The sequence below is a fragment of the Microtus oregoni genome, unplaced genomic scaffold, assembly GCF_018167655.1.
Source record: "Microtus oregoni isolate MIOR12 unplaced genomic scaffold, Mior012 000005F_ref0000423, whole genome shotgun sequence".
NCBI lineage: Eukaryota > Metazoa > Chordata > Mammalia > Rodentia > Cricetidae > Microtus > Microtus oregoni.
The window spans coordinates 58,427,109-58,499,197 of NW_024543064.1; the positions used below are offsets into that span (position 1 = coordinate 58,427,109).

Here is a 72,089-nt window from a genome sequence, read left to right on the forward strand (position 1 = left end):
CATCTCCCTACTCTCAAGGCCCTCTTTCCTTCCAGGGATTAGTGGGACCCGTTGTTGATGGGCGTAACATCATTCTTGCTCTGCCTTTTTAATTCTGGTTCTTCTAAAGGAAACTCTGCTATGCTTCAGATTTTCTTGATGGGGAAAAGGAAGCTCCACTGTTCAGGTGAAATCCTGAACAACACGTGAAATTGAAACACATTCCTTTGAAGTTCTGTCTCTCGCTGTTTCTGGGTCCTGGTTCTGTTCCATTTCCTCACCTTGTCATTGCACAGACAGCCACGACACCCTCATGTCTCCATTTTATATCAGCAAAGATTCCTTTCTCCAACAACAACAGAAAGGAGAGATGTGCACACAGCACAAAAAGGATACTCTAGGTAATTAGATTTGTACATTGTGCTGGGCAGCAGAAAAGGAAATGGAAAATATCCCAATTGTGAGAACTACTAGGGCTTATGGTAATTTCTAAAATCTTTAAATATACAAGGAAATAAATTCAGATGGCACTGTTCTACACAGAGGAAATTCCATTTGGCAAGAGTTTGGTCGTCAGATAGTTGGGCTGTCCCGTCTCCATGTTTCTGCAAATCTCTAACTAGAAGTCTTTAACAATGACCTTGTACTGTAAATGCATCTTAAAAGATTTTGTTGAAAATAAGCTGACAAGGCAGTGTGAGGGGAACACATTTCCAGGAAAGCACTTAAAACTAGCATTTGTATTCCAGTGGAAAAAAAGAATGATGTCATTTTAGTTTAGCACGCCCTGCTTTTCTTAAGTGACAGAGAAAGTGATCTCTTAGTAAGAACACATGAAGCAGAGATTGTTGGCTAGTATAAAATCAGTAACTCAATCTGGTTAGAGCAAAGCTTTAACATATAAATTACAACATATTGAAAAAGACCAAAAATCACTAATATTAATGTTCCAACAATTACAGTTTGGTTGCTCAGACGCACTTAAATAAAATGGTGAAAACTTAGAGCTATTTTCATTTCAGGACCTTTCTTTCTTTCCACCAATTTTAGAGCATTGATCAAGGCAGAAAACAACCATTCCTTAAGGAAATATGTACACTTTATCAATTCATATCCAGTTTGATTTTCTAACTACTTTGAAAACATGCTGAGTGTTTATACAAAGCAGTATTTGTGTAGAGCAAATTTGGGAGCTTACAAGAGAAATGGAATGTGAGGAGCAAATAGATAGTCTTGGTCTCTGTTGTTTGAAAAGCTAGAAATGCCCTCTCCCTAAACTTCTAGGTTCCATTATAGCTCACTAAATATGGGAATCCAAATAAATCCAACCTCATAGTTTTTGGGATGCACCTATTGAAGTTTCTCTCTTTTATACAGATGTTCACAAATGTGTAAAGAAAAGTATTGTCCATCTCTGTTAAAAAAATATCTAGAAAAAATCTGTTTTACTTGACCTTTTTGTAAACGTTTACCCATACCATAGCATTCTGTTAGCTAGAGGATACTAATACATTCTTATGCCCTCTTGGGGTACCGAAATACTCCATTATCAAAGCGATATGTCTATTGCACGTTAGCATCTCAAGTGCCCAGACTAATGGTACTATAAATGAATAGCTCTCTGAAAACCGAAGGGTTTTACAGCTATCATCTTGTTGTGCATCATTCCTGATTTTTATCTACAAATAGCTTGTTTGTGGTCATTCTTTCTCCAATTTCCTGGATTCTGAAAATCTTAGAGTATGTCTAAGCTCTTTATTATTTTAATAACAGCAACCATTCACAAACAAGGTCATCAATTATCTTCTTAGATCTATCTTTTCATTCTAAGCACTAACTCTATGCTCGCTCAGCCCGCAAACAGTTTGATCTTTTTTTTACCCCTCAAAAGAGTGTATGACTTCTATTTTTTGTAGCCCACATCTAAGAAAATAATCACATGTGATCTACTGCCGGAAAATGCTGTAAAAACACCGCATCTGTGACATGAGTCTATGCCTGCTCTAAGACAGCCCCCCCCCCCAGAGCGAATGATATCCACTTTGACATCTTTATAGACTTAGCACTGCCTGTCAAAGGGGAAACTAGAGCAGGCAAACAAGGGAGGCTCTCCTGATCTCTCTCTCCTACACACACAAACACACACACACACACACACACACACAGTGGGAGAGAGGGACAAAGGGAAGGAATTTGTGTATTGTGTTGTTTGCTTCCAACCCTCATGACATGAAGTTCACTCTGCTATTACATAAGCAACATATAGTGAATTAATATTTTAAAGAAGCATTGACTCTAGTGTGTATCAGGGCCCACTTCAACTTCAAAACTTACCTCAGGTATGTGGTAACTTGTAATAGTTGCACAATAAATTGTTGCATTATATTGTGCCTCAGTTTATCCCAGGGTGATTTATTCCAATAACAGTGACAGAAGATAGAACTGAGTATTTATTTTAAACATTTTTAGGGAAATGTCATGAATTTGTTAGCAAAGATCCACTTATCAGTAATTCCTTTGCTTGGCATCCTCTGAGCATCACAGGACCAGGATTTCCAGTCTCCACTTTGCCGCTGGCTGTTGTCCTTGGTAGCTGCCTGGGATACTTTAGCTTTGGATCCTTCTCCACAATGGGCTTTTGATATTTCCTGAGGTTATATGTGAAAAGATCTTGAATTCCACCTGGAAGTGTTTGGGGTTTTCTCTTCAAAGCTGACATGAGGATAGTAGGTTGAGGTTTCAAAGTGTGTTTTAGATAGATTTTTAAAAAATTTTTTTATTCATTTTTTTGATAATGTTGCACATGTATATGATGTAGTTTGGTCATATCAACCCCATCACACTCCTCCCAGACCCCTTTTTCCATGTCCCCTTCACAACTCCATGTCCTCTTGTCACACACAGCAGTACTGTCCACATGCGCATGGGCTCAGGCCATCTACTGCAGCATGAACAACCTACTAGGGGCCACTCCCTGAAGAAAGCTGACTCTCCCTCTTCCAGTATCCTTACTGCCAAAAGCCCTTAGCTAGTGATGGGGCTTTACAAACCTTTGCTTAATCTACACAGGAATTTGAACTGACTTGATTTTAGACAGGCTTGACCTTGTGCAGGTACCCACAGCTGCTGGGAGTTCACGAGTGCCATAGCAGCAGCATCTCCAGGAGATGCTGTCTTGTCTGTTTGATTGATTTTTTGTTTTGGCTTTTTTTTTTTTTTGCTTTTTTTCTTTTTTTCAGGACAGGGTCTGTAGTTTGGAGCCTGTCCTGGAACTATTTCTTATAGACCAGGCTGACCTGAGACTCACAGAGAACCCCCTGCCTCTGTGTCCCAAGTGCTGAGATTAAAGGCGTCCGCCCAGCTAATGCTGTCTTGTAACAGTTCTCCCCAACCTCTGACTCTTACAATCTTTGAGCTCCTTCCTCCACATTGTTTCCTGGACCATGCATGCAGGAGGTGTAATATAAATCATCCATTAGAGCTGCATATTTCACAGTTACTCATTCTAATTTAGAAATTACTTTCATTACAAAATAAAAAAAAAAAACTACCGAGTGTGTGAATTCCTTTTGTTTTGTTTATGGCTGAGTTTGCAAACTCTCCATTACTCAAGAGCAGAAAATGTGGGACAGCATCCAATAGGGAAAGGCATGGACTATAATGCTTGTTAGGATATGAATAAAAACCTGGGGATTCATACAGTATTAAATACCTTAAAAACGCACAAGGTATCTCGAACCTCTGTTTAGTTCTCTTATCTTCACCTAAAATAGAACATTGAATTTGGAAGCTAAAGTGCTGGACAGGACATTTGCTTCTGAACTTATTGAAGGGCTGTTTGAAAATGGGACAAACTAACCGGACAAAGCAAAGTAAGGAAAAGTGCTTTTTTGGTGATAGGCGAGCAGGGGACAAGCAAAGCAGCTGGAAGAGTTGTTTCAGTTTGTTTTCCAAATGTGAGATAACAGGAGACAGAAACACTGAGCAGGAAATCAGAAGGGGCTGAGGACCACTTGTGGAAAGTCCAGCTTCAAGAACGCATCAATGTGCGTGTCAGGTAAGAGAGACTGATTAAACAGGGGGAAAGACTCCTGTTAGGTATTGTTCATTTTCTTTTTTCCTCCCTCCCTCTTTTCCCTTCTCCCTTCTTCCTCTCTTCCTCCCTCTCCCTTTCCCTCCTTCTCTTTCTTTCTTTCTTTCTTTCTTTCTCTTTTTCTATATTTCTTTGTTTGAGGCAGGGTCTGACTATTTAGCCCTGGCTGTCTTGAAACTCTGTGTAGACAAGGTTGGCCTTTAATGCACAGAAATTCACCTGCCTCTGCCTCCTGAGTGCTGGAACTACACGTCCAAACGATAAGAATGCCTTCTGCCCCTGTATATCATCTCTAAAGACGGCAAGCTCACATTTTAGGTAATTCCTTGAGTGTATGGGGATAGTGGCCATAAAGAAATATAGTCTGCACATTTCTCTAACACACACATACACAACGCTTGTGTGCACATGCACACACACACACACACACACACACACACACACACACACACATAAACTTTGCGGAGGGGGGAGAGAAAGAAAGAGGCACACACATAAATTTGTGTCTTAGTTGGACATCTACTTAGATTCTTGCTCTCTTCCCATGGCTGGACAAGGATTTAAGGAATGTGCCAGGTTTCCTTGGCTATGAACTTGTTTTTTCTTGTATTCAACATGCATATTGGCGTGGCCTTCTAACTAGTCATTCACTGGATGGGGAGTGGGAATAGAATGGAATCCTTGATGTGGTTCCAACTGTTGCTGGCTTTTTAGCCTTAAAACCAAACAGCCCAAAGACATCTGAAAGCTTTGATGTGCTCCATACAGTACAGCACACTTGGGTTGCAGAGCAGCACCATTGTAGAGTCTCCTCTCTCTCTCTCTCTCTCTCTCTCTCTCTCTCTCTCTCTCTCTCTCTCCCTCTCCCTCTCCCTCTCCCTCTCCCCCCTCTCTCCCTCCCTCCCTCTCCTTCAGTAATATGATTTAAACTCTGCTAAACAATTTACACACGGTATTTTGTATGATTTTTGCAGTGATTGCAGAATGTCAGCATTTCAGTATTTTCACCATTCTTTTCCTGCTTGATAAACCAAGGGACAAGGATCTTGGGAATTTATCCAAGATTAGTGGCATAGTGGCTATAAAATATGACATCTGTTTAGTATGAGGCCTGACTGTATTTTCCATTGTACCCTGTAATGCCAGCATAAGAAGGTTCCTAAGACTCATTGGTGTATTCCTGGTTTAGTTTACAAACACAAAACATTAATTCCTTCCAACATGATTTCTAGGACTTCCTTTTTACAATGGAAACAGCCAACCATCATTTATCCTGTGTAGAATGATTCAAAGTACAATGCATTGCTTCTGTATTTTTTATTTTGCAAATAACTGCATTATTTAAGCGACTGACCATTCTTTTTGCAAAAAAAAAAAAATTAGTGCGTTGAATTTAGGGTGATACTTAGAAATCTTCAGTGACTGTCCTGACAATATTGGAAGAAGCCCACATGTCCCTTGTTTTTGTCTTGGCTTATATGTTCTCATGCATACATTAAGAGATGGGCAATCCAACATTTTTGTGAGTTTAGATTGATCATTTTCTAGTTCTTGAGAAAAGACTACTTGGCAGAAAATATTTTTGTTCAGTTGAGGATCGAGTGGATGGTGGGGTTAAAGGGGGGGGAGATGCACGATTCCTAAATGGCTAGTGACAGACCGTTTCAGAAGCTGATACTTTATCCTTTTTTAGGAAAGAAAGCATTCAGAGTCACGTTATACAGTCAGCTGGTTTTCTCAGTCTCTCAACCCTGAAATAAACTCAACCCAGGATTTTTCGTAGAATTCTGAAGGATTTGAAGCAAAATAGAAAGTTGTCTAGAATAAATAGCCAAGATCACATGCATCTGTCTAACTCGCCTGTAATCCTAACGACACAATTTTAGAAGGCTCTTCTAAAACCCTTATCTTGAGAAATCTTTTACCATATCTGAGGCCTCATTTAAAAAAAAAAATCTTAGGTTTTTTTTTTATGGTATGAGTATTTCTCTGTTTTTCCAATTAGAAATATCAGCAGCCAAAACATCAGACGGACAACATTTATCTCAATTCTGTGATCTTGGCAGTCAGCATTTCCCAAACGTTAATGTGCTGTCAGATTGAGCATCTTCTAGAAAGACCAATTCTGGCTCAGCAGGCATTTCAAACAGGTTTCTGGGTGATGCCAATGCTGCTTGTCCTTGATACACTCAGTGAGTAGGAAGTCTCTAGCTGTGAATCCAATTCCCTTCTTGTTTTCTCTTATATATATATCCATGGGCCACTCTGTGTCACCATTCACAAATCTAACAGACTGGAAGCCATCAGGAGGTTTTGGAATGAGAAGAATAATTTCTTTTCTTTGAAATGATCTTAAGTTTATTACAGTCGGGTTTCATTGTTTCTCTGCTTTTGTGATTCAACATTTGATGTCTCTGTAAGTTGGGAAGTGAATTACAAGTAGTGAATATGGATGGTTTGCTTCTGTAGCCGAGAGTCAGGCTAAAGCTATTACAATATTGCTTTCAACAGATGAAATCAGAGTTAGATAGTCCTGAAAATTATACTGTCATAGCCCAGTTAATGATTGATGTTGAGCCTGTGTAGATATACTCTTAGTTTTCTCTGTGTTTGGAGTTGAGAACTAACTACCTCCTTCTCCGTGTTATTCTTTGTGAATTCAACATGTGGATGATTCAAAGATGAGCAACACCATGGATCAGAAAGATTTGTGTGTGAGAAAGATTCAGGGGTTTCTACATGTTAGCTACTGTGTGTTAGCAGCTGGTGCCCTTCGTTACATTTTCAGTAAAGAGAAGTTTCGTAGCAGTTTCTAAAGGAGGAGCTGAATGAGCAATTGCCGAAAGAGTCTGGAAACTGACTGCGCATTTAATACACTTTGCCTATCGAAAGGTAATCCAAAGACGTCACCTCAGTTTTTAAAATTGTTGCTACATCTATTTGTTTACTTAGCGTGCGAGGTGTGTGTGTGTTTGTGTGTGTGTGTGTGAGAGAGAGATGTCTGTCTGTCTGTCTGCCTGTCTGTATGCGTGTGAGAGAGCCACAGCACACACGTGAAGGTCAAAGGACAGCTTGCAGAAATTGGCCTCTCCTTCCACCATGTAGGTCTAAAGGAATCAAGCTCAGGTCATGAGTCAAGTAGCCTTATCCACAGAACCATCCGGACGGCCCATTTCATTTGTAATGAAATGAAACACTTTTTGAACATGTTTCTATCAAAAATTCATACAAGGAACAAAATTGGATACAGTTCTTTTTCTTCTTCACTCAGTTTATTTCAATGATTTATTTATTTATTTACTATTCTCCTGTATGAAAACTAGATGGAACAAACTGTGTTTTTGAGTTGCTGTTTAGAGAACGTGACACAAATTGTATAAAGTAACAACTCTAAAACTCAGCACGGAATGAAAGATGCAATGTCAGGTACCATCCTCGGCTTGTTTCTATTTACCTATGATGTTTAATGTGAAAAGCAGGACGTTGTCTCCATTAGGGTTTTTCCTTTCTCACTGCACACATAACCCAAAACATACTCCTTCTGCCCCTCTTTTTACATCTAATATGATTCAAAAATAGAAGGCACGGGATTGGAGCTATCAAAAAATTAAAACCGGAAGGTAATTCTTTCCAATGTCTGGCAAATCCATAGATTTTACAAAGACAAACAAACACAGTTGTTTTTGAAAGATTTCCATGTCTTATTCGTCATTGTTACATTTTTTTGTTTGCTTCAATCTTAACTTTGAGACATTTTGAAAATACTCTCAGATATTCACAGGCCACCTAGTTTTAGCAGATGCTAACTAACACTAAGCACAGATATCTACTGTGTTGCTCTTAGGTTTTTCCACTAAAGAGAAATATTTCTTAAAAATCAGATCTAAAGTCTAAGAAACTGGCAACATTGCCAATCGGTTGGGTGAATGCCCAACACTAAAATCATTTGGCATATTCCTTTCAGCTCATGGGAACTTTCCTGTGCTTTGTTCTTCTCTTTGCTGTTCAAAACTATGATGCCATCATTTCTATTTGTTTGGGGACAAACAACTTGTTTGCCTGGATCAGAATCCGAAAGACAAATTTTGTGTTGCTTTATGTTGATATTTATTATTTGAGATTTATTATCGCTTCTTTGGCTTCTTTCTACTTAAAGTATCATGATACATAATTTTGGATAAGCAATTAGTTAATCTTATCTATAATATTATTTTAGACGTCTGTCTAAAACCTTTTTTAAAAGTCCCACAAATGAAGTGTTTGTATATACTCATCTACAGGGTATTTTATTGGATTTTGACAGTCTTTCCTGGTGGGATTCATATAAAAGGACCCCCCCACACACACTTCACCAAAAGAACTGTGTTAAGTGGCCACCTACGTTTGATGATATCGTGATTCAATAAATAAATTTAGAATAATACTTTTGCACTTCAAAGGACACTTTCGGGTTTTCTAGAAATAGATTTACCTACATCCCGCCCCCCTCAGTGCTTAGCTCTTTTGGGGTTCACATTTTAAAGCATGCTCTTCACAGTTTGAAAGTATTTGATTTTCCTCTGCACAATGACTATAAACGTGAAAGTTTATTCTTTTTCAAAACATTTCAGGATGATTTTAACAGTGACAATGTGCTTAATTGTTGATTCTTATGTCTTGATCAAGGTAGCTGAGACATCTTAAGGATTTTCAGTTCTTCAAAATAAGGTCGTGATTCAGAGCCATCTTGAGTGTAATAGTTCCTACTATTGTGTACTGAGCACTATTAAGCTGTCTTCCCGACACATAGCTAGGAGAGAGCCAAAACATTTTATGCACCTGCTTTCTAAGGAAAAATTAAACTTCAGTCTTAGACATAAGCTTGGGCTCATATATATGCTTAGGTTAGTGAAATTTGTGTAATAAGCCAACCCTACTTGACTTGCCTTTTTTAGCTGGTTCAGTAATGAGTACCATTTCATTAGCGAACATTTGGTGATTAATTTTCACCTGGGTTGAATAAATAATTTTTACACTAAGATGTTATCACATAATTAATAAAATATCACCATGAATCTTGCTCGTCTCCTTTCTGCAACCCACCTGTATAATTTGGGGGGGGGGGGTAATGGAGCCTTTGCTAAAATGTAAATTGCATTTACTTGAACAAACACAATTCTACCCTCTTACATCAGGGTAAGAGACCTCATGCTCTGCTTTCAGAGACCAGAGACAAAAACTTGTTACTGTGTATATAATTCTGTATTTATTTGAAAATTTCCAAGATGGGCAACTTAGCCTCTACCTTCAGGTACCTGAAATTTAGTTGTAAAGGATTAGGGAAACATACATCTCTGCTTGTATGCTATAGTATTAGAAATGGCATTCTTGGAGGCATTGGCAGTGCAAAAGGAACATTCATCCAAAGAGAAGGCCAGTAGAGAGATTTAGAGCGAGCGTGGGTGGGTACCTGGGAAAAAACCATCCCGGAAGGCCTCCAGGCTGCCAGGCTCCGAATATTAGGGATGGGAGAATGCCCCTCTGGCCAGAAGGCCATTTAGACATCCCCCACCGCGGGGTGCGGGGGCGCCACCCGACAGGGTTTCGGAGGAACCCTGCCAGCATAGCCTTCAGCACGTCCCGGGCGCTCTGGCTCACGCAGGTGACCGCGCAGTGGCTGAACAAGGGCGGTGGCCATCACGTCCCTCTCCGTGCTGTGGCGCTCGGGAGCTGCGCGGTGTGCAGCTCCTGCTGGCCCGGCGGGGGCGCGGCCCGGTCCCTCTCGGGGCGGGGCCGAGGCGGGGCGTCGGGCCGCGCGGCAGGTGTGGGCGCGCGGAGGTGGCACAGCCCGCTGCGTCTTCGATCTGCGCACAACGCGGGACGAAGACGCGCGCGCGGGGGCCCGGGGAGGCCGTAGGTAAGCGGGCCTGGGCATGGGCACGCGGCGAGCACCCGGGTCACGAGGCGGCCCCGCAGGGCGCGCGGGGGAGCGGAGCGCGGTCCCGCACAGCCGTCCGCGCTCGGCCACACACCCGGGCCGCGCGCGATCCTCCAGCGCGCAGGGAACCGGAGCGCGGTGGTCACTAGCGCTCTCCGCTGGGGAGTCCCCGCGCGGCCCACGCGCCACTTCCAATTCCGGTGCTCGGAAACTTCCCGGGCTGCTCCGGGAGAGTGAGTAGAAACCAGGCGCGCGAGGAAAACCCACACCAGGACGAGTCGTTTGCTTTCAGAGCCTACAGTAGGGAAAGGATGTTCCTAAGCCCCTACCCTGCTCTCGGTGACCCCATCTGCAAAGCCCCCAGCTTCTCTAAGGAGTCAGGTGTTGCAGGGTTCCCTTCGGCAGACTGTGGTGGTGCAGAAGGCAGCGGAACAGGCGCAAGTGGCTACCTAAGAAGCTTCTCAGGGGACAGCTTTGTCCCTGTCCTGAAGCCAATAGGGCTAGGAATGAGGGCTCAGAACCTACACCTAGTGTTGGAGCAAGTGTCTGTGGCTCAAGCCAGACACCCTCCTGCCTGGGGACGTCTTTTGGTATCCGAATCTGGCCTTTCAGCTTCCTCACAGAAATCTTGGCACCTTTGAAGTGGAATTAGAGAGGAAAAAAAAATGCAAGATTTTTGTGCGGAGTTTATAACCTGTGGATTAAAATGCTTAGTAGACAAAAGTTTCGACTAGGCTCAGATTTACAATTTGTTTTGAGGGAGTTTTGATTGACTTAATTTTTGTTTTAAATGACTTAAAAGTGACGCTCAACTTTAGGTTTAAAGAGTTTGTGTTCGGCTGGAGTGGGCGCTAACTTTCCAAGTTGTTTCCCGCTCTTATTCTCGTTATTTTTTTCAGTGTCTCCAGAGGCAATTCCTTAGACAAGGCCTTTATCTCGATTTTTTTTATCATCAAAAAGGGTAAAAATAATAATGTTTAGTCGTCTCCCACTAAAGAAGTTGGCCCCCTTTTTCCTTTGTAATTTGTACAAAGCCTCTTGAAACCTATGTTCGACCCCAAACAAGAATTTTTGCTTTGTGTCTTTCTAATAGATATTTTGTGGGGATGGGCCTTATGGAAGTTTTTCTTTTCTTTACATCTTATTAGGTCTTTATTTTATATGTAGCTATTGGTTTCATGGTAGATATGAGAGAAAGCAAGAAAGTTGTAAAGTATCTAGTTATCCTCTGGTGACGTGTTCTAAGCTCTGACGCGTATGTACTAGTGACAAGATACTTGACCGACAGCACAGAGTCGGCGTGTACTCAGATTTTATATACGTTGTTATAAGAAGAAAGCTATGCAATGTTTAATATTTGAACATCTTTATAAAAATGGAAGTGGAAAAAAGTGGAAAGCCAAAATAACTTTTCCGTGTTATCTTTTTTTTTTTCCTCTCAGTTTGAAATCAGATTTAGTTCAGCCCAGAATTGAAGCTGCAGTTAAAGACAGTTGTTAACTATTTAGGGTAATTTCACAACACAGTCGATTTGCTTTAGTGAGTCTTTTCATCAGCGCTAGGTTTTTGTGGGATGTATTTGCTGGGGATATTGACATCCTGAGGTTAGATACCATTACACTTCCCACGGTTGCCACAGTTCCTCTTCATTGCTTATGTCTAAGTAGTTTTAGCATCTGGCCATTGCAGGGGCTCTTACATTCAAACTGTAAAAAGGCTACAAAGTAGTCACTGGTTATTCATATTTTAGGATAAAGTATAGTATTAAAAGACAATATGGAATCTTTAACATCCTCTTGAGGTATTTCATGACTACAAGTGCTGCTTAAAAGTCACCCCCAGAGATTTCAAAAGTTTTAATGAGGGAGAAATTTTGTTACAACATAGTTCTCTATCTTAGAAAAACAACAACAACAACAAAACCCTTTTGTTGAATGAGAGTAGATCCAGCTTAAGTAAGAAATGGTGAGATTTGATCTTTGAATTGTGAGCTACATTCTCACTGGGGGCTTTTAAACAATGTCAGCAAATGTGTAGAAGGCTCAGCTGTTTAACTTTTACATGTAAGCACCCTAACATGCTTGCTTCGTTTGCAGATTCTCTGGCTGTTTTTCGTCCCTTGTTTTTGCTATAAGGGAGACCCTAGGAAGTTAACAACAACAAAAAAAAAAAAAAAATAAGGAGGAGGTTTGAGATGAGGGGAAAAAAATCTAAGCATGGCTATAGGGAAAATATGTGTTGGCTTCAGTAACAAGGAGGTTAAAAGTGGAGTTTAAAGTCAAGATTTACTTGTGGAGTCTGTAGTATTTTCTACTTTATTGGATAATCAACATTTTAGCCAATATATAGTTATTGAATGTATGACATCAGATCCAGTGTGTGTGGGGGGACCTCATCCAAAATCTCTGAAATGTTGATGGTGGCTTCATCAGATATGCTCTGTTCCTAGCTGCTGAGCACGTGAAGGCAAGTTACACATTACACAGAAGTAACCAAGTGACTTCCATTTTAAAGAAAAACTCCTTCGAGACACCATTATTTCAATATCACAAATAGCACCACTCTTTTGAGCAAAACAGTAGCTCTAGTAATTTAAAAATATACTTTTAGCAGGGGAAATACAGTTAGTGTTGCGTCTCAGTGTTCTTACTTTGAGTATTTTTGGCCCACTCTACATCTTTGTATTTGTGCCATCTCTGACAGATCAGCCCCGTGCTAGAGAGTACAGGGAAAATTACTAAGACGAGCAATGTGTGTTGATCCTCTTTCTTCCCTAAGCTGCATCTGCACGCAGTCAGGACCACGAGAAGTCTTAGAATTTAACCCATGGCCCTCTGCTGATTCTGGGAGCAGACAGTAGCGACAGAAGTCCGCTCTGCCATTTGCAAATGGGCTTCATGTTCTATAGCAAATCAAGCCCATGGACTCCCTAGCTCTGTCCAACTCAGCTTCACTTCCTTGCCCTGGGCGTAACAACTGGAGTTTAAAGACTTAGACCCGAATGGAAAATGAGTGCCATTGTGGCATTGTGTATGTATGCCTTCAAACTAACTGGGAAAAAATTAAGACATAGTATGATTTAATTATAAGTCCTCCAGGGTGGGTAGTGTGTAGGAGTCTGTGGCTCAAGAATACATTTTATTTTTTCACTTATTTTGAATTGTTTTTAGTTTGCATTATAGTTCGTGTGTGTGTTTGTGTGTGAGTGTGTGTGTGTGAGTGTGTGTGTGTGTGATTTTGCTTCATATCCTACAGTTCGGAAAATGAAGTAGTACATTATAGTTTTTAGATGGGCATAAATTTTCTTCTGGGAGGTGATGCTATGATGGATTGTCTCCATTATGTTTTAAGTTGATATTCTTAGGAAGTAATCCTGCTTCTGAAACAGGATGGCAGCAAAAGGGGGAATCCCTAATCTAGCCTGTCTGTTGATATCTTTAATCTTCTCTGTCAATTTCAGATAGACTTGGGCCGTGTCAGTAAGTTGAATGTATGCTGAATAACTTAGAGAGTTCAGCCCTGAAAACCGTGGGCTGAGTGTATGTGTGTGTGCTTGTGTTTCAGATTTAAATGTGACGTAGAATATTAAGACCAATATTGTTATGCATCTAAGTTGAAAACTGTTTAGAATCTAGGGTTTTAGTACAGGCACGGGACTGATATCCCAGAAGTCAAGCTAATGAGATCCACTCCCTAACAAAGCCCGAGATAGTTAAATTATAGTGCACACTTCCTCTCAGAAATTGACTATTGACTCACCTGTGGATTTTGTAACTTTTTTTTGGCTTAAGCCCGGACATTTAGTGATTATCTCAACTCCATTAACTTCATTTTCTGTGAGTCTTAAGTAAGCACAGTAAACTTGCTCTGCACCACAAAATGCTGGGTCCAATCCCCAGCAATGAAATAAAACAAAACCAGATTAAAAATAAGAGCCAGTAGCAGTGGGTGGATGGAAGTCTGAGCTCTTCTGCCCTGCACGGTGAGTGGAGCCTTTTAAACCAGGATTCCTGTCGCTTTAGACCAGAGCTTTCACATTCCTGCTGGTCATTCTGTAGCCTGGTGTTTCCTGGACTGTTCTGTGCTGTAACTCAAAATGGTTTTCCTTTCTTTATGGGTAGACTGTGGAACTCAACTAAACTTAAAAAAGAAAAAGAAGTCAACCCTAATTTTCAGCCTGACAGATAATTCAAAAACAGCGCTCTGTACTTAGCCCCCAGTGACTCGTCAAAGCCACTAGCTCTGCTGTTATTGTTTGCCTTTGAAGTTGGGATTAGGGTGATGTTTGAGGTGCAACGTATGCATGCAAAGAAAAATATATTCCAAAGTAAAATTATCCCCAGATTGGAGTATGATGGCAGTTTCTAATTGCTTCTAATAATTAAGTAGTTAAAATTTTATAACATTTTAACTTCTGGAGACAAATTTCCAGTTTTATGTAAAAGGAAAATTTCACTTACATCCTCTGATCTTATTAGATATTAAGTCAAATTATCCCAAAGATGTTTTCTTCCAGTGGATTTATCATTTCCAACTGGCAGTAACTGAAAATATTTTGATAAAATTAGAGAACTACACAAAAATAAAATGAGAGAAATGTAAAATAAAGACCAAATGGACGAATTTTTAAAGCACTGAATCTTTCATGTGATTTTCCTGTTTGTGTGTTTTCATGTTCTGGAGAGTTAGCCATACCTCTGGAGTAGTGCTCAGGATGAGTTCAAGAGACCCACTTCCCTTTAAAAATCAATGGATTTGGTAATTGCTCAAAGCAGGTGTCCAGAATTTCCTTTATCAACTAACACATGATCAAAACAATAAATAAAAATGGAAAAGCAAGTCTCAGCGAAGAAACAAATTTAAAAACCAGTCAAAACGAAGAATTCATTTTACCAAACATAAGTATTGGTAGTTATTTTTTTTTTTGCAAAATTGTCTAAATTAAAAATGGAAAAAAAAACCTGCGTATTTATAAAGAACTATCAAGATGACAGGCTTTGGCACTAATTAGCTAAGCTAAAAAAAATTCATGCTGGAAAATTTAAAATATAAATAGTCTAAGTCATTATTATTCACTTGTAATCTAGAACCCATCTCTAGATATTAATTGCCTCCTTGACTGGCCAGGGAATCAACTTCATGCAGACCTTTTTGTCTACACCAAATAAAATATGTGCCTCACCTTTCCTAGTGCTCAGAGCCATCCCGACTGCAGCGGTTGCCTGATCTGTCAATCCTTTCCTGTACACTGTGCTTCTCTGCACTGTGGGAGACCAGTCTCTAGCTCTCGTGTGTTAGCTGCAGTGACTGGTTGTTTTATGGACCAGAAAACTGGCCTGGTAAGATTAAAGGCACCAGAAATCTCCTAAATGGTGCAGTCTCATCTTTTGAACCTGTGTGTTTCTTATCCCATCTCCGCTTTTGATTTGCTGTATATCATGATACTTGAGCAGATTATTTGTGAAACTTAATTTTTTAAAAAAAAAATGGTTTGAGAATCATTATATCATGTTCTTTTTTTCCCTATAAAAATTGGTTCAAGATCATGTCCACATCTATCAAGATGCAGGAGATAGACATAGGTAATTGCTTTTATGAGCAAATAAAGTCGAACCAGTAAGTTAGGGAGCCAAACAAATTTTCTCTGTAGATTACTCCATGAAAACACTTGGAAAAAAATTTCCCTCTGAATCTTGACAAATGAATAAAAGAATAACTTTTTATTTTGAAAGTCCTAATGTTTAAGTGGGCTATAGTGTAGTAGCCCAGCTGGTGACATGGCTCACTATATAAAGGTGCCTGCTGGTGCCAAGCCTAGACCCACATGGGGGAAGGAAAGGGCCGAGTCATGACACATGTGTGTCGATACACACCTGACTTTCAGGTCCTGCGGGAGTTATGAAGTTTCTTATCTTTAGCTTCCCAGTGGTATCGGTCTGAGACAGAGTGGCGGTTGTACAAGTTAGTTCATATTTTAAAGATCTTGTCCAAGTGCAGAGCCCGCAGTCAAGGCTAACACTTTGTTGTGTCTGAAACTCAGTGTGGGGGACATGGCAAAACAGCAGCGACATCTGATTAAAGAGTGTGCAGAACTTGCAGGCTACATAAAACAGTGATTATAGTGCAGAGGAGAACTTTAATACGTATGAATATTAATAATATTTGCATGGAGGGAGAGATCAAACTAAATTTGAAGTCAAAACAGAAAAGCTAGAGAAAAGATTAGAGAATTTAAATTTAAAAAATAAAAAAACATAGACTATATGTCTCATAATGTAAGGTGATATTTAGACAGCAAAAATACTGAGAGCTTTAGCGTGTTTTTATTTGAGCACCTTGTTGATACTCTGAATCATAATGGCTGTTTCCCAGGAAAGCCATGCCTCTATAAGAGCTTGAGAGTGGGGTTTTAGGGAAACACATCCCAAGGACCCCCAAACCAAGCACAAAGACGATTCTAAAGTCATTTGCAATGGGAAGCCATTATTTCTTTTTGTGTTTGCCCTTGGAAATGAAAGAAAACACTGAAACAGCCAATATTATTATCAGAAATGGAGTTCCCAGAGCACATGGCATTCTGGAAAATGACAGTAGGTTATACCCAGTAATTTACGAGGATGAACAAGGAAGTCATTAGATACCAGGGTCGCTCAGTCTGAGCAGTGGTCACATGTACCTAAAGTTGCTCCGCCGGTGGTCCCTCAGAGAGTTCAAGCAGAAGTTAGGGACTATACACAGACATTAGACTCTGACCGTTGGATTCCAGTCCCAGCTCAGCACTTAACTTCCATGTGTGTTAACTTGGGTAGGACTCAAAACTGCCTGCCTTGTCTTCGTCATGTGTGAAATGAGATTAAGCTAAACTAATGTTCTCCTCACAGAGAATATAATCAGAGCAAAAACATGCAAAAACTATATACTTGCACAGTTTTTTCCCAATGAAAAGAAATTAGACAGGACAATGGATCTGTGATCTTGCTCTTTTCGTTATTCAAAGTTCTTGAACCTTCATGAAATCATCTGAATTCAAAGTTTTTTACCTATACTCCGTAGACTATGGGGCATTGTGTGGATAGAATTCAAGGTGATGTGAGGTTGGTAAAACTATAAAATTTGTATTGATTTTTACTAGTCTCTAATTTGAAATTTAGCATTTTTTCGGTACTCAGTCAGATTTACCATAACTGTGACTATATCATGAGCAGATTAGGATACTTTGATACCACATTATAGTTATTCCTGATATTTGAAATGATTTGCGCATGGCATGTCTTTGATGTTATGGTAATCGTGATAACTGCTGTTAAACCTGTTTTTAATCTATTAATTAAGAATCCCATAGAGAGACTTGGGAGATGTCTTCGTAGGTAGAAAGTGCTTGCTTTTTAAGCATGAGTACCTGAGTTCAAACCCGAGGACCTACATTAAAAAAGAAGCCAGCCATGGTTGTACGTGCTTGTAATCTTAGCCCTTGGGAGGCAGAGGCAAGATGATTATGAGTTCTTGTGGGCTGCATAGTAAGACCTTGTCCCCAAATAAAATTTAAAAAATAAATAAAATCTCTTAGTGTTGTAATGAAAATAGTACATTGTGTGATTTAAGGCGTAGCTTCTCATTCTGTAGTCGGGGAAAGCACCGCTGCTGTCATCCTGGAAGGTGCAGGTCCAACTGTGCCAGCCCACTGGGGGGGGGGGGGGGGCAGAGCGAATGGCCAGCAATGCACACAGCCTTGTGTTAATACCTCCTGGACACCCAGACAATGCTGGGCCGTCAGAGAGATCATCTGGAAACACATACAAAAGGCAGCAGTTTGCATTTCACTTTTACATTTCTTGTATTTGCCATCATGCATTTTAACCATAAAAATGACAGTGACTGAGACTGTCCTGCCCCCGGGACCTTTGCTCAGCCCTCCTCGGAGCACACACTGGAAGCCTAATAACATGTGCGTCTGCCCATAACTCTCTTGGTTCCTTCGCTTCTCACTCTGGTGCCACACTCTCTGCTGACTTTACTTGGCACCTCACAAGATAAAACTGAGAAGTTTATGCCGGGGTATCTTTTGAGTCTTCTCTCCTAGTTTGACTTTGTGCCTAAAGAATTGGGATTCACTTACGAAAGCACAGCAAAGAAAGTAGTATTTAATTTCGATAGCGCATTCATCTCAATTTCCAGTGTTGGTTATTTGAGCTTCCTCAATCATAGACATTTAGAGGAATGATCTTCCTGGGAATTGACATTGTTCTTCATCCTGTCTGATCATGGTGGCCTTACCATGGAGAAAACACATGTTTAAGGTTTTAGTAACATGCAACAACCTCATGCACCAAAGACGTTTTGTACGACTAAGGACCTGGCTCAGTAGGTAAGTACACTTGTTATGAAAGCAGGAAGACATGGGTTCAAATCCTTAGCATCCACATAAGAAGTCTGACCTGGCTGTGTAGCCTGTAACCCCAGTGTTGGGGACAGGAGAATATGAATAGTCTAAAGGCCAGTTCATGTTCAGTGGGAGAGAGATGATGTCTTAAAAAATAACATTAGAGCCATGTGGTGTTGGCACACACCTTTAATCCCAGCCCCTGGGAGGCAGAGGCAGGTGGATCTCTGTAAGTTTGAGGCCGGCCTGGTCTACAAGAGCTAGTTCCAGGACAGGCATCAGAGTTACAGAGAAACCCTGTCTTGAATAAACTAATACTAACACTAATACTACTACTACTAATAATAGAGCAACAGAGGAAAATACCTAACATACTCCTTTGCCCTGTGCATGTGTGGTCATGGACACATTCTCCTGCACACACATGTGCATCACCCCTACACACATGCATGTGGGGGGGGGGAGAGAGAGACTTTCAAAAAGGATAAATGGTAAACTCAAGAGTTTATGACTTTGTAATCTTGCCTTTCTACAGAGTTCTACATAGGATTCACCGACCACATCCCTTGTAAAAATGGGATGCAATGTATTTCACTGATTAAAGATTTTAAATAAAGCTCGGCATTTAGAAGCACTTGATGCCCTTGCAGGGGACCTGAGTTCAGTTCCCAGAGCCCACAAAGATGCTCAGATCCATCCTTTTTACCTCTACGTTAAAAAGAGATCTGATGCTGTCTTCTGGCCATTGTGGGTGCCGGGTACACATGTGATGTCCAGATAAATACTAATAAACTAAAATAAAACTAAATATTTTGATAATTTCCATGTTATATCTGTCTGATTTTTTTTTTTGCTCACCAGTTTCAAAATTCATTTGACCACAGAGTGCCCCCCTCCCCGCAAGTTTACCTGATAAGTGGGTCACACCAGAGAGTACCTCTCTGCAGCGCCCTGCACTTAGGTGCTGGAGATGCAGCTACAACAGCACTCGTTCATTATTTACAACAGCAAAGGGTACTCTAAATGCTTTCCATCCAGCAGACCAGGGCTCACAACTCGTCCATCTAAGCAGGCACTCTTACCGCTCTGTTTACAGATGCGAGAACTCCTCAGCCTTGGAACTCCTCACATTTGGGCCATGGCTTGTTCTAAGGAGGTGTCCCCTATGCATTGCACGGTGTTCAGCACCTTTCCCATCCTTCACCCGTGTCCACCGACAGGACTTGAGTTGTTCCTGGTTGAGAATTGCTGTTGTAAACTTGTACCAGAAATACACTTTTTTGAATGACCTTCTTAGTGGCGGTTACGATGACTCATGGTCATGACTGGGCAAATTGCACACTGCAGACCCTGTGTCCACACCAGGCAGAAGGCACATGCGTGGGGTGGATATGAGCTAAACTTGACCCATCCTCCTCTATCTTGCAGCATTTCCGCACATTGCTACTAGTGAGAGCCAAAGGCTACAGTTCTTGATTCTGCCTTGAACTTCTTTTAATTGCCCCATGCATATAACCCCAATTCACATATTGTTTCTTTTCCATACTTTCCCTTGGACTTGACCCATCATACACACGCAAACACACAGGCAATCTTCATTTTCTCTGTGTAATAGAGAACTTAATATATCTGAATTGCTTCACAGCAAGAATTTTATGTCTCAGCCAAGACTTGCAGCTGCCAAGAAAAACAAACTCGGTAATGAATAACTCACAAAGATTTGGTAAAGAGAAAGGAAAGTTATATGATGAAGTATATTACTAAGATATTGAGTTTTGTTTATTCAGTGTGATAACTTGTTAAATTCACACAAGTCAAACGAGTTTGAGGCTTTTTGGTCATTGTTTCTTTGTAATTTCATATTCTCTTTTCAGGAGTAGCTCGAGGGGAGCGGGTAGGAGAGAGAGAAGGTGGGGGAAACAGGGGTTGAGTTTGATTGATTTAAATCCTAGTCTTTCCAAACATGCTAACCATATCACTGGTTTCCTTTTTTCCCCTCAGGGTTTGGTTCCCCACCAGCAAGATGAAGTAACGATGCGAAACTGATCACATCGCTGAAGAGTTGACATGAGAGAATGTGCATCAGCATCCAGCTCAGGTCCCTGCCTGTAAGTTTCCCACTTTCCTTCCTGGACCAGCTTTTCTGATGACTTTATGTCCGTGATCTTTAGGTCTAAACCAGTTGTTTTGGAGAGAGACAGAGACCATTGAGTGGTGTTATGCAGATAGCTATTAGAAGGCAGAGCCTGGGGAACAGGGGGAATACACAGGGCTCAAGGTCACTGAACTTTGAAAGATTTGTATTTAAAGTTAGTAGGGTGGCGTAGGGAGGGACAGAAAGGGGCTGCAGAGGGTCGGTGGAGCCAGACCTCGCCCTCTGATTCCACTTTGAGCAGACATTTGAATGCCTGCCATGTGCTGAACACTGCAAACCCTGGAGAGGGAAAGAGGACAAACAAAAGTTAGCTATTCTGTCCTTGTCCCATGGCTCCTTAGAATCAGTGGTCACGTGATGCCTTTGTACCAGCTCTGTCCAAGTGATCTGTGCTGCAGCGACTGCTAGATTGGCTGAACTCAGAAAGAATGTCTGGCTGCATTAATGCTGTCTGCCGTGGGAAAGAGATAAGGGCAGCGACAGCACAGGGTTCGGTAGACTCTGCTCCAGTCTTTCAGTGTGAGGGGCTGACCCATTAGGATATCATGAAATCAGCTTTATGGGTCACACTGAGTGATATTCAAGAAATGAAAGAGGGGAAGCTGGAAAAACATTCAAGTGCATTGTTCATAGCAACCTATTGCTTCGTGAAACCTTGCGCAGTCGTGCACACGCTGGGTACCAGGTCACAAAAGAATGCCTTTCTTATAACGATTCCCATAAAAGATGTAACCACTCCCCACTTTTGTTTTTTTGGAATTGCATACACATTTAACAGTTTAAATCCTGTTAATGGAAAGGGTGAACCAATGTTTATCCTGGCAAACATCCTTCAACGCGTTGAGTCTGCTTTTGTGAGCGCTTCTGTGTAGAGAATGTCTAACTCGGTAAGTTCTTTGAGGAGGCAAATCGACTTTCTGATTTACAGCCACAAGGCCTGATTGTCCTGTCACACAGCAAGAATTTATAGAAAAAGTGTCAGAGTTAAGCACAGAAAGTAGAAGCGCATATATCATGTGCTGGGAACGTGTCTACCATGAGGGATTAGGAACCGCAAACGCCATTTTACCATTTGACCTTGTTGTTGGTCTTGTGTATTCCAGAAGTGTAGAGAGAGAAATGAAACCCCACGATGAGGATAAGAAAGGTGCTTCTGGAAAGGGAAAGTGTCTGGAAGCCTTGAAGATTAAAGGCTGAGAATAGGAAGCCTAGGAACTAGACCAGAAGGGCCACCCTGCAAGAGAACTGGGGTTCAAACTGGTACCGCTCTTCTGGCTTCTGTGGCCCTTGGCAGAACACTGTACTCTTAGATCCTTAATTGCCTTACATGTGAAATGCATGTGACAGCGTGCTTCATGGGGTGATTATCCAGATAACTAAGATAAACAGAAAGTTTATATTTAAAGCATCCATTGCATCATGAATGGCCAGATGCTTAATTGTCCCTGAACGCTAACCTAGAGAAAACCAGTGCCTTAATTGCTGTTGGGCTTACAGTTTCAGAGGGCTGGAGTCCACAGTGGTGGATTGAAGTGTGGTGACAGGGACAGCTGAGAGCTCATATTTCCATCCACAAGCCAGAGGCAAAGAGGATACTGGGAATGGTGTCTTTGCATCTTTTGAACCCTCAAAGCCTACCACAGTGACATACATCTCCCACGAAGGCCACACCTCCTAACCCTTCCCAAACAGTTTCAGAGTCTAGGGACTGAGTCTTCAGATGCACAAGCTTTTGGAAGGCATTCTCATTCAAATCGCCACAGTCAGATTTGCATTTTTTTCAACATCGTTTCCTTATAAACACCCTTGGAAACAGAGGGGCACGATGATAATTTAAAAAGCAGACCTCAGGTGCAAAGTCCTTTCGTCTGCCACACCCCAGCTGTGCACTTGCGGCTCTTGGCTTTATCTTGATTTGGGGAATGAGGGAAAAGGGGTCCACTGAAGGCATCCTCCAAGTCTGCTTACTGCTCATACCATTTATACCACAGCCCCATCCACAGTTATGCATGATGCGCACACATTCAGCAGAGGTTTGGCCTCTCTTGTACATTAGGCTGTCGGTACTGACTAGTTTTTACTTCTCTGAGTTAAGAAAAGCACTTCTACTCTCCTGTTTGGTCAAATAGCTGGATACCGCCCCCACAACAGTTCTTCCCCCCTGAGTCTTCAGTCTCCATCTCCCAAAGTTAGTAGCCATAAGCTCTCGTTGTTTCCTAGAATTGCTTAAAGCAGGACTTCTTTTTTATAATTCACAAGTGAGGCATTGCAATCCATTTGCATGTGAACAAAAAATGGCGTTACCTTTGTCCAAGAAGGTCCCTGTTCCGGCATGCAGTTTATTAAATCTCAGAGAAGGAGTCCCTTTCAAAGAATCTGTTCATTTGTCTTAGAGGGCGGGATCAAACCAGAGCTGACCATATGTGCCCCACTCCAGTATATGCCGATGGCTAACCCTGTGCCATACCTCTCTCTACAAGTGGCTTTGGTGTGTTTTCTGTTTTGCTCCTTGGAGGATGGTATTTGCGTGCCCAGCAGTTCACAGCAGCACTAGACTTTCTGCATGGAAATTAAGAGTCTAAAACACAGGGTAAGTAAGGAAGACCCTGGAGTTGCGTTCCTCATGTTGCCCCTCAGTTGCCAAGAGGGTCATGCTGTTGGAGAAGAGCAAGGTGTTGGTGGCCCCGTAGCATAGCAACAGCGACTTTGATGTTTCCCAGACCTTGGGATTCTGTAATCCATTAATTTCCTATTTGGAAGGCTTTAAATAATGAAAATTTACAAATTAATACTTTGCCCTTTATGAGCTACTGGCTTTTAGAAGCTGATATTTAGTACACATATGCTATTTTACATATTCATTGCCAAAATATTACAATTATGAGCCCTTAAGGAATAAATTTTTGGTGCTTTATTCCCCTAGCCAGCTCTGACTGTTTTTGTGCTGTTTGTATTTTCTCTCTCAGACTATTATGTGCATTGTGAAATTCAATGGGTCTCTGAACAGTTATTATAATTTTAGGGACTGCCACCAAATATAAAGAAAATAGGTAAATAACATAAAAAGTTGAAATTATTTTTAAAAGATTTGACTGAAATTATGAAATTTCTTAACACTATTGGCCATTCTTAAGATTAAAGAAAATAATCTTTAATTTTTTTTGGTAATTTCGTGCATGAGTGCTATATTTACATCATTTCTACCTCTTCCCCCTCTAACTCTTCCTATGTCCTTCCCCATTCTCTCTCAAACTCATGACCTCTTTTATATTATCATTTTTGCATACGTATGGGTACATGACCTGCTGAGTCCATTCAGAGTTGCTCATATGTATAAAGTTTAGGGCCGTCCACTTGTGACTGGACGACCTCTCATGGAGCTCCTCCCTGGAGAAGACCCATCCTCCCTCTCTCTGCTGCCACCCTGGTGGGGCCCAGTGACATTGGCATGTTGTCTGCTGTCACCATGCAGGTCTTGCTTAGGCAACCAGACTGTTGAGATTTCATGCCGCATCCTTTTCTTTAGAGCATCCTGCATGTTGAGAAGATACTGTCTAGAAACAGGCATCCTGGTCCTCTGGTTCTTCCAATCTCTGTACAGCCTCAAACCTAGGGAAACTTAGAAAAATTACGTGTCTGCTGTGATAGTAGGCATTTTTTTACATACTACACTGAAAGACTGTCATGGATGTAGCTAACTGAACATCATTTCCCACAAAAGCAAAGACTCCGAATGATTTTCTAGAGTAGGCTTAATTTATTATTTTTATTTATTACTCACGACCCCTTTTCACCTGAGACATTTATACATATGTAAAATAGGTATGCAAATAACATTAGCTGATAATAGATTACAGAGAATTATTTTAAAACCATGCAATCTTGCCACTTAGTACATACATTATCATGCTAATGAGAAGGGTATGTTTATTTCCCTTTATGTACAGAAATTTTGGCTGGTGATTTGATACTGCAAAAAGAGCACATGAGCACTTTTCAGAATTGATCTGTATTTTGATTTTATAATCTTTAGTGGAGACGCCTCTTCACATACTTACAGAGTTCACATAAAGCATAAGCTACCTCAGAGCCGTTTCAGAAATATTTGGAAAGAGTGTCCTATTGTGTAGTGACTTGACACATTAAATGAGTGGATGAATAAATAAATAAAGAGACTCACTCTCTGGAAGGCCATTCAGCCCAAAGCCTTCTACATAAGCAGAAGCCCTGGAGCACGAATGGCTGTGTCCCCTCAGCACAATTTAAATTTCCCTGCAAGGGAATTGTATTTTACTAGAATTTGGTAATGCTAGTCTGATATGTAATTTTCACTGTTGGATCCTCTGACAGTTTTTCTTTTGAAATATCATCTTTTCAATGTCCTTAAAAGTTTAGGTATGGTGGCTCATCCCTATAATTCTAGCACTTGCTGAGACAGGAGGATTACTGTAAGTTCAAAGCCAGCCTGGGCTATACAGTGAGTTCCAGACAAGCCTGTAGAGTAAGACCTGTCTAAAAAATGAGTAAATTGACTTATATCATTGATCAGCTTCCACTGTCTGTGGGAGTCATGGTTCTTAATGATCTGACGTATATACAGTAAGTGGAGCTTGTGGTTTAGGAACAACAGAGTGTGCACAAAGGGAGCTGGAATAGGGGATGTGGGCTGCCTCTTCTGATTCATAGTTTTGGGAAGCATGGTTGGGATAACAGACCCTTGAGATCAAAAGGAGACTTCAAATCATACCCAGTCAGTTTCTGTCTCACTGTTTGGTGATTCAATGTCCTGTGCATGCTCAGAATAGTGTGCTTATGTGTGCTTGGGCCTACAGTTGTGTGTTGGGGGGTAATACAGTGTCCAAAGCACATTCGGTTTTCTTTGGCCTTTGGACTGACCTTACATTTACCTGAAAAAAAATGCATATTTTACTATTTTATATTTACAGCGCCCTATGATTTTGAGGTGATTGGACCATGGATGCAAAAACAAAAGCACTGTCCTGAAAGATTATAGGTTGCAGCTCCTGTGATTTTATTTTTGTCCTAAAAAGTAGATCTGGGGATAAAACTTGGTGGTAGAGAGTCTACCCAGCATGCACGACGCCTTGGCTTCAATGCCCAGCACAGAAAAAAAAAACATAATTATTCTAGACACTTACATTTTATCTTCAAAGTGCTTGCTGAATATTAATTAACTTTTCAAAACTTTAAAAGAACTCCAGCCGGCTTTGCCTTTTTGTAGTGAATATCTCACTGGGGCAGGTGGTGTAAAATTGAGCTATAATTGAGCTAAACTAGAACTATTAAAATATCCTTATTAATAAGATGCCTGGGCTTCAAGGAGGAATGATCTAAGTGGGGTAAAGTAATGTGCTTCTAAGAAAATAATTTGGTTCATGCTGAAAAAACTGACTCTATTGGTTTGGCCAAATAAAGAACTTTAGTGGTAAGTAAAATAGACCTGTTAAATTTGGTTCCTTCATTATTGAGACTGTGCGGTGATCCTTGACCTGATATGTGCTGTAAGTATTTCTAGATTTGGGACCATTACTTTTTTCCACACTCAACTTGAGAAATAGCTAAAGGTAACGAGTAAGCTCAGAGTGAATCCATTCCACTGACTGGCCTAAAATAGCTAGCGCTGAAACATGTTTTCAAAGCAAAAATATAAATATATAGTTAAAGTTTAGAATATACGTTAATTTTTAAAGTGAGTTTTATGAACTTCGGACACTGGGTTTCAATGACGGGTTTCCTTTTTAGGCGGTTATCCTAATGCAGCACATTATTTCCTTAATTGCTCCTCTCCCTGCTAACACTTCCACCCCCTCCTACACCATGGACTGATACCAAAAGCAAGTTAATATTCAACATTGTAGCAATGTGGAAGTAGATTAAATACCAATTACATACGCAACTCTTCTCAATTCCTTCTGTGTGGTCAGAAAACTGCTAGAATATAATGAAAAGAAAGATATTGCAGATATGTGCAGAAATGATCTGCCATAGAGGAAGGAACTCACCACCCACAAGAGTGTAATCCCAGGAGTGCCGTGACGGCTTCTTCCTACAGGATCCTCGGTTTCTCGTGTGGAGTCTGCTCTCTGTTAAAAGCAAGTACATGCCGTGTCCCATGTTGTATTTTCCATAGATGCTGTTTCCCGCTGTCAAAGTCAAGATCTTTGCAAGTTACATTTTTAGGATAAGGACAACAGAGCCTATTGTTTTTAGTTCCTGGCTGTCTCTGGTGCCTGAGCAGTTGGTGTATGGTGAGTCTTCATTCTTCCCTAATGAAGCTCCATCTTGGCGTCTCTAGGGTTTGTTTGTTTGGACCCCTTGTGTCTCAGGCTCGCCTTAAACTCACTACAGACTCAAGAATGGCCTTGAACTGCTGGTCCTCCTGCCTCCACCTCCTTTGAAAAGTGATTTAACATTAGTTATACATATTAATGGGGTTCCACGTGATCTTTCATTCACAAATACAGTGTGCACTGATCAAACTCATTCTCCCTATCTGCCTGCCTCTCCCTCCCAGCCTCTGGAGCCATGCTTCTGTTTCCAGTGTTTTGCTTGTCTGGCACAGCTTCTCTCCCTCTGGGAGGTCTTCCATGACCCCCTTCCAGTCAAACAGTTCCGGTTTTCCCTTGGTTTATTTCATCATAGACATTGCTAGTTTTGCTTATAGTGTTGTGTTTACTTTTTCTGCTCACCTTCTCCTTGCAGTTGTTAATTATCCATTGTTGAGCTGCATGGGGCTCATCTAGGCCCTGGTATAGAAGACTGAAGCAACAAGACTTTATTGAGATGAAATGAAATACAAATATCACAATCACTGAGCGTTCTTAACATCCAGCTTAAAATGTAATGCAGCACTTCTTAAAATGGTGTTCCAGTTTTTAAAAGTAGTTGCTTGGTTTTTCTCTTAAACTTTCTGTTTGTTGACGGGAAAAATTGAAAACACATATAATGGAGGTCTTACTTTTATCATATGGTCTTGCTTTCCATAGTTTCAGTTAGCCATGGCCTGCTGTGGTCTGAAAATATTAAGTGAAAAATTACAGAAGCAAAGAATTAATGATTTTCAAATAAGCTTTATGGTAGTACACGCCAGTAAATTTCAGTATTGTTATTGCTAATCTCTTACTTGCTTACTCTATAATTTAAAACTTTACCGTTTATGCAGGAAATAACAGGATATATAGAATCCCAATGGGATCTTGGAATGTATCTCTGTCAAACTGCTATTCATGTTTAAAATAAAAATTAGAATTAGTTATTTCTCCACTACTTGTATATACTTATTTCAACAAAATTGGGATTTTACAGTTGATGCTATTTTGAAACTGCTCTGCTTTTTGTCAAATAGTTTATGTTGTTTTCACATACCAATAAATATGATATATTTTAGTACATCGTTACATTCTGTCATACAAACACACCATGTTATTATTGATGATATAACTTTTCTGTTTTGTTTATTTGGTCTGATTAATCATTGTGTGTGATGTCATTATATACCAGTTTAACATTCAGCTGGGCTAGTTACACTGTTCAGTATGGAAATACTGTGTTACTTAAGGGGTCCCCATCAGCCTTTCTGTCCCCCACCTCTCCTCTGGTCTGCTTATCATCCAGCAGTGGCTGAGGAGCTGGTTCCTGGTGCAGGAAGGAGCAGGTAGTCCAGGTATCATCTACTCTGTTTTGTCCTGGTGGTGACTTATCTATCCAAACTAATGGCACCCCAGAAACTGGGTTTCTCAAAGCTGTGAAACTCTTTGACCGAGAAATATGTGTCAAGATCCTCTCAGAAAATAGCAGCTTAGGATATTTTATGGGGAGTTCAATAAAGGAGTGGTTTTAAAAGGAAACTAGAATGTGGAAAATCCATAACACGGTCTGAAAAGAAAATGGTTTCACCCTGAAGCAAGAGTTCAGTGGTTGCTGGAACCTGTAAGGACAAAGGCCCTTTTGAGAAACAGAGAAACTTGCAGTTGAGAGCCACAGCCATTGGACCCCCTAGGGAACCCAGGGACTGGGTGCTCTGACTTCCTTCCTCTGGTCATTTACCGAGGATTCTCCTAGGTGGTCCCAAGAAGTAGTCAGGGAATTGTCTCTGCAGTTTCTCTTAGGCCATCCTTCATGGTAGAACATTAATTTGGAGGGAGAAGCCTAGAGGAGCCTTGGTACACATTTAGCTTTTTGTATATGGAAAGGTATTTTGAAGCCTCTAATGTAGCCTATAATCGGGAAGTAAGTTGATTATATTTCCATGACAGGCAGGTAACCTGACTGTAAACAAACGGAATGCAGCCTGGTGCAGTGGTGGAAGGGAAAACCACAGGGACATCAAGGACCTGAGAGATGCAGAGAGAGGGAAAGCCACAGCGGATGTGGGGGCACCTTGCGTAAACACCTCCTGGCCACAGAGGTCAGTAGTGACAGGAGTGGGTGTGTAACCACAGAGAACAAGAATCGCCCTGATTACCTTTGGTTCTTTCTCCGCAGGACCTGTGGGCTGACTTCTATATTCATGTGTGTTCTAAATCCACCTTAATAGTGAGGTTGAAGAACGTCTCAGCTATATAACTAAGCTAGATAGCACCTGAACCCTTGCATGAAATGAAGTTTCATGAAGAAGTCCAATATAAAACTTCTGTGTTCGGGGTAGTGCCCCTCCTTTTCTGATGTGTACCTTGGACACTTAGATGATGTGATGAGGTCGTGCCAGGTTGTACAGTCTCATGATTGTAGACCCTGTCTTCCTTGTCTACAGATGGAGCCTTCTCATGGCAGTTCCCAGGTTATGGAGGCTTATGATTTCTCTACTCTACACTTAGCTTATTAGCTAGCTAATAATGCATTAGTAATGATGTAACCACCCAGCTATCTGAGAGGTGACTACCTGGGGTATCTACCACAAATACACAGGTAATCTCCAAACTTTTGTAAATATATTGGTGTTCTCTGCAGTGTCTGAATTGCTCACTGTGCTGTATTTGTGTCCAGTGCATCAGTTTTCAAACGCTCAGAGATTCTAGTGCCTAGCAAGGACTGAGGATTTCTGATCTTGTTGGGGCCTAGTGAGAGCTGCAGTTCCCAGAAAGAGCAGGTTAGTTTGAGTCCAACCCCGGGCAGCGGTAGGTGTAGTCTCTGCTCTACCAGATTGTAAAATCCAGGGGAAACGAAAGCACACTCTATCTTGAAGAAGTATTCTGGTCTTGTGACAACACTGCTTATAATTGTGTTGTTTTTATGATACTTTGTAAATTAGAAATAAGTTGAGTAAAAAAACTCCAGTGAGACACAAACACTTGTGTGCACATGTGATCGGATGTACAGAGTTATGTTTCCCACGATCCACCGCTGACATCCTGCTGTACACTTAAAGCGATTACTGTGTGTTCTGGATGCACAAAAATCAACATTCATAATATTTATGTTTATTGTGGAGAAAGTGTATTTTAACCATGGGCAATCATATTTTTAATGTGTTAATTTTTAATGTTTCCAAAGTGACTCAGCTAAGTTATTCTAAATTAGGCAGTAAATTTTAATGTTTTCTAGGTATAATTTCAAGAGAATGCTATTTCTAAAAGTACCTATTTCTCTCGTATAATAAATGTCCCTTGGTTTATTATGTAAAGATACTTCTATGGCTTGTCCAAATAAGTAGTAAGCCATACATCTTTTGTATGCACTTTCTTTGTTTTATTATAAAACTTGTGCATTGCTTGTTCTGGGCTGAGCATCTCAGTGGCCTGGGGAAAGGGCCTCATCCCATGTTTTCTGCTCATTGTTGCAATGTCAGTGACATCATAATAAAGGCATGGCAGTGTCATATCGCCAGGACTGTGCCTCGTCCTCCTGAATGTTGCACCTCAATTGAAATCACCCAACGGATGCATCCTTCATCCTTCCTGCCGAGATTCCAGTTGCAGCTGCCCAAGAGAAAACAAGAGTGTAAACTAATTAAACCATTCTTCCCATATTTATGTTGTAAAGACAGCAACGTGTTTATGAAATCTATTAGTGGCCATCGTCAGGAAATGAAATTGCTTTGGTTCCATGCGGCCCTTCCAGAGCGAATGTTTACTACACTGACATCGTAATCCAGATGTAATGCTTCAGAAAGAAACAGCCCTTTTCAATACAAGTAAAAAGCAAACAGAACAAAACAAGAAACCCAAAACAAGAAAAAAAAAAAACCTAAGAGCATAAGAATGGCGTTTCATGCTGATTACGAAAGAAATGGATCAAATTTGTAGTAATGTACCTGGTTCTGCAAATAACACATGTCAGAGGCAGTGGCTTCCTCGCCCTCTGCAGGAACAAGCACTTCTCCCTGGGGTTTGAACATTGCTGGGTGTTGGGAGAGGAATGTGCATTCAAGGGTACTGATCGCAGTTCCAGTGCTGTCACCGTGGCCCCCAGGGCCACCCTTCGGCTCCCTGCCAGGTCCCCCTACTAGCACGTGTCTTCTCCAAGGTGAGCTCGTGGCCTTGGTTGTCCAGGTTTTCTTTGGGTTTCCTTGTTTCTTCATTATTTGTGCTGGGTATTTCCTGGGGAAATGATTTATATTTTCTAAGTGTCTCCAGGATACTAGAGTGATTTGGCGGGGGTATCTAAAAAGGCACACGTATACTCAGATTCCAGTTTCTTCTCCCATGTGCATTAGCGCTTAGCTTTCCTTGGTGGGAATCAACGTTTTCTAAGATTAGCTCAGTGTGAGACCTTGGAGATACAGCTATTGAAGGCGAGCTTAAGAAGGACAGAGGGGAAACAGCATGCTCTTGTTGTTCGTTTGCTATGCGTGTGCGTTAGTGTGGACTTGAACTCAAGGCAGCCCTCCTGCTTCAGTCTCCCGAGAGCATAAGCCACCATGTGTAGCTCTGTACGGTTGTATGAGGAGAATACAATAGAACGATGTTGCTGTATTTATACTTGTGGGGCTTTAGGAGCCTTGGAAATTTTTGAATAATGGTGCAATGCCTGCATAGTGTGGCCATGGAGGGCAGCTGCTGTGGCTAAAAGCACTTCTCTCCTGCAGAGTGCCAACTAGTCCACTACCCACCATAAACCACCCAGCTTGTTCCCTTTGACTTCCAGAAGCCCCCTTAAAGAGACCAGGCTGCATTCCTTCTCGAAACCCCATTTAGAGTCAGCTCCTCTGGACAGTTTGGGAGTCTTTGGATGTGAACATGGTCCTGTCATCACTAGTGACTCACAGTACCAGTTTTTAATAGACCGAAAGCTGTGAACACAATGGCGATTGGACCCAAGTTGCCGGTATGGCTTCATCAGTGGCATCAACATGCCTTGCAGGGTGGAACGGCTGAGAACATCCAGAGTGTGAAGTCGTAGTCCTTAATTCTATCAGAAGGAACTGACCATTAGCCTGTTCTGACTGCCACTGAGGGAAGTGGTGTAGGCCAGCTTTCCCTCAGCTCTGGTCTAGAGTTCCAGCCTCAGGTCTCCAGCTGATGACCTGGGTTCTGATGATGCAGCTTTAATGGCTTTCCTGCTGTGTCTCCACAGCCTTTCCCTCACTTCTATCTTGTGGGGGCGGGGTAGTGGAAGAGGACCGCAAACATTTTGTACCAGGTCACAAATCCTGTTGGATCAGGTTACCGCCCTTTATGACATTAATTTCTTTAAATTTAATCACCTTAGGAGCCCTATCTTTAAGTGCAACCCCACTGGGGTGAGGAAGGATTTCAATTTTAGGGTAGTAGGAAACATAAATATTCAGTCCACAATCTTCACTTATTTGTTGACATTTATTTATCCAAAAGAGTAGAAAAGGACCAAGGGCTGTCTATTAGGCCGGAGTAAAGAATTTTCATAGGCCAGATGTTGTTGAAAACTTGTATATACATCGTGTTTAGCTATTACGACCTTCATTTCTCTGTCGCAATGGGATCTCTCTGTGACCCCAAAAGGTAAATAGCATTTGTCTTTGGTAAGCAGCATTGCACAGCTTAGATAAATTAGGTAATTTACTGCTTATGAAGTTGCCTGCATACTTCCAGGCTGTAATGAGATTATAGACTTGTCCTGGGAGGTGTGTAACACGTTGATCATGCCACTTGCGCCATAATCTGTCTAATGTCACAGGTCAGCCGAAACAAGTCCTACAGCTCACTCCAGGCCAGGGACCACTACTGCAGAATCATACACGGGGGGAGGGCCTAGAGCCCATCATAATGGCGTCTTTGCTCCTATTCTTTGTGAAAATGGTTGCCAGCACGGTCCAGCCTGGGCTATGTTAAAGAGCCACCTTTAGCCAACTCCCACCTGGGAATTCATCATGACCAGATACCCAAGTCTCACAGTGGAGCTTCACGTGTCACAGATGTCCCGCAAGTGTTGAACTGGTGGAAGCGCTAACCTCCCTGAGATCACAGGACCCTGTCAGCATCATCCTAATGATGCCACTGCCATTTTCTGAGGATTGTGTAGGGGAGTGTTCATGCTGTTTACTTTAAAAAGCTAATTGTAGCTCTTCCCCTATTTCCCCCTGGGTTTATATTACTTTAGGCCAAAATTGCTTAATTTTGGCCTTCTTTACTAGAGATCCTCCTATTGAAATATCTTTCACGTTTTCTACTGGTCAGAAACTAATTCTATATAGGATTCACTTAAAGATTAAGATCTTGAGGGCTTAAATTTATCATTTATGCTTTGTCTTGAACTCTCGTCATTCTAGATGTATTTCCTCTTTCTCCACCTCTGTAAAGAACATACACAAGGAACAAAAGAAGTCAAGAATGAGTAGAAGGTGTAACTTTGGTAAATGGGATTCCCTGAGAGGAAACAAGGCTGAGAGTACCACAGATGTGTACTGGGAGGACAGCACTGGGTGGGCCGAGGGATGAGCTGAGGTCATTCCACAGACAAGAGGGTGCTCCACAGGGCAGGCAGGAAATAAAACTTGTTTAGGAGCCGTTCCCTTGTATATTAGTACTTGTAGCAATTACACAAATGTTCAGTTGAATCTCGTAACTATTCCTAAATTAAACGGTTATATCTTTAGCAGTTTTATTCCCTAAAAAGAATCCTGTAAAATTAAAGTTATATATTGCCATGAATGTGTCTATGTACATACATATACAAACAATGCTATACAGTCCTCCTACTGAAAAAGGCACTTTGAGAAACCTAAATGGTATTATTTCATTTCCTTTTCTATAAAGTAAACTTTTACTCTTTTAAAAGATCTCACGTTTAAGGGTTTTTCTTCAATAATCATATGACTGAGTGCTTTAGCACAGCAACTTGAAACTTTTTTGTTATTTTATGTGTTTATTTTTATCTTCTCTGTGTGTGCATGTTTGGATGTGCATCCATATGTCCATATGTGTGAGTGTGTGTGTGTGGAGACAGAGAGACAGACAGAGAGTTGATTCCCCCTGCCACCTTGTAATTTTTCCTCTCATTGGAACACTTTTATATGTAAACACACAGTAACTACACAATGTATGACATTAATTCATGGGGTTCTCTCGAAGGTTTTTAGCTCTCCAGCGACTTTCTTTTATCATTGCCTATATTTAAGAAATGGTATTTTTCTACTTTAACCTATATATACATAAGCTATGTGTGTATATAATATATGTATTTTTAAGTGTGTACATATATATTTTTCTCCTTTTGCAGCCTACCAGATGCAAAGCAGACACACATCTGGCTTCTATCAACTAGGGAGTAGCTTTAAGCACATCCTGTTAAATTGTCTGTTCCCAAAAGCAATCCCAACATATTCAGTAAATGGTATTTTTCCCCCACAGTTATGTTCTTGATTGGACCGCAAATTTTTCCATAATCCTGTACTTAAAAAATAATACAGTCTAATCTTTATTCATAATCATCAGTGACCCCCATTCCAGCCTCCTTTAGGGAAATATTTTAAACATGACACATTAAGTAAACTGTATCCTGGTTCTGGAAAGAGACATCAAGAGTCTCTGTGCCAGCTCTGGAGTCATGTGGTTGAGCTGATTGCTTCCTTATCTCTGCATAGGAGATATAGCTTGTGTAGTTGGCACTCCCCTGGCTCCCACGTGTCTCGGGCATTCTAGATGCTAGTATTGCTCCTAGAATGGTTTCAAATCAAATGCTTATAAAGGAAATCAGACTGCTAGTTTCAAAGTTAAAATTAGCTGGAATTTTATTTTGATATTTACACTAATAAAAGTTTGAGATTTAAGAGAAAAAAATTTCTTTAGGATAAAAATCTTATAAATGTTCCATGTTTCTTCTTCAGGGCATTTTTCTGCCAGCATATTTCATGATCCAGCTGTAACTGCTAAGGGCTTGTGATCAGTATTCATCGCCCATATTTTGTTTTGTTTTGTAGTTATAATTATGGTTAGGCTCGACGTTTATGTCATGAGGGGTAAATATTACCAGTAGTCACTTGGGGTCCTCGATTCACTGGGTATCAGAGAAGCAAACAAACCTGCAATGTATAACAATGGTAGCAACTTCCTCAATAGGGGTAGTGTGATCGTTAGAATGAATTGTCACTTGGGTGATGTCTCTGGGGATAACTGTGGGGATCATCTTGTTTCCATTAATTGATGTGGAACGACCCATCTTAATTATGGGTAAGAGCATCCCCTGCACATATATGAGGAGGAGCGCTGAGAAACAGTACAGTCTCTGCAGTCTTCTGATTATGGACAGGACATGAGCAGCTGCCTCCGCCTCTGACTGCTGTGACACCCCTGCCATGGTGAACTGCTCTTTGAACTGGGAGCTAAAGTAAACACTACTTCCTTGAGTTCTGTGAGGTTATTTTATCAGGGCAATGGGAAAGAAACTAAGACAGGGTGCAAACTGTCCTCTGGGGTTTGAATTCTAAGTTGGGGCAGAAAGTAAGCCCGTGCTCCTTTTCAGATACGAAGGGAAACAAGGAGTGGAAGGAGGGCATGAATTACAAAGTTACCCTGCCTCTCTCCAAGGGAGTCTCATCATTGGCCTGTGAGCGCTCAGATGATTACAGGTTTTGGTAAATCCAATCATCAGCATCATTCACGTTTCTTTGTGAAATGAATCTGGAATTTTCACATTCTGAAATGAATCCAGAAAGGTCACAGAGAGTGTTTCTGAATGTGTAGTGTGCGCTGCCTAAAATGATGTAACCTGTGTTTGCCTCACAATCACAAACCAGGGATTAGGAAAATGAAAAGAACAAATGAGTTAGTTTGTTTGTTTTTGAGATATTTTAGTCCATGAAATTTTTATATTATGGTGTATTTTGTTATCTGTATTTCTTTGGTATTCGTGTTTGAACCATGTACCATACTGGATGAACCAGGATCTATTAACTATCCATAGAGTAAGTAGTATCTTCTCTTAAATACTCTTACATTAACTAGTATCTTTTCCACTCGGTACCTGGCTCCAGGGCAAGACTGTAAGGGGTCTTGTGTAATAGATCCTTCCTCACCTCCTAGCTGACCAAGACAACACACACCATGCAGTTCGCATGTGATACTGAATGGCTGTGTGCAATGCTGAACTTTGGTTTCTAGAAAACACAGTTGATGTTAGCTATATCCAAGTGACTAAAATGGTTCATCTCTGTAGACTGGAGCTCCATCTCACACTTATTTATTGCTTGTAAATGATACCTTAACACAAATCCATTAAAGTAGAAATAAAAGTAATTTGTGATTCTAATTATTTCAAATAATAAATCACTATTTAAAATAATCACTTCTGTAACCTTCAAGAAAAATGTTATAAGCATGCACTCATATATATAATATATGTATACATTTCACACAGAAATTACCATACATAATATTATTATGCCTTAATCACCTATAAGGACCAGGAAGCATTGTTTTATAACTATATCATAGTTCATTTGGGTGGTGTCTGTCATGTTTTGGACCTTCCTAATCTTTCTAGTCTTTCACCATGAAGACCAATACTGTAGTGAACATCTCTAAATGTAGAACTTTCTCAGCTGTATTTGTATAAATATTCCACCCTGAGAATTGTTGGCTCAAAAGGCTTTCTGTTTAAGAGCCCATAAAGCAATGAAGTAGCCACACACTGTGAGGTGACAGCTTACTATTGTTACGGTGCATCCAAATGGCTGACATTAACCAACAGAATATGAAATACTTTACTGAGGTCAACATGGTGCTACGGACTGTGACTATGGCTGTAATCATCATTGCCAGTGTTTAATATTCCTTAATGTTCCTTCAGAACTGCCTTGTCATTTCACAAGCAGCAAATATTCTGGGGTTCATTTTATTTAAGGGACATTTAAAAGAGGAACTGACCAGGACCTCCCTGTGCAGAACTGCCTTCAAAGTTGAACAGTCTAAGGAAGACTGCATTGTTCCTTTAGGGAAAAGCCTGTGTTTTTAACTAACGAGTGTGTTTTCCCTCCCTCAGGTGGAAGGAGAGATTGTGGGAAAACAAAATGACAGAGAGGCGTGGTATTGCTCCTATAACTTGGAACTGGAGAGGAGGCAAGATGCTGGCATAGCTGTTGAACTGAGAGCCTGCTATGCCAGTATATTGCCATCTTTCCTGTCTGACAGCAACTTGGCCACCTCCATGCTGCTTCTCCGTATCTTGCTACAACCAATACACAACATGTAGGGCTTTCGTGACGTGGTCTGCCCTACCCCGACTTCTCTCCAGTCATCTACCAAATCACTTGCTCCATTCTATCCACACTGGCCTTTGGGGGCGGTTCTGAGACGTACCACGGATGGTCCTGCCTCTTCACTCATCTTTCTTTGTTTCATCATTTGGCTGCCAGTGAAGACATCGTGTTCTTGGAAAACTCTTTCATAGTGGCCTTGTCTATAAAAGCTTCCATGTGCCCAGCCACTGTTCATCTCATGACCCTGCTCTGTCTTTTCAAAAATATTGGTCTTTATCTGAACATGTTTGCTTGCTGCCTTATTTCCTGTACCGGACTGTGAGTCCTTTAAGGGAGACCAGTCTTGACGTGCTTATTCACTGTATCCCTAGAGCCTGACACTTGTAAGTCCTCAATTCGTGTTTTTGAAACTCTACCCTGAACTTATTGTGCAACAGAGGTGTCAAATAATTAGATCTTATCATGCCATGAAGGATTCTGACGAAACACTGGTTTATAAGTAACAAAGCATAAATAAGTAATATTGATTTCTAGGCCTGCAACCCAGCATCTTATCAACCCAAGCTACAATAAAGTTATTATCGAGTCTACCAATTCAGAAGACAGCATATTGTATTGAAAAGACATCATATTCAAAATAAAAGTTATTTTCCCATCTCACCATGACTGTTACTTCTGTGTTCTTAGTTAAACCATATTTTTTTTTCCTGTTGTACGATAATACTGACCCCACAGCATCCTCCAAGTAAAGTTAGTGAGATTATTCTTAATCATGTCTGAAAGTTATTATCTGGAAAATTTATGGTGTGTTCATACTGGTTAAAATGCCATGAGTTTTTAGTTATTTTATGCCCAGAACTCTTTACTTTGAAGCAAATGATCTTAAGTGGAAATTCCAGACCTGTAGAGCACGTAGCATTCAACATTAAGACACAGAAAGGGTGAGACCAAACATTTAATTATCATGATTCTCAAATGTTTCTTCTGCTTCCTTCCTCTTCCTTGCCTTCCTTGTTTCTGGAGTTTCCTCATTGTCAGCCTGGGCCTTTAACTCATCCTCTGTCTCATTAGAATAAGAATGCATGTGTATTTGATATTTATATTTTAAAGCTTTAGTAGGAATATTTGCTGCTGATGCACGTAATTTTATATTAACTTGATGTTTTTCCAAGGAAGAAAGTAAGAATCACTCTTAGCTGGGTGCTGTTACTACTGTTTCCAGAAAACACTCATTATGTCTTGCTCATGCCTCTGAGGGTATACTGAACAGAGCCCTTAATTTAACAGGTGGGAAGCATAAAGGTGTGGTAATTTGGTAATATATATAAAAATGTTCTCTTTATACAAGGGTAATTAACATTTACAAGGCAATATGAGAATTAAGTGACTTCAAAAATGTTAGGTACTTTTTCTAATCTTAGGTATCTGCAGATTTGATTCTCTTGGTTTTTTGTGAATTTATCACCTTGTTTTGTTCTTTCAATTCTAGAAGTTATTAGCTAGAAATAAAGATAAAGAACAACCACCACTGATCCTGGGAGGTCATAATAAATGCAACACTTTGCACGAAGACTTTGAGGAACCCACTTAGCTGCTGAAACCTGATGGCCATTTTGCTTCGTTCCTTCATTATTTTGATGGGGGAAAATGCTGGGGAATCAATAGGTCATACATCATAATAACATACATCTTACTTTAAGAATGGAAACTTGGAAGATTTATTTCCACCAATACTTAGTCTTTAAAAGTTGCTGGAGCTTGGGGTTCCTTTGCCCTTTCCATAGTTCTGACTGCATCAGTTGTAGAGATATCCACTGCCCTCTTGATCTCAGCGCAGCTGATAAGTGTGGAAATGAGCCTGGAGCTTAGATAAGCACTCCTCATCTGAAAGGGCTTGACTGTAATTCATAAACACCTGCCCTCTCCTTTTTATGCCAACTGAACAGTCACAGAAGAGGGCTTAGCACAAAGAAACATCCAAGGGAGATGCTAGCAAATTGGGATTCTAAGATGACCAGCAGATCTGACCTGTTCTGGATGCTGCATTTGAAGTGTGTTTTAAAATGCAGATTCCCAAACCACCCCTAGAGAAGTGGGTTGAATGAAGTGTTCATGAAGACTTAAGACTCTTCGTTTTTGAGGAGAATCCTGTTGGCCTGGATTCTGTTTGAGAAGGTGCCATACTTTGAAAACTCTCAACCTAAGTCCTAAGTCAGAGGGCAAGTATTTAAAACCGTGTACACAGTTTTCAGTATAGGAGTCGGCCACCGCCATGGAAGGAGCCCGCCTTCCCACTGTGTCTGAGCTTAGGAAAACTGGAACAATGTTTTGTGCTCGTGATCCAGCCTCTAAGGTCACTTACATAAACAGCCCATATAACTGCACCCCAGGCCGCAGCGCTTCTGTGGAGTTGTTTTTAACTTCCATCATCTTTTCTCCAGGGGTTCACGTTACAGCTTCCATGCTGTATTATTTTCTTTACTGATTGACATAATGTTGACCCAAATCTTTCACCTCTAAACAGTTCCTCTTCTGAAGGGTTTCTGTCAAAATGTAAATGATACACGAGCTCCTCCAGGCCACAGATGAGCTCTAATTGTGCAGAAGGGGAATTTCCAAGATTTATAGGACTCTTAACGGCTGTAAATCCTTCTGTAACCCAAGGGGGTCATATCTTAATTGATCTATTTCTTAGGTTCATGTTTTTGTGGATTTTTTTTTTATAAATTAGGACATCTTTTAATTTTGAGATAGAGTTGTGTAATAGGAAAAGCTTCAGATAGAGAGGCAAAAGGATTTGGGCAGGGCCCAGACCTGTCGTCTTCTTGTACTAGTCATGATTCAGGTGGATAATTTAATTGACTCTCTTACTTGTAAAGCAGATAATGGCAGGAAAGATTATGTGAAATATGAGAAAGAAAGGGAAAAAAATAACAGCTGTAAAAACTGCATATGCAAGATGAAAATAATCTATAAAAAGAGACTAGTTCTGGATTTCAGTAGGAATTAACTTTATTTAAAAGTTTTCAAAGCCGTCAAAATGGCTCAGCATGTTGCTGGGCCTGACAGCCTGCAGCTGATGTCCAGGACTCTCAAGGTGGAAGTAGAGACCCAGTTTGCTCCCATCGTCCTCTGACTTCCAAGGTCCCACTGATGTATTTACAGCATACAGCCACACAAATAAATGTAATTCTATTTCTTCAGTGTCTTATTGCTTTGTACTATTGCCCAGTTCGATAAGAAACTAAATAGAGTTCTGAGACAAAGGCAAATGGCTTTTGTTCTCATCCAGTGTAAGGCACTTCTTTTTGTATTTAACTTTGTCCCAAGAGAAACTCCCGACTCTTACATGCTGCTGAAAACCATGGACCTGGGGAATAAGATGGAACTCAGCAGTAATGTGCCAGGGGTTCAGTCCCCAGCACTGCAAGTAAATAAAAACAAGCAACAAACAAAAAGTGTTGAAGCAGAGTGTGGTCGTGCCTGCCTATAAGATCAGTACTTGAGGCAGAGGCAGGAGGATCGTTACTTGAGAAGTTGGTATGGGCTATATAAAGAGGTCAAAATCAAATAGTGTAGCTCAATGACAGAGTACTTCCCTAACGTTCAAGGCCATGGGTCCAATCCCTGGCTATATAACAAATAAATAGGAATCAAGAGTACCTTGATAATGACTCATGACTCACACTTCCTGTCTGATTGGCATCGCAAAGTGTCAAACTAGAAACAAGGTCTAAATTGTAAATTTATATTGTTTATAAGTTTATCCAATTCTTTTCTCTAATCCTACAAAAATTTGCTTTGGAGTAGTTGATATATTAGTATAATTATTTTTTCTTGTCTACATGAGATCCTAATTGTTTAATTTTGGTGTGTAGCAGAGAGGTCAGAATGTGTTCGTACGGTAGCCTCATCTTGCTTCAGCTATGTCCTTGAGAGGTACATAGAAGACCTAATAGGGAAGGTTGGGGGTGTCCATCATAGCAGTGAACTCCCTAAAGAATAAACTTTTTCCAGACCACAAGAAACATCAATGTCCTGCTTTTAGTTTTCACTGTGATGTAGACAATGTTTTCATTCCCGTTAAACTACACACCAGTTTCCTTTTTAAAATGCAACTTTTCTTTAATGTATTGAAAGTTAACTGAGTTAAAATGTTAAGAAGTATATGGTCAGTGAATTTGACAGATATTAGGAAAACTGCTCAAACTTTGGGAAACTGAAGTTTGGATAAAGTCATGCAGAGGAACAGTTGGGGAGAGCCTCATGAAGAACATGCTAGGTTTTTACCTGAAGTTTCTCCACTGTGTGGTTCATTTTGAGATATGTGTATTATTTATATGCATGAAGAAATTCTTAAAGAGAGGATTAGTGTCCTTTGTCCAAAAATTATACACACTCAGCACCATTCCCCAGAGATCCTGTTTAGGGTTAGTACCACTTCTCAGATAATAAGGGAAGTGTCTAAGCCAAGGCATTGTTGATAAGTGATAAGTTCATTGAGAAGCTGACTAGGCAATTTCGGGTTGTTAGTAGGTCACTGGGCATTTGTACTGTCATGAAGATAAGATGATCTTCATTGTCAACCTGGCCTTTTACATCCATAGAGGTGCATGATCTGCAATATACGACCAAAGCAGAAACCCTTTCCCTGTAGTCTGGAAAACTTGCAACATCTTAGTTTGCATGACAAAAAAAAAAAAAAAACAAAAAGAGATTTGCCTTTTGATGCCTGTGTATTTGATGCCTGTGTACCTTCCATGAGACCCATGATTTAGAAAGGTATTGCCAAAGACAAGTTGCGTAAACTTAGACCAGAAGTCTAGAAATCCCTGTAGAGAGAAGAATCAAGTATGCACGAGGAAATAAAACTGGGGAAAAGGAGTGACTGGGAAATGAGCCATGCTTTAGCTTAACGATTTGCATACTTTAAAATGTCCTGTCTGATTGCTTGACTTTGCAGAATGATCAGTGACTTGATTTGCTGATTCCAAATTAATTCCAAAAAATGGACTTCAGAGATTTAGCATAAAAAACCTGTTTCATCTGTTGCTGGGCTGGAAGGTAGGGATAGTTGTTGATATCCAATTCTAGTTCACTGGAAAGAAAGCCCTCCCTAGAGAGGCTTTGCAGTGATAAAGTACAATAATACAGTTTCAAGCTGAAAAAGGAAAGAAATTCCCACTTCAAAATGATCAGTCTTTAGGTGAATATTTTTTAAACATTTCTCTACACACATTTCAAATAATCATGTTATGCTTATAATTCCTTTCATATATATGTATATAATTTCCTCAATACTTGAACTGAACGTTAAAGTTCTAGCAGTAATTAATTTGGAAGTTGTAGTAGGGAGCTGTGGGCCAGTTCCCGCCACCCAGCTCCCAGCCACCGGCTAGCTTAGCCCCAGAATAATTACACAGAAACTGTATTCTTTTAAACACTGCTTGGCCCATTAGCTTCTAGCCTCTTACTGGCTAACTCTCACAGCTTGATTAACCCATTTCTATTAATGTGTGTAGCACCACGAGGTGGTGGCTTACCGGGAAGATCTTAACCTGCATCCATCTTGGAGAGGAGAGCTATGGTGTCTGCCTCACTTCCCTTCTTCTTAGCATTCTGTTCTGACTACTCTGCCTACCTAATCTGTCCTATTAAAGGGCCGAGGCAGTTTCTTTGTTAACCAATGAAAGTAACACATAGACACATGACCCTCCTCCATCAGAAAGTGTGAAAAACCCTCACCCAGGGCTGGAGAGATGTCCCATTTGGTAAACTGCTTACCGTTCAAGCTTGAGGATCTGAGTTCACCCATGCCCAACACACACATGTGCTCACATGCCAAAGCCAAGTAAAACAGCACCAGCCTTGAATCCCAGCATTGGAGAAGCAGAAACAGGAGGGTCACCAGGGATTAGGGGCCTAACATATGAACTCCAGGTTGAATGAAGCCCTGTCTCACAAAATAAGCTGGAGAGTGAGCAACTGGGGAAGACCTTGATGTTAACTCATTGCCTCCCTCCTCACCTGCACCCTCATGAACACATACAGAAAACCTTGGCCTAGCTTACTCTGTCCTTAGGATCTTTCAGTAGTGTACCCAAAAGTTATTGATCCATTCTCATCCAACAGGTACACAGCACCTTCTTGTTACTTTCCGTCTAAGAAAACAGATAAACAAGCTCTGTGAGGAGTTCGAGTGGAAACACAATGGGAAATACAATCCAAGGGAGAGGTTCTTTTTTACGTTGTTAAGGTTCAGTTTAGAGGTGGGTGGTGAGTTTCATCATAAGGCCAGAGCGTGTGAGGTCCCTGAAGCTGCAGATTTCAGTGCGTCAGGACCATCTGGACAGTTGGTGATAAGGAGGGAAAGAACACATTGTTTAAGATTCACAAGCAGGGACTGCACAGGTCTCCTGACCCTTATTAAAGAGCACAGCTTTTATGAATGGGATGAGCGAAGAAGTGTCTAAAGTCATTGCCCATAGAAGTGAAGAGGTTTATAATTTGCTATTGTTTTGCTTTGATTTTGAGAGGCCTCGAATTTGCAATGTAGGCCAAGCTGGCCTCAGACTCGCTGGTCTGCCCAACTCTGTCTCTCGAGTTCTTTGATTAAAGGCCTGTGCACCATGCCCTGTGAGGTTTTTTTCTTGAGTACTCAGATTCTCTCCACAGGCTCATTTGCTTCTTCCCTCCCACATAGCCTAGAATTTAAACTCTTCTTGAAGCTGAACTCCTCTCTGCTTCATCCATGCTTCTCTTAGTTTGCTAAGTTCTAGCAAAAAGAACAAATGCTGGCTCAGCTTCTTCGTGATCTGTTATGAGCTTGGCCCTCTGCAGTCTTTGTTCTGCTCCCCCAGGTAGATGAAACTTCATTTTCCTAGCAGCTCATGACTTAGTCTTGAGTCCAGCAGCCATGCCCGCATTGTCCACCAGGTTCTTGGGCTCCATGTTTTTGACTTCTGGAACACTGTGCTGTGTATCTACCACATTTGACTGCAGTGTCTGTCTCCTCGTGGCCTCTCCTTCCCTCCCCCTTCAGACATCTTTTAAATTAGTCCTCTCCTTTTTTGCATCTTGATTTCACATTCTCCCTCTGTATCTGCCTCATGATTTTCAGCTGTTGACTACACTAAACACATCTTTGTAGTCAAGACCGCTTTTGTTCCTGTTTTGCGTTTCCAATTGCCTTTTATGCCACTTCATAGGGCTATGCATTCAGGGCCACCAGCTCAACTTGTAGGAAACCAGAATCCCACCCCACCCGAATGATATCCTCTTTTATCTTGATAATAAGCTTCACCACTAATATACCTTGGGAACCAAATGTCCTCTCTTCTTTCTCCCTCTCTCTCGCTCTCCCTCTGCCTCTCTCTGTCTCTTTCTCTCTCTGTCTTTCTTGTCCTTAATTGCCTGTTTCTAGTAGGTGCTACATCCTATTAAGTGTCACGTCAATGTCAACAGTCTCTCTCACATACACTCAGTGATTCCCACTCCTACTGACATTCCCTGCAATCACACCCAGCTTCCAATTCCACACTCTAAAATTTTCCAGTCCTTCCAACTTCTGTTACACCCTCCACACAACCCAAATCTTCACACCCCTGCAAAAAGTGTCCTCCTAAAATGTGTATGTGATAGTTTTAATACTTGGCTGATTTATCCTGTTCAAAGTTCTCTACCGGCTTGAATAAACTCATGCGTTGGTTATTTTTCTTTTTTTTCATTGCTGTGCCTGAACTTCTAACAAGCATCTTAAGAGAGGAAGCTTATTTTGGCTTGCAGTTTAAGAGGATACCGTCCATGATTTGGGGGCAAGCGTGGATGCATGAGTATGAGGTCTGATCATGTGACATCTGCACCCAGGAAGGAGAGAAATGCAGCTACCCATGTCTTTCTCCTTTGTGTTTAGTTCAGAATCCCAGCCCAGGGGATGGTGCTGTCCACATCCAGGGTGGGTCTTCCTACCTCAATTAATCCTCTCTAGGAATAGCTTCATAGCCACGCTGCAGGTGCATTTCCATGGTGATTATAAACCTAGTCATATCGGCCTTGAAGATTAACCATCTCGTGATTAGATTTTTGTCAGCTTGACCCAAACTGGGATCATATGGGAAGAGTAAATGTCAGTTGGGAAAATGCTTCCATTGATTTAGACAGTAGGCAAGTCTGTAAGGAATATTCTTGGTTAATAGTCGATGTACAATGATTGATGTAAGCAGGCTCAGATCACTAAATTCAGTGGCAGTGCCAGGCTATATTAAATAGCAGGCTGAGTCAGCCATGATGAGCAAGCCAGTATGCGATGTTCCTCCATTGTTTCTGCTTCAGTTCCTGCCCCCAGGCTCCTGCCTGAGTTTCTGCAATGACTTCCTTATAAGATGGACTATAAGTTATTAGCTGAAATAAACTCTTTTCTCCCCAAGTTGCTTTTGTTCATGGTGTTTTTCACAAAGATAGAAAGCAAGCTAAGACACCACCACAACCCAACCCATTTTCAACTAAGACACATTAAATCATACCATTATATCCCTTGCCAAAAGGTCTCATTTTTATCTCATAATGCAAAATGCACTTAGTTCATCTCTGAAATTCCTCAAAGTCTTAGAAGTTTGCAAATAGTTCAAAATTCACAGGTCTTCCTGTGAAGATCACAATAATCTGTTAACTGTGTGCCTATATAGAGTCAAAAATAAGTTCTCTATTTCTAATATGCAGTGTCATTGAACAAGCAATCCCATTCCCAAAGTGAAGAACAGGAGCATAGCAAGGTAATAGCAGACCTTCCACGATAGAGTCTTATAGTCTAGGCCTTGGTGAGCTTCCAAGAGCAAGGGCAATCATCTACTTTGTTCTAGGACCTCTGGGACCTTTGTGACTAACCACTCATAGGGAGGTGTCCTGTGCCTGGCACTGAGGTTTTTATTTAATCAGCCATGTTTTGAGGAGAAGCATTATTATCACCCATGAAAATAGCTCTGTTTGAATTATTTTTATTTCTTAATTATAATTTTAATTAACTTACAAAGTATTTTCATTAGATATTTTTCATATATTCTTAGTTTTGATTAAAAACACACACATGTGCACACACTTCCTTTTCCTCCTACCCTATCCCTGCTTACACTTTATAACTCCCAGTATTCTCTCTTACTAATATTTCATATTACATGTTCTATTATCCCCTCCACCACTTAAGGCTCCTTGTTCTCTTCCTCGTATGGTATTTTCTTGCTTCCTGACTTCTACAGCCATTCCAAGTTGAATGTATAAATCTGAGCTGTAAAGCTAGGATCCACACAGGAAAGAGAATGTGCTTAAACTGCATATTTTTCTTGTCTTTCTGCTCCACTTGGTCTTCACTGTAGACTTGGATAAGAGCAATGTTGAGTTGGACTCCATGGATTATAAAATAAAAAAGAGGATACAAGGTTGGTTGGTAGGGTGCAGGGGTCTGTAGGTAAGGAAGGGAAGGAACAGAATTGAATATGGTCAAAATACAATGTGTGAAATTCTCAAAGAATTAAAGGAGATATTATATTTAAAACTTTTGAAGAAGAAAGTGTAATAAAGAAAAATATCAGTAACCAGGATACAGCCTGCATATTTTCCTGTCTTGAAAATTTCTAAGCAAAACGAATTAGTCCATTACTTTTGAATTCAGCCCCAACTCAAGTTCTTAGGCTACAGACAGAATAAAAGCAAATTCCATGGTAGACTGTAACACAAATTACTTCTCGCCCAGTTCCAAAGTGATTCCTTGTTCTCTCCACCTCACAAGCTGTCCCTCCACTCTTTGCATTTTTTTTGAGTATCCTACTTTTCCAAAATCCCACAAGAATGGCCCACTAAGATTTATTTACCAGGACTCCTCCAGCCTACAGCTCCAAATTCTTCACCTTCTCTCTGTGCATCGGCCCCAGAGACATACAAACCACAGTCAGGTCTTCCACCACAGCAACCCTGTTTCTCAGGACCAGTACTCTTGCTTTCCACATTTGTTGACAGAGGTTTCTGTACCACCCGGTCCCATAGCCATTCGTCCCAAAGAAATACACAGAGGTCTACTACATTATTTATAAACTGGTTGGCTTATTAGCTCAGGCTTCTTATTAACTAATTCTTACATCTTAAATTGGCCCATTATTCTTGCCAATAATAGCCACATGGCTTGGGTACCTTTTATCAGTGAGGCCTTCTCATCTTGGTTCCTCTGCAGCTGGGTCCTGTTCTCGCCGCTCTACTTCCTGCCTGGTCACCACCTATACTTCCTGCCTGGTCACAGCTTACATTGTAATATATTTATCCAGTATCTAATAACCAAAAATTCTATTTAATATATCAAATACCTCCAAGGTTGGAAATGGTAGAACACACCTTTAATTCCAGTACTTGGGAGGGCGAGGCATGTAGATATCTATTACTTTGAGGCTATTCTGTTCTACATAACAGGTTTCAGGCCAGCCAGGGTCACATAATAAGACCTTGTCTCCAACAGTACTTCCAATATGAACACACATGCACATGAAATACTGCAGTCACTTCCTTGGCCAAGCTCTCCAAGAATACTTTCTTACCTAAGCTATTTTGGTTATGTCTATATAGTTTAAGGATCAGATACTGTCTCAGGCTTCCTTGACAATAAAGTATCTAGTGTATGAACTCACAAGACATGCAAGTAGAAGGCATCAAGAACCAAAGTGATATCTTTCGGATCACTGATGATGCAGAGCCTTAAATCTTACAGTCATTGTCTCTCTCCCTTACGTTTCCCAACAGAACCCACATAATTTCCAATTTTATATGCTTACCATTTCTTTCACCACCCTTTACCTGATCACTTGCACTGTTGATAAACTGTGTCAGAAGAAAATGAAACATTACATCTTCTCATAAGATGCCTGGTCAGTAAGGCATGTTCTTTTTTACTCAAGCTATACATGGAGTTTTGCTCTGTGATTTACTGTGTGAACAAGTTAAAGAGTCTTTAAAGAAGGAAGGGTTTCTCTAGTCGATGGACCTCATACTCTGTGGAATTTCCAAAATTTTAAAATTTTGGTCTGTTCCCTGTTTGTGCAACACTGAGCATCTCATTAAGTCACACTATATATGCAGAGGCTGTTTTTAGAATCAGATCTTAGCACCTTACTGTCTTCACTTTTTAAACATCTGTTGACAGAGCTTTAGAAAGCAGTGGTGAGCAGCAGCCTTTCCTCTGGCATTTCTCTGGTCTCTAGCCATTTTTTTTTTATAATCCCTCGCTGGTGTGTTCTGATAATGGGTTTTATTCCTAGCTCCTTTTAGGACATGATAAAATTATAAGAGAATCTAAAAGTTAATGACTTGCTTGTCTTCTCAGCAAGACCAAAAAGAGTGATAACTCAGGAAAACAATGTAATGTAATCTTAAAACTGCATTCTTAGGGATGAGGCCACTGTTGTCATGTCTCTCCTCTCTACACACTGTGGTTGAAATGATGGTCAGGATTTTCATCAAGTAAAGTAAAGGTTTATGGTTTTTAAAATTTTTTTACTAACAAGGTTTTAATATAACAGTGCTGTGGGATAATGCTCTTGAACACTGTAAAAATTTGTCACTTGTATTAGTTTAATAAAACACTGATATGCTGGGAGCCAGGAAGAAAGTATTGGTGGGGTGACCAGACCAGGAGAATGCTGGGAAGAGGAAAGGCAGAGATGCAGTTGTCAACCAGACAGAGAGGATGCAAGATAAGAAAGCCTTACTGAGAAAAGGTACCAAGCCAAGTGGCTAAACATAGATAAGAGTTATGGGCTAAATTAAACTGGAAGAACTAGTTAATAGTGAGCCTGAGCTAATAGGCCAAACAGTTTATAATTCATATAAGCCTCTTTGTGTTTCTTTAGGACTAAATGACTGCAGGACTAGACCAGGGGGAACTGAAACTTCTATCTACACACTAAGCTAAAAAAAAAAAATGTTCACCTGGTCTTGGTTTAACTTTGCAGAAGAAGTTCAAATGGCCAAAAGACACTTAAGGTCATGCTCAACTTCCTTAGAGATCAGGGAAATGCAAATCAAGACAACTTTAAGATACCATCTTACACCTGTCAGAACGGCTAAAATAAAAAAACACCAATGATAACCTTTGCTGGAGAGGTTGTGGAGTAAGGGGTACACTCATCCATTGTTGGTGGGAGTGCAAACTTGTGCAACCACTTTGGAAAGCAGTGTGGTGGTTTCTCAGGAAATTCGGGATCAACCTACCCCTGGATCCAGCAATACCACTCTTGGGAATATACAACAAAAGTATATGCTCAACTATGTTCATAGCAGCATTGTTTGTAATAGCCAGAACCTGGACACAACCTAGATGCCCTTCAGTGCAAGAATGGATGAAGAAAGTATGAAATATATAAATATTAGAGTACTACTCAGCAGTAAAAAACAATGACTTCTTGAATTTTGCATGCAAATGGACGGAAATAGAAAACACTATCCTGAGTGAGGTAAGCCAGACCCAAAAAGAGGAACATGGGATGTACTCACTCATAATTGGTTTCTAGCCATAGATAAAGGACATTGAGCCTATAATTCGTGGTCCTAGAGAAGCTAAATAAGAGGGTGAACGCAAAGAAAAACATATAGTCATCCTCCTGGATATTAACCTTCATCAGGCAATGAAAGGAGACAGAGACCTCTGTCCCACATTGGAGCACCGGACTGAAACCCCAAGGTCCAAATCAGGAGCAGAAGGAGAGAGAGCAAGAGCAAGGAACTCAGGACTGCGAGGGGTGCACCCACACACTGAGACAATGGGGATGTTCTATCGGGAACTCACCAAGGCCAGCTGGACTGGGTCTGAAAAAGCATGGGATAAAACAGACTCGCTGAACATAGTGGATAATGAGGACTGCTGAGAAGTCAAGAACAATGGCACTGGGTTTTGATCCTACTGCATGTACTGGCTTTGTGGGAGCCCAAGCTATTTGGATGTTCACCTTACTAGACCTGGAAGGAGGTGGGAGGTCCTTGGACTCCCCACAGGGCAGGGAACCCTGACTGCTCTTCTGGCTGATGAGGGAGGGGGAGTTGATTGGAGGAGGGGGAGGGAAATGGGAGGCAGTGGCGGGGAGGAGACAGAAATCTTTAATAAATAAATAAATAAATAAAAATAATAATAATAAAACGTATTTCTTTTGGGAGGAACACAAAGAATTAATGGTAACATGGTAACACTGTCTTCTAGAAAAGTCTCCACAGTCAAGCAGTGGACTGAGCTCCTGGAGTTCAGTTGAATGTGGGCAACAGTTATGCGGCTTGATCTGTTGGGGGTGCCCTGGCAATGGGACCAGGACTTATACCAGGTGCTTGAATTGACCTTTTGGAGTCCATTCCCTATGGTGGGATACCTTGTTCAGACTTGATACAGGGGAGGGGGCTTGGTCCTGCCTCCATTTGGTATACCAGATTCCCCCTCTGAGGTCAAAGGAGGTCTTTCCCTACTCCAAGAAGTGGATGTGGGTGGGTTAGGGGGAAACTTGGGTTGGTCTGTAAAATTTTTAAAAAGTTAAATAAATGAAAAGTGTCAAAATTAATTGTGTATTACACACTAAAGCTAGATCTTCATGCTTAAACAGGAAGATGGCTCAACCAAGCAGTCTTGGCAACCCAGGTTTGATTCTTGTAACCCACATGAAGGTAGATGGAGAAAGCCAGTTGTCCTCTGACCTCCACGTGTGTGTCATGACGTACACACGCCCACATAAAGGCTGTACAACCCCACATACCATGCCTCTGCCATTCAATAGTAAATATAATAGTGATGATGCTATAATACATAAATATAAAAGAAAGAAAAGAATACCAAAGACACGATGCTCTTTAACTCCATGGATGACATCCAGTGGCCCTCTCAGTTTAAGTCCCAAGTGGAGAAACAAGCCTGGATACCTTGCTTTTTCTTCCGGAGCCCTATGTCGCACTCTGGCCAATAACTCAATTTCCTCATCTGTTGTCTTCTGGCTTCTTTAAGGGAATGAATACATCCAGCGGTCATGGCACTGTAAGCTGACATCATGAATTATTACTGTGACACACTTAATTGCATGTTATACACAAATCAGATATCACCTCAAGAAGCCATGATTTACACGCCATTGTTCTCACTAGTGGCCTGAGACAAATTTATGCTGGGGAATGCTCACAACGTAGACAGCTCTTTCCATTAGTTTATTTGTATACGATCTAGGAAAAATCCCATTATTTAATGTCAGCAGAAAAAGCACTTAGCTTCGGCTTATAAAAGCTTTGCTCCACTGAATCTGAACCAATGATTTTAATGATGCACCATCTGACCAACAAAATGGCAAATCATCTAATGTTTCAGGCACTTAGGATAGTTCTCACTGCCTTTCTTTTAAAATGTGATTATCCTACACTCCAAAAATTACAGTCTCCTTTGTACCTATCACCTTTGGCTTTGGTGGTACTGGATATAGAACCCAATGCATCATACATGCAAGGCAGATATCTTACCACTGAGCTACAATTTCAGCCCCTCCCATTCTAGCACCCATCTGTCTCCCATACACACAAGTGTCTTTTCTCTCTGGTTGTAGGGATTTCTAAATATGAACGGGTCTGCCAATGTATTCCTTAAAAAGAAGAGAAGGGAGTGGTAAGAGATGACTATAGTCTTAGATAGAGGCTAGATGATCAACTAGTTGAGGCCTACCTCAGCTACATGGGGGCCATCCTGGGCTAAATGAGACTGTCTCAAAAGACAAAGGGGAAAAGGAAAGGAGAGGAGAGAAGAAGAGACGGGAGGGGAGGGGAAGGGATGGAGGGGAGAAGATGAAAAAAAATAGGGAAGGGGAAGAAAAGAAAAGAACAATAAAAATAACCCTTGGGGCCTGAAAGATGGCTCAGCTGGTAAAATCCCTGCTGCAGAAGCATGTGCACCTATGTTCAGATCCCTGGCGCTCATGTAAGAAACCTGAACTGGCAGTGAAAGCTGTAATCCCAGCCCTGGGGAAGCAGGAACAGGAGGCTACCTGGGGCTCTCTGGAAAGGCAGTCTAGCTAATTGATGAACTACAAGTAGTGTCTCTCAAAAACTATGATAAAGTCTCCACGTGTGTGCATGCACGTACACTTGCCTATCCCAACACCTCCCCCCCAACACATACAAAAAACACCTTTCTTTTGCCAGGTGGAAAGGTAATGTGAAAGTCCAAAGGATATGACCATAAATGTGTTAATTACACCATCTGAGAAGCCCACATGACAACCTTCAAAACAAAGTCCTGTGATCATTTCTATTTCAGTACTTAATATTAGCCATTGGATGGTAACTTCTTCCTGCTCTATTTCTTTATTTCATGTCTGTGCATGTATGCGTGTATGTGTGTATGTGTGCATGTGTGTGCATGCATGTGAGTGTGTGCATGCATGTGTGCATGTGCGCATGTGTGTGCATGCATATGTGCATGCATGTGTGTGTGTGTGCGTGCACATACTGCCCATCCGAGGCTGGCCTTCAATTCAAGATCTTCCTGTCTCAGCCTTCCAAGTGCTGTTTAACAAGCGCGTGCCTCCATGCTCAGCTTCTAGTTCTACAAATTATTTTCTTTGGCGGTTCCATTTTCTTCTTCGTGCTTCAGTATTTGCACCGCTGATTCCAAAGGGGAAAAGAAAATCCTGAGGCCTGAAGAACATTTGTAAGCAAACAATCTTGAAAGTCAGCAGTACACCTCCAGCCAGGAGCTGGTTTATTTCAGAGTGATCTGAATCTTGTTCTGACCTTCAGGATGGGTGCAATGAATAGGAAGCAGCTCATTTATATTCCCACGGCGTATGAATGGTTCCTTTATGGGGCCTGCCTGTATTCTCTACACAGTCCCAGTGACAAAGAAGACATTTGTTTCCATGTGTAAGATTTTGTTAAGAACCTTTATTCTTGCCCCAGAGAGGAGAACTTTATTACCATACAAGATGCTTATCAATGACACCACAGCTTCCCAGCTTACTCCACCTGTGTCCCCATTACTGCCTGTTGTTGGGTGTGTGTTTCCATTTCTACGCCATCATCTCTTGAATTTCAAGAGGGGCCGCTCTCAACAGAGGTCTTTAGAACGGTCTCTTTTTTTGCCTTTCAATGTGACTAGCCGTGCTCAGATTGGGTTTCGTGACTTCCTAGGCTAGTCAAAGTAAATCTGATACCGACCGATGGCATCAAGCAAGGATGCCCTTAGGAAGTTGATCATGAAGATAAGTTGGCCCAATGTCAATAAATGCAATTAAACCCAGTATAAAAAATGAACTTGAATTTAAATCACTATGTTCAACCATTCCCTCTGAAAACTCCAGGCACAGATTTGTAGTGGTCACAAAGACATTTACAGATTAGCATTCTACCTTATTATGTTCTTTGTAAGTTTTTCAGTGGCCGTGCCTTGCCTTGGTTTTCTTTGCTTTTGTTTGTGTGGAAGGGTACCTTGTGTATATGATACAGCAATTCTGTTAGCTCACCACAGTACCTGGTATTCACATGAGCTTGGGCTCCTAGGATGGTGATGCAAAGGTCATTTGGACAGCTTCCTATCTGGTCTGTTGATAAGATAACCATGATCTCAGCATTTCGTTGACCATTTTAGGTCATAGCCTCCACACCAGTCGGCCTTCATCCTGGCTGCTGATTGTGCCAAGAGAAAGGTGTGACCAAGTAGTCAGACTTCGTTGTTCAGCAAACTCATTAATCTCTGGGCCAGGTTGGGTACTGGCCTTGCAATCTGATTTCCAGTGGTTACACAAGGTATGCAGTATTGGTTTTAGATGACTGTTACCTGGTAATTGCTTGGAACCTTGAAAAATGTAGCCTAGTGGAGAAGGAAAAGAGCAAAGGTCAGGGCTTTTTAATATTATATAGTCTGCTCTGGGTTGGTTTTTTTTTTTTTTTGGTCTTTTGTTCTACTAACAAATGAAGACAACTGAGTTCCTTCTCAAAGCTCACATTAATGAATCCCAGATGTGACAAAGTGCTCAGAGGTTCCAGCAATTTCTCTGTGGTTGTCTCTCTTAATCCCTCAAATGTCTTTTTTTTTTCTTTTTCAGGAAAGGAAGAAGTGACACAATAGAAGTATCAGAGGCTGGTGGGAAATTTATTTAGTTCCCTCCAAAAGGAGGAGGAAGGGGTACAGGAGGAAGGGGCTCTACAGGGTGGGGGGAAGCATTAAATTACCAATATTTGGCAATGTATAGGTATGATCTCCTTGTGTTTATTCTGCAAAATCATTATAAGAATGTTTTTTGCTTTTTGCTTTTTTTTTTCCAAAACAAAGCCTACTAAAGTGTATGAATTTTCCAAATGTCTGAGTGGATTTCATGCATTTTGTGTCTCTGTAAAAGCCAAGATCTTTCTGAAGTATCTTTATGTTTCAAAAGAAAAAAAAAGTATCCATCCCAGTGTAAAGTTGCCTGTCTGTTTTTCCTCAGGTAACTGACATCCTCTACATGACTCCCACCTAGATTGCCTGCCAACCTCCTTATGTGAGAAGAGTGTACTTATCCGTGCATACCTTCCTCGGGTCATCAAGTCTTCTGGCTTTATAACGATGTGCCCTGATACTTACACCAGAAACCCTCCTGGCAGCTAGGACCACCCGCTTCCTTCACAAGGCACTACAACTTCTCCCTAAACCTGGTGGGGCCTTCTCGTCGGAGATACACACTTGCTTCCTTGATTCCTATTTGATAGCTTCTGGCTTTTCTCCTGACCGCTATTGAGAAAGATTAATGGACATATTACCAAATGGAACAACAGCACTTTCTTCCCTGTGCGCTCCATTATCACACTGGATGTGAGGTGGTCCTTTCTATTCCTTTTGATTTTTCCAGATTGATGCACATTCACTTAGGTGTTTTGAGTTTAAAATCATTTTTCCCTTTATTGGTTTTTATACGCCCCTCTACTCCTAGCCCCTCTGACTGGCGGAATGAGTACTTTGTTGGTAGCTGTAGAGTTTTATTTATTGATTTATTTATTTAATATTTATTTATTTATTTATTATGTATATGATATTCTGTCTGTGTGTATGTCTACAGGCCAGAGGAGGACACCAGACCTCATTACAGATTGTTGTGAGCCACCATGTGGTTGCCAGGAATTGAACTCAGGACCTTTGGAAGAGCAGGCAATGCTCTTAACCACTGAGCCATCCCTCCAACCCCAGCTGTAGAATTTTAAATAACCCTATAAAGTATGAAGCACTGTGGAAAAACAAAAGACATTAGAGTTCATGGATTTTCATTCTACCTGTGGTCCCATTGTCTCTGCTGAGTTTGGCTATTAATCCTATCTAGCAACATATTCAGATATTCCATTTTCCAAATCTTAAAGTTTCTCCTTGGTTCTTTGTTAAAGTTTGGTTTTATTTTTACGTGTATTCGTGTTTTGCCTATATGTATATATGTGTACCACGTGCCCTTGGAGGTCAGAAAAGGGGCATCAGATGCCCTGAAACTGGAGTTACAGATGATTGTCAGCTACTATGTGGGTGCTGGGGAACTAACCCAGGTCCTCTGCAAGAGCAGCAAGCGCTCTTAACCACTGAGCCACCTCTTAAACCCCTCATTTTGGTTCTGACCAGTTAGTTTCCATTCTTCTTTTCATTGTGCCTATACCTAATTTCTTGTCCATCTTTGAACATCTGGAGAACATTTGTAGAAGGAAGGGTGGAAGGGGAAGAAGAGAGGAGAAGGAGAGGAGCAAGGAGAACTTGAGAAAAAGGGATAGTTAAAATGGAAGAAGGACAAAGATGAGGACAAGGAAAGAGATGTTTTGATTGAGAGAGTCATTATGGGGTTAGCAAGAAACCTGGCTCTAGAGACATTCCCAGGAATCCACAAGGATGACTCCAGCTAAGACCCTAAGCAATAGAGGAGAGGGTGCCCGAACTGGCCTTGCCCTGTAGTCAGACTGATGAATATCTTAAATATCACCATAGAACCTTCATCCATATGATAGGGCATCTCTTGGGTATATTCCCAGGAGTGGTATTGCTGGGTCCAGGGGTAGGTTGATCCCGAATTTCCTGAGAAACCGAAACACCGATTTCCAAAGTGGTTGCACAAGATTGCATTCCCACCAGCAATGGATGAGGGTACCCCTTCCTCCACAGCCTCTCCAGCAAAGGCTATCATTGGAGTTTTTTATTTTAGCCATTCTGACAGGTGTAAGATGATATCTCAAAGTTGTTTTGATTTGCATTTCCCTGATCGCTAAGGAGGTTGAGCATGACCTTAAGTGTCTTTTGGCCATTTGAACTTCCTCTGCTGAGAATTCTCTGTTCAGTTCAGTGCCCCATTTTTTAATTGGGTTAATTAGCATTTTAAAGTCTAGTTTCCTGAGTTCTCTATATATTTTGGAGATCAGACCTTCGTCTGTTGCGGGGTTGGTGAAGATCTTCTCCCAGTCAGTAGGTTGCCTTTTTGTCTTGGTGACAGTGTCCTTTGCTTTACAGAAGCTTCTCAATTGTTCAACTATGTTCATAGCAGTATTATTTGTAATAGCCAGAACCTGGAAACAACCTAGATGCCCTTCAATAGAAGAATGGATGAAGAAAGTGTGGAATATCTACACATTAGAGTACTACGCTGCAGTAAAAAACAATGACATCTCAAATTTTGCATGCAAATGGATGGAAATAGAAAACACTATCCTGAGTGAGGTAACCCAGACCCAAAAAGATGAATATGGGATGTACTCACTCATAATTGGTTTCTAGCCATAAACAAGGGTCACGGAGTCTACAATTGGTGATCCCAAAGAAGCTAAATAAGAAGGTGAACCAAAGGAAAAACATATAGTTGTCCTCTTGGCTATGGGAAGTAGACAAAATTGCCGGGGAGAAAATTGAGATCTTGGGGGTGGGGTGGGATGGGGGTAAGGGGAGATGGGGAGAGAAAAGGGAGAAGGGGAGAATGGGGGGAACTTGGGGAAAAAGGAGGATTGGGATAAAGGAAGGTTAGAGAGGGGAGCACGGAAGCACAATTCTTAGTTAAGGGAGCCACCTTAGAGTTGGCAAGAGACTTGAACCTAGAGTGGCTCCCAGATGCCCAAGCCGAGGTCCCCAGTTAGTTCCTTGGACAGCTGAGGATAGGGAACCTGAAATGACCCAATCCTATAGCGATACTGACGAATATCTTGCATATCATCATAGAACCTTCATCTGGTGATGGATGGAGATAGAGACAGAGACCCACACTGGAGCACTGGACTGAGCTCCCAAGGTCCCAATGAGGAGCAGAAGGAGGGAGAACATGAGCAAAGAAGTCGGGACCACGAGGGGTGCACCCACCCACTGAGACAGTGGAGCTGATCTATTGGGAGCTCACCAAGGCCAGCTGGACTGTGACTGAAAAAGCATGGGATAAAACTGGACTCTCTGAGCATGGCGAACAATGAGGGCTGATGAGAAGCCAAGGACAATGGCACGGGGTTTTGAACCTACATAATGTGCTGGCTTTGTGGGAGCCTAGCCAGTTTGGATGTTCACCTTCCTAGGAATGGACGGAGAGGGGAGGACCTAGGACTTACCATAGGGCAGGGAACCCTGACTGCTCTTTGAACTGGAGAGGGAGGGGGAGAAGAGTAGGGGGAGGGGGAGAAGGGTGGGAGGAGGGGGAGAAGGGTGGGAGGAGGGGGAGGGAAATGGGAGACTGGGAGGAGGTGGAAACTTGTTTTTTTTTCCTTCTCCTTTTCTCAATAAAAAAAAATGGGGGAAAAAAAAAAAAGAACCTTCATTCAGCAACTGAGGGAAACAGGGGCAGAGACCCGCTTCAGAGCACTGGACTGAGATCCCAAAGTCCAGTTGAAGAGTGGGAGGAATGAGAAAATGAGTAAAGAGGTCAAGACCATGAGGGGTACACCCACTGAAACAGTCTACCTGAGCTGATGGGAGCTCTCCAACAGCAGTTGGACTGGGAAGGAACAAGCATAGGACCAAACTAGTCCCTCTGAATGTGGTTGAGAGTTGCATGGCTGGGGAAGACTAAGGGCCACTGGCAGTGGCACCAGGATTTATCCCTACTCCATGTACTGGCTTTTTGGGAACCTATTCTCTTTGTATGGATACCTTACTTAGCCTAGATACAGTAGGGAGGGCCTTGGACCTTCTCCCAAAGCAATGTGCCTCACCCTCTCTGAGGAGTGGATAGGGGTGAAGTGGGGGGTATGTGGAGGGAGTGGGAGGAGAGGAGGGAGTGGGAACTTGGATTGGTATGTGTAATGAAAAAGGTAGTTTGTTTTCTTTTTTAAAAGTATAAAATTTTAAAAAGAAGTCAAACTGGCACAAAAGAAAGCTATTTTGACATTGCAGTGTGATAAGTTCATCATTTCTAGCTCACACTCTGTTAAGTAACTCTTCTGATTACAGGTCACATTTTATTTTTATCACAGCTCAGTAGTCTTTATTATGCCGGGCATTTAATAAACTATAGCTTGATGTTTTGTGTGCTAGGCTCTATGTTGTAATAAAATGCTGGCTCTTGTTGTGGTAGGCAGCTATATTAGCTGTGTGTCCCTGGTTCTGTAAAGAATTGGTCTCAAGCCTTGTTAGGACAGTGTTAGAGTAGACTTTATTTTAGGGTTTAGTCACACATTTAACATGTTCGCTTTACATAATTCTCTCTGTAATCAGCAAGATTTCTTCCCTGTGGCTGTGGGAATTTGAGACAACTCAAAACTGACTGTGTTTATCTTAAAGTTCCCCTGGATTTATTTTTCTTTGAAGGTTCCATTTTCTGCGCTCTGTGTTTTTTCCCTAAGGCATTACCACATTGCTCTCCTATGGAGAACCAGGGAGGCACTGAGGGAGGTGTTGGGAACTCTCCTTGGTGCTCCCTCTCATCAGGTAGTCTGCCTTACAAGTCTAGATGTTTCACCTCCCAGACTCCTTCACTCTGTGGAGGGATGTTTCTCCTCCTGGCACCACAGTCGAGAACTTTCCCCAGGCAGATAGCCTTGCTGGCTTCCACCTCTCAGGATTCCTGTCTTACCCTGGCTACTATCCAATAGCTGAAAATAGATCTGCCCTATATTTTGTCTAGGTCTCCATTTGTTTAGAGTGGGAGTATAATTTTTGACCCTGTTTGTTCCTCATGCCCAGAATGAGATAGAAGAACCAGCTGGCTCTTTGAAACCATTATTTAGCTTTTCTAATCAGTGTGTGTGTGTGTGTGTGTGTGTGTGCACGCGCGCGCGCGCACGTGCGTGCATGTGTGTGTGTGTGTGCGCGCGCGCACGTGCGTGCATGTGTGTTTACATTTGCATTTTTAAAAGCAATCATATTTTCATAAGGTCTATCTTCCAATAACATCGTAAGATTTAGAAATAACATATGTATTCTGTTAGTAATGCCACAGTATTTGGATTTATTATGCTTGCCTCTGAATTTCTATATTTGTGCATAGGGTAACAGTCATAGTTCACAGGGTAGTTGTGTGGATGACATAAATAAAAACTTTATTCTTTATTCTTGTATAAGTATTAAGTGTCACTTAGTTCATTTGTTCAGTCAAGATGAATTGTTGACTATGAAAAAGAAGACGATCGTCATTAAACACTGGGTGCAGCTATTGATTGAAAGCATGCAGACAGTTATTAACTGTTTGTTTGTTTGGTTTTGATCCACTGAGAATCCGTCTTAAGTGGTGCCCAGGGTCTCATACCTCTCTTTTCCTCTACCTCATTCCACACTATCTTCCTCTTTCTCTGTGCAGCTTCCTATTTCACTCCTGGCCATATGATGATGTGTGTTCAGACCAGAGTGGACATGTTTGCCTATATCATTTAATATTTACATCTTTTAACAGTTGTCTTTTAAAAACTTGGCTCTTTTAATTTTTCCAGAGTGGAATATCTGTTGAATAAATATTTTCCTTGATATCTGGGCTACTTCCAATATAACTCAGATATGTTAATCGAGTCTGTATTGTTTTATTGTATTCAACCAAAGAATTCTAATGACTGTGAGGAAAATAAAAGAAGTGACAGATTCCAGAGGCATAAAGCTCTTTGAGAAGTGTCTAATACTAATATATTCTAACATCTAGAAGGTAATATATTCTCAATTTTGACTATGATTTTCATATTTTTACTTCAAAGTATGTGTGTTAGGAAGCAAATAATCTCACCAACATTGTGTTTATTTCTTCAGACAGAATTTTGGTCACTATAAAAACTTAAAATCAGGGCTTGAGAGATTGCTCAGTGGTTAGAACACTGGCTTCTTTCCAAAAGGACCTGGGTTGAATTCCCAGCACCCACATGGCAGCTCACAGCTGTCTGTAATTCCAGTTCCAGGGGACCTAGCATCCCAACACAGACATCCATGCAATATATATAAAATAAAAATGCCAATATATATAAAATAAAGATAAATAATTTTTATAAGAGAAATCAAAGGTTTCCACTCCTGCTTGCATTTAAGTTTTTTCCTCTGTGTGGTGATCAAAGTTTTGTTTACATAGCCTGTCTTTTTCCATTTCTTTCTGTAAACATTGAAATGTGACTTCTACCCTTAATATTCTGGAAAATTCTATTCATCAGCATCACTAATAATGTCCATGTCATTAACTCTAAAACATCTTCAAGCACTTCTGATCCCTCCAGTCTTAGTATCTGGCTTTCCACAAGTAATGCTGCTTCCCAGTGCTCCTCATAGGCTAATTTTCCTTAGCGTTCTATATGTGGGAATTTCACAGCCAGGAGCTCATAGATTTGGAAAGTAAAGGTGCTCCCAACTATCTTGGAATATTTTAATTTTTAATATGCTATATAATTTGCCGATGCCTTACTGTTTCCACCCTCTGTCCACTATCATCTAATCAGATTTCATTTAGAGAGCCCCGTGCCTGGCTCACTGAAAAGACCTGGAACTGAGCCAAGAACATAATAACTAATCAGTGAAAGTTTGTTGCATGGTTTAAAATCATGGGGAACAGTACAGGTTTATGCTTTCTAGTTCTGGTCCTTGTTTCTTTTGAACGATATTTACTGAAAGAACTGAATTAAATAGACTTCATCCTAATTCTATCTGTGGCTGATTAATAGGTGGATGATGCAGAATATGTAGAAACTAATTCATAGCTCAGTGAGGAGACTGCTATACTCCATCAATAAAGTCATGGCTAGCACGAATAACATAATAGCATTAATTAAGCATGGGCCATGCACGACACTATACTCGAATATCAACTGGGTTGTCTTAGATTTCATAATCATTCCATGAGATGACACCATCGTCCTTGTGCTAACACTGATGCAATCAAGACACAGGCAAGTGATCAGCTTGCCCAAGACTGCATGCAAGCAAGTGAAATCAGTGAGATTCAAACCTCACTTGTCACACATTATGGCTGACACATTCATACATCATGTTATACTTTTAATGAAGAGTGGTGGCCTTCATCTTCATCTTCATCTTCATCTGTGTTTGCCATTCTTGGCCTAAATAAAAACTACTGAAAGGTGATGATGATAAGCAGTGTAGGAGAAAAAGATACTCTAGCCTATTTGACCTCAGTGATCACATCTCCGATAGCCATTACTTAGCTTAAAAGTAATACACATACACTGTTTTCAACTTTGAAATGACTACAAAATCTGAACATACAGCAGAAAGAACATTCTTTTCAAAACCACTTCAGTGAGCGCACTGGAGGCAACGTTTCGATACTACCATGTATGTGTTACCATAAGGCCATCCCCCCATATACAGCTGTGATGAATCACTGAACTGGGAACTTGGCAGTGACCCTGGATCATACAGAACCAGTCTCCGTGTTTACTTTTATCTTTCTAGTTCCAGGGCGTTCTGTGCAGCGTAATGGTTCATATCTGGTCGTCACATCCTTTGCTGTTTAGTCGGAGATGGTTTCTGGGTCTTTGTCATGACTTTGAAAGATTACAAGACATCTGTGATCTATGATCTATGGTCGTGCTGAAGGTATCCCTCCCTACGTGTCTTGTTCTTCTCAGGCCCTAATGTCTCGTGACTGGGACTCTTACCTCCCCCCCTTTTGAGCTCCAACAGTATGGGCCCCTCTCCAACTCCAGCACAATATTTTAAAGCATGACTGAACTTTTGAAAAAGGGAGAGGGCATCAGAGATCAGATGTCATTAAGATCACTTCCCACTTCGAAATTCTACAGTAGATAAGTAGTTAAATATTTGCAAGAATTTGCTCAGAAAATGGCCTGGAACTGATTGACATTGCTGGCACAAATGACCATGCTTGAAATGATTACTAAGGCTAAGTAAAGGTGAGGTATAAATAGCTTTGAGGGAGGCAGGAGATGTGGCACAGATATGAATATGGTTGGAAACGCAAGCTCTGAGCATGGGCAGAGAAGTCAGGATATGTTCAACCACAGCAGCTCCCAAAGGGAGAGCAGGTGATAGTGAATGGATGGCCAGAAAACAAATAGCTGTAGTGTTGTTCAGGACAGAAATCAAAGTGTTAACTACTAAGGATCTTAATATGTGTCAAAGAGATTAGTGATTGTTCTGGAACCAACTCATGCAGTGTGTTAATGTATTGATTACATGGCGTCACCCAGTTTCGTAGACGATGCTAAAACCTCATTATTTTACTTGCCCATTGAGGAGCAGACATTAGGCTCCAGGTAACTTAGCTATGCCACCATCTTTTGGCTGAGTTTAAATGTCTTCTTCACTAATCAGTACTATTTTTCTTATATTTTAAACACAGAGCATATTAGAATTTTAATAAAAATAAGTATACTTTTCAGTAAAAGGTAACTCATGGAAATATAGAAGTGAAATTTAAATATAATTCTATAATTGCTATAGAGATTTGCATTGGTATGCATCTTGGTTTATTGATACAAATTTAAGATGAATTTTGTTATTTGTATATTTCAACTCTTGATTAAGGTATTGTGTTTATGTTGCTCATTTAAAACCATAATGTATAATTAAGAAATACAGGTTAGTAGATAAACATCTATAATAGTCAAGCTTATAGTCATGATAGTTAGGTATTCTAGATATATAGAGATATATTTCAGTTAGATAGGTATTCTTCAAATCTTTAAGAGACCGTCAGAATATGGCATTTAAATTGTTTTTCATGACAATGAGACACATCTCCTGACAGCACCAATAACTTCAGGAGGAAGATGGGCATCGAAGAGGCTCCTTATGGAGTTTGCTAGCCCTTTGGGCAAAAACAAAAAAATTACTCTTTCTTGAACTTTTTGATGTTATGTTGTATGAACTAGACACGCAGAACCCACAAAAAATGACTGCTGAACTTGCCTAAAGGTGAGACAATCCTTCAGGGTTCCTGCTTCATGAAAGAGTCTGCCAGACATTCTGCAGTATACAGAAGAAAGTGGCTGACAAACTGCCAATATAGGTGGAACTGTCTTAGAAATTTCCTGCTTCATGGAAAAGTCTGCTGGATACTATGGGCCTGTGGCCTAACGATGGGTGCCCCAATGTTACAGAAGAACTTTGGGTGACTGTCCAGGCAATGAGATATCTGTGTCAATTCTAAAGTTTTGGAAGTTGCTTACAATGCACTTCCTGTTAACTTAGATAATGTTATATACTTGTGAGGTCTTCGATGGAGTTGAAGAATAGATAGTTGTAATTATAGTTTTCCTTAGTTATGAGAAAAGATAAAGTAGATATAAATATTGTAACTGTAAATCTTACTTAATACATGATTTGTTATATGTAATTTTATTATTTTTAAATTAAAGTGTTCCTTTTTCATTTATACAGAAGAGGGGAAATGGTGTGGGAGGTCCTTCTGTCTAAGTGTTGCTTTTATTGGTTAATGAATAACAAAATTACTTTGGCCTATAGCAAGGAAGAACTTAGTTAGACGGGGAAAACTAACTGAATGCTGGGAGAAAGAAGGCAGAGTCAGTGAGAAGCCATGGAGCTACCAGAGACAGACATGCCGAAACTTTGCCAGTAAGCCACAACCACATGGCGATACACAGATTTATGGAGATGGGTTAGTTCAGGATATAAGAGTTAGACAGAAATACACTTAAGCTATTGGCCAAACAGTATTGCAAATAATATAGTTTCTGTGTGGTTATTTCAGGAGTCTGGGGAGCTGGGAATACACAAGCGGACTCCTACTACATATAATAAATTAATTTAAATTTCTAGAAAGAAATTTATGCCCTGGAAATGCTGAAGCATGCATAGGCAGCCAGTATATGGTGACTTTGTTGAACTTGTCCATATTGGGTTTCATAGTCTAAGTTGATGAGGATGACTAAACAGGTCTCTTCCTCAAAAAGGCACCAGATCTCATTACAGATGGTTGTGAACCACCACATGGTTGCTGGGAATTGAACTCAGAACCTTCGGAAGAACCGGCAATGCTCTTAACTGCTGAGCCATCTCTCCAGCCTCCAATAAATTAATTTAAGGACATATAAAAACTCATGCTAGCTAAAGACAGACTACCATCATTAATTCTGTACTTTTATTAAAGATCTTTGTCGTAATCAGTAATGTTTAACATCACCCTTTTCTGCATCCTCACTATTGTTCTTTTCTTGGTGCAGTTTGTAAATGTGTAGCAATTTCTCCTAACAGAGTCCTTACACGGGGCAACCGGTTAAGTCCATTCTCAAGGCCCTGAATGTCACACATGATTCTCTATGCACACACGTTTAACTACATGCAAGCATGCGTGCAGATGTGCCCACACTCAGCTTCTTTCCCTAGCACCCATGCTGCCTACATGTATCAGGTGCCCAGTACCCATACATGGTCCGAGTTCTCTAAACACGCCTGTTCAATAGTGACTTCCTCCGCTGCCAGTGCAGCCCTCCCAAGCCACTACCATGCCTGATATCATGTAGAAAACAGCACTTTCAAGTAAGAGAAACTTGAGCTTCAGAAGAAACACACAAAGGCTTTGAATGTACTAAGTGGAAAACAATGGATTCTTACACAATCAAGTATATTTCCTCAATTATACCGAGCAACTGTATATTCCCTGCTGTATCTATGTAACAATTAGACATTCTGAGAGATAGCTTATTAGGTTGGCATTTGAAACAGTTGCATGTGAAGGAATATTTTTGTAATATTAAAAATCTGCATTTATTTTTGTCTAGATATAGTGTGCTTATATTATCATCCATTTGGATTTTTGCAATGTTCTAGCCCTAACTAGGATACACAGCAAGACCCTGCTTTGAAAAAATAAAGGAAATAAAGAGAAGAAAACTTCACTTGAACAAGACATGCACACATAATACACACAAACACAAAGATAAAAAATCAAAGGCTGTCAGATCAGACAAAACATGAAGTTCAGTATATGCTACATAACAAAAATCACTTCAAATATAAACCTATCAGGATGTTTACAAGTGAAACACAGAAAAGAGAGTCATGAAAACATTAATCAAAACAAAGCATAAATATACATCAGGAAAAAAGGTAATTACAGAATAAGAACAAGATGAAGAACATTTTAATTTAGTCAGCTCATCAAGATTACATAATAACCCAAAATGTGTTATACATAATTCAGTTTTAAACACATTATGTAATTGGAATGAGAAACAAATCTAAAATCACAGCTGGAAATATCATGATGTTTGTGAGGAAAGGCTTTCTCTCTCTCTCTCTCTCTCTCTCTCTCACGCACACGCACACACATTCATGCAGGCACTCTCTCTAAGATTTCTTTCTTGACAACACAACACCAGGAAAATATGGAAATTCTCAACACTTTAAACCACAGGAACGTGGTTTCTCTGACGTTTACAGAACAGTCCCAGCTACAAAAGAATTGTTTCACCAGTAACACCACCAAGGTAGCTCATACTCTGATGCATAAAACCAATGACCTCAAACTTTATTTATTTATTCATTAATCACAACATTCAAATTAGAAATCAATAACACAAAACTCTCTGGAAAATCCCCCAAATGTTTAAAAATCAGCATAACATTAGATTATTATTGTAATTGAAGGGAATCTGCATGAAAGGAAATGCTTTAGCACAGTTGGTGAGAATATAAATTAGTTTGAAAATAGAAAGCAGTGAGGGGCTCCTCAAGACATTGAAAGTAGAACCCTCATGTAATTCTGTAACCTCACTACTGGGTATAGCTGAAAGGAAAATAAAATCAGGCTGTTGAGGCAGTGTCTTCATTCTCATATTTACTGTGGAATTACAATAGCCATGGGACAGAAACAAGCGTCTTCACCACCAGATGAATGAATGGGTGAAATGCTGTGTATGTGCTGTGAAATGGTTTGGCTTTATGAAAACAGAAGAAGATGCAAAAGAAATGGTTCAGGGGTTAAGAGCACACACTTCTTTTGGAGAGGACCCAAGGTCAGTTTTCAACACACATTTCAGGCAGCTCACAACTGCCTGTAACTCCAGTCTCAGGGTTCCAGCGCCCTCTTCTGGTCTCCACAGGCACCTGCACTCACATGCACATCTCCCCCCCACCAACCACCCCAACACAGGTAATTATTTTTTGTTTGTTTAAATCTTTTTTTAAAAAAAAGAGAGAGAGAGAAGAAAGGTATGCCATTTATAACAGTGTGGATGGAAATGGAGATAGTTATGCCATCTGAAATAAACCAGGTCCATGTTGGGACTAATGAGTCCTGGATTTCAGCTGCTCTTCCCTCCTAGAACCTTCTAATTAAAGTTACTAGAAGCTGTGCCTAGCTTAGAGGATCAGAGGATGGGATTTTCACCTGTTGGGCATTGACTGCAGTGTATTTAAGCCTACATGGTGCTAATAAAGGGGGCTTTTGGTATTAGTGTTAAGAGGTCTGCGTGTTGGTCTGTCTCTGCGTGTGTATTCTCAACCTCCAGCCCCTTGCCCAAAGCTCGCGAACTGGGGTCTAGAGCATAGAGCGCAGACCAGGGCCGCGGTGTGTGGCAGGTCCAGAGAGCCAAGCACCTCATATGTGGAGGCTAAAATTGCTGCTCTCAGAGAGGTAAAGAATAGAACAGTGGTTAGGGATGCTGATGGCAGTAAGGCTAGAGGGAGACATAGAAACAGCTACTGAGCTGCAGTTAGGCTGGAGCAGGGGGCTTGGTGTGGTAAAGAGCAGGGTGGCGATGAACAGTAATGGATATTTCTGAAAACTCGAATAAGAGGGTTTAGGATGTCTTTGCCATACAGACACAATAAATGAGAAGATAGATTTGTTTACCCTGATTCGATACATGTATTAAAATATCACATGGCACTCAACATACATTGTTTTTATTATATATGTGTGTGTAACATTGTTTTTATTATATATATATATATGTGTGTGTATATATGTATGTGTGTGTCACTTTGTTACTTTTCTCATAGTGACAAGAACAGTTGCGACCTAGCTAGAAAAGGGCTTCTGTTTGCTCACAGTTCTGGGTATCTCATCAGTGGTGGCAAGAAAAGCATGGCAGTGAGGAAGGCATGGGGGCAGGGGAGCTTGCAGCATAGCTTCATCACATCCTGGCAGCTTAAAAATACAGAAGGGGCTGGAAATAGAGCCAGGGTATAACCCTCCAGAGCCTGCTCCTGGTAGCCCGTGTACATCAGATAGACCCCAAGTCTCTGAGGAACCAAGTCCCGTCAAAATAGTGCCACCAGCTAGGGAGACAGGTCACATTCAAGCCACAAAATAGGCTAAAAAACAAGTTAATTTTAGAATGAATTATAAACTGCTAAAAGTTAATTTTTATCTGTTAGAACAAATAAATTATTACAAAGCAATAATGTGAAATATTATATGTAAACGCCTTGCTTGTAAATCAAAGCTCATTAACATTTAGTATTCTTTCCCCCAAAGATCCACATCGAAGATTTAAAGGTTTATGTTGAGACTACTTAACTCCATTATCCAGACATTTAATGAGACAATAAATGTTTATCTAACAGGTGTTTGTTTTCAGCACTGATTGTTTCACCCAAAAATTGCCTTCAGAGAAATAATCAATGATTTAATATTCTGTATTATTTTATGGTGGGACACATTACTTCACTCAATGTATATTTACTAACATTTACTATAGTAATATAGGTAATAAAGACGCTCATTTGTTTTATATTCTTAAGAGGCTTTTAATTTGAGAAGGTTGTACAATAGGTAGATAAAATGCTTCACATAAGATAGATATTTTAAAGGGGATACAAAATATGCAAGGTGTTCAGAAGACAGAGAGATGACACACACACACACAGAGAGAGAGAGAGAGAAGGGGGGGCGGGATTTGGGCCTCGGGTAGACCATAGTCACTAAAAAAGCCCTGGTGATGCTTCAGAGAGCATCATCAGCAAACACACCTGTGTTATGGTGTCCTGAGTCCTTTTTTTCCAGTTTATTCAAAGTAGCTACTCCTTGGTCACAAAACCAGGAAACACAAAAGTACATCCATATTTGCATTTTGCTATACTTTTTTAAATTAAGAATTTATTTCTTTTAAAGATTGTGTTAAAGGTCCTGAGTCTTTTAAGTGCTACGTGTGTTACGGAGTACTGAGTCTTTCACTTCCTCTGGAGTCTGGTTCCCTCAACTACACTTTGTACAACTGTGTGTGGGGTGGGACTAAGAAGGTAGGCTGGAGACTTACTTTCTGGGACATGCACTGGCTGTTCTGCACGAGATCTTTCAGCAGATCTTCAGCCTTTTCCAGACACATGTTCTTCTGGGCGTTTGGGAGGAAAACCATAGAGAGAGTCCTAGTTGCGCTACACCAAAAACTGAGCTACGTGGAGGATCTTAGCAATGGGGCATTGACTATTTGTAATTCAAGAGGTATTACTGTTGAAGAGATGTTCTCATTGGTTTACCATGGTCACAGCTACCCTAGGGAAAATGGACCAAACGACTGTATCCATCTCTTCTCACATATTTTATTACTTGCTGGTTTCATATGTTCACAGAGAAACAACACATGTGTGGCCATTATATTGGTCTTGTAGATTGTTACATTCTGCTGCTGTCATGAGACCATAACCACGTGGATAATTTGTACTTTTATCTTATTTTATAAGCTACAATATTAGATATTAAACTGATTGGATGAGAAACAAAACCATCCAAGATTGTTGATACATATTTTTAGATCAATCTGCCCAAATACTTGTGCACATTTACAACTCTATTTGAAGTTTCAAAGTTATCAGGCTGTGGGTTTTAATGTTGACCTCGGAGTGTAGTCTAAGTACTGCTAAGCCTTTGAGAAATAATACTCCACGAAATAATACTGCTTAAAAAAAAAAGCTTACTCTCAATAAGAGAACATTACTAAGCCTGACTAAACATTTAGAAAACGCATTGTGTGAAGTGAAACCTTGTATGTAATGAATAATGAGGGCAAGAGAGGATCAGACTGGACAACTGTAATTGTCTCAAGAAAAGTATACAGTAGGGCCAGCTCTCCCATTACGGCCTCAAAGAGCCAACACAATGGGGAAAGTAAAGGAAGTGTTCCATAAAAACCCTGAAATGGGAACCAGAAAACCTCAGACATCAACTTGAGGCAATGACACACAAGGAAGCAAAGGCAATAGAAAGAGTGTCCTCCACCATAACCTGAGAGACATAGAAGGCCAACATTTCCTGGAGCTGGAGTTTCCCCGGGTGAGCGCAGCCATCAGCACTTCCATCCCTCGCCGTGATGCACCTACAGCTCCCTGAAATGGTGCTGCTGCTCTTGACTTCTTCCACTCTCTCCTCCCTAGAACCGAAACTGCTTCTCTTCCAATCAAGAATGAACGGGGAAAGTTTACAGCTACTGAAACCTTTGCCCATCTCATCAGTCCTGCAGTGTCTAGCACACAGGAAGAATTTCCAGCTTCCTCAGCAGGCTGTGAGCCGTCATCAGGGCCAAAAGGGACATGCACTGGCTGTTCTGCACGAGATCCTCCAGCAACTCTTCAACCTCTACTGGACACATGTTTCTCCAGGTGCTTGGGAGGAAAACCACATCGAAAGAGTCCTAGCGGCGCTTCACCAACAGCTGACGTACGTGGAGTCGCTAACCGGACTACAAGCAGAGCAGAAGAGCAGTAGCTTGAGTGTGCAGAACCTTAGGTTCCAGATTAAAGCGTACTTCCGGAGGATCCACGACTACCTGGAAAACCAGAGGTCCAACAGCTGTGCCGGGGTCATTGTCCAGATAGAAGCCAACCGCTGTATGTTCTTTGTGCTCAGGCTCACAGGATGGTTGAACAAACAAGAACCAGACCCTTGAACACTGTGGAGCGAGAGTCAACAGTGGATTTTAAAGGCCTAGGTTAGTGGCAGAGTGCGAGGAGGTAGATGAACATTACTGCTTCTTTTTGGCGTATGACGGCTGCCTTGTGTTGCTTCTGCATGTCTTTAACTGTGTCTTAAGATTGCATGAGTTGGCTACAGTTATTTTCCTCTTGCCATGCCGTGTCATGTTTTCTACCAGTTTTTAATTATTTGAGAATTAAAATTGATTCATTAAAATTACATAATTGCTTCTTGAAGCGGTGACATTTTCACAGAATCCTGTAGCTAGAAATGATGAAGTATGAGTTTAATGTAATTAGCATTCCCTAACAATTCCAGTGAATGCCTTGTTTACCAGAAACTGTTCGAGGTAATGAGTAAGAGTTGAAACTAAGACCAAATACTGAATATTTCTGTTACAAGAGACTAATAGAAATATGGCCAAAAGACGTGAACAATTTTCAGAGGAATGAAAACAGATTTAATCTCACTCATTATAATAATAACAATGCAGATTACAACTAAATAGCATGCCACTTTATCCTATTAGGTAACACCTCAAGGTTTAATTAAGAAAAATGCACAGACTCACAGACTGCTGAGAAAGCAGGACAGTTTTCCTGTATGACAGTCACTGTCGATGGATTGGCAAATGCTCTTATAATTTGCCAGATCAGCAGAAGTTGGCACAGGCCATATTCTCACAAGGAAAAATGTTTTTGTTGAAGAGAATGCTTCCCATACATAAACACATAAAACAAAAAAATATAGGAAAATGTGTATAAGTAGTATATTTGGGCAAAACCATGAAATAACTTTAATATTTGCTCTTGCTGTCTGTGTGTGAAGAACTAAAGAACACATGAAAAATAAATTACAGCGATAAATTAGTGCAGTGTGAAGAAAGGGGAGACAGATTTGGGGGCACAGACTGGGGAAGGAGAGTTTTCACTCTTGTTTCTAAGTGGTAATTTTGAATCAAATTAAATGTATCTAGCTAGTTAGGATTCTCAGAAATATCAGTGAAACAGCCTTGTTGCTCAACGAAGGTGCAGGCTGAAGGCCAGAGGAAACAGGACTGAAGCAGCCTGCTCTTGCCTGGCAGAGGCTGGGAGGAAGCTGAACACGCCACAGGGAGGGGTTTCTGCTTCAGGAAGGGTCTGGTGGTGACATGATTACCTCTCTCCTGGGCAAATCTCTTAAGAAGTCCTCACAAAGCAATGTGGAGCAAGCTGTTTGAAGTCCACCGCGACTTGGTCTCTTTGCTACGTTATCTGGATACAAGCAGCAAGGCCAAGGACACAAGCCCCATAGCTACTTCTACTTCGCAATCATTGCATAATCTGCCATGGAAGTTACTACTGAGCTCAGAGGCTTGCTGGAGAACCAGACCGTCACAGTTTAGTCTAAACACTGCAAGTATCTGTTGGTGGATGCTTCTAGATTTGGTTTGAAATGAACGGGAAGAAGCTGACTGGGCTTCTGGATGTGAAGGAGTCCCCACAGTCAAACAATCTTTCCAGCAACTGCAAACACAGGAGCTAGCTGTCAGGAAAAAGTCCTTGCTGACTTCGCTGTGAGGCCCAGGATAGGATCTGTTTACCTTCAAGTTCATACAGAGGTAGTGGAGTCAGGGAAGAGGTATTTACCACACTTGACTGAA

The 72,089-nt window shown here is 40.9% G+C and overlaps 1 protein-coding gene and 1 long non-coding RNA gene across 2 annotated transcripts; both read left to right on the forward strand.

Annotated features, from left to right (window-relative positions):
- Positions 1-9,892: 9,892 nt before the first annotated feature.
- Positions 9,893-37,706, forward strand: LOC121447915. The gene is made up of 3 exons (XR_005974313.1): positions 9,893-9,968; positions 20,371-20,477; positions 36,941-37,706. It is a non-coding gene; the product is annotated as an uncharacterized LOC121447915 (long non-coding RNA).
- Positions 37,707-69,845: 32,139 nt separating this feature from the next.
- Positions 69,846-70,421, forward strand: Ifne (interferon epsilon). The gene has a single exon (XM_041651332.1). The coding sequence runs from the start codon at positions 69,846-69,848 to the stop codon at positions 70,419-70,421; it is 576 nt and encodes a 191-aa protein (XP_041507266.1).
- The last annotated feature ends 1,668 nt before the right edge of the window (positions 70,422-72,089 follow it).

Coding starts and splice junctions, on each gene's coding strand:
- Ifne (XM_041651332.1), top strand. CDS start 69,846: ATGCACCTACAGCTCCCTGAAATGGTGCTGCTGCTCTTGACTTCTTCC.